General features: G+C 41.1%; 4 protein-coding genes across 6 annotated transcripts in view; 1 reads left to right on the top strand and 3 right to left on the bottom strand.

The window, feature by feature from the left end:
• Nucleotides 1-27,064: 27,064 nt before the first annotated feature.
• LOC146618235 (PHD finger protein 12-like) lies at nt 27,065-32,423 on the bottom strand. Its single transcript, XM_085370570.1, has 5 exons — nt 32,291-32,423; nt 32,081-32,176; nt 30,280-30,362; nt 30,048-30,186; nt 27,065-27,620 (listed from the first exon to the last, which is right to left on the bottom strand). Exons 1-5 carry the CDS (start codon nt 32,406-32,408, stop codon nt 27,148-27,150), a joined length of 909 nt encoding a protein of 302 aa, XP_085226696.1. The 5' UTR covers nt 32,409-32,423; the 3' UTR covers nt 27,065-27,147.
• A 103-nt stretch (nt 32,424-32,526) lies between these two features.
• Nucleotides 32,527-48,608, bottom strand: LOC146618234 (PHD finger protein 12-like). The gene is made up of 11 exons (XM_085371468.1): nt 48,593-48,608; nt 47,586-47,693; nt 47,398-47,543; nt 44,029-44,176; nt 43,787-43,907; nt 43,576-43,708; nt 43,352-43,481; nt 35,989-36,010; nt 35,354-35,510; nt 33,821-34,517; nt 32,527-32,669 (listed from the first exon to the last, which is right to left on the bottom strand). The coding sequence occupies exons 1-11, from the start codon at nt 48,606-48,608 to the stop codon at nt 32,527-32,529; spliced, it is 1,821 nt and encodes a 606-aa protein (XP_085227594.1).
• A 402-nt stretch (nt 48,609-49,010) lies between these two features.
• On the bottom strand, nt 49,011-50,882 carry LOC146618233 (uncharacterized). The gene is made up of 2 exons (XM_085371637.1): nt 50,807-50,882; nt 49,011-49,621 (listed from the first exon to the last, which is right to left on the bottom strand). The coding sequence occupies exons 1-2, from the start codon at nt 50,880-50,882 to the stop codon at nt 49,011-49,013; spliced, it is 687 nt and encodes a 228-aa protein (XP_085227763.1).
• Nucleotides 50,883-61,036: 10,154 nt separating this feature from the next.
• Nucleotides 61,037-72,089, top strand: part of bcas3 (BCAS3 microtubule associated cell migration factor) — a 319,817-nt gene continuing 308,764 nt past the window's right edge. For all 3 annotated transcript variants that reach the window (XM_085371717.1, XM_085371719.1, XM_085371718.1), the window contains exons 1-5: nt 61,037-61,119; nt 64,705-64,797; nt 65,715-65,769; nt 66,091-66,166; nt 66,354-66,460. In XM_085371717.1, coding sequence (XP_085227843.1) covers nt 64,727-64,797; nt 65,715-65,769; nt 66,091-66,166; nt 66,354-66,460 — 309 coding nt within the window. In that variant the 5' untranslated portion in view covers nt 61,037-61,119; nt 64,705-64,726. The remainder of the gene's footprint in view (nt 61,120-64,704; nt 64,798-65,714; nt 65,770-66,090; nt 66,167-66,353; nt 66,461-72,089) is intronic.

Here is a 72,089-nt window from a genome sequence, read left to right as displayed (position 1 = left end):
AATAACAATGATAATACAATAATTTAAAGTAGTTTGCTTGAGTAATGATGTGCATTGTTGTTATTGATGCATACATAAATGCAAAGTGTAATCACACAGTCTTATCACAGTTTTATTTGACCCACATATTCAACAAAACACAAGTATTTAGCTACATTTTAGTTCTAAATAGTTGTATGTAGGATATAACCCACAGTCGGGATTTTCAGTAATGAAAATTACAGTGTAGCTGTCTGTATTGATGCCTCTAACAAATCACCCAGCTCTGGCTGTTGGACCAAACACATCTGGACAGCCTGTTGAATGTGAGACTCCTCAATCTCTAAACCTATAATTGTCACCATGATACCAGCTATGTTTGCTATCAGTATTGATCCCACACATGTGCTCGTGAGAGGAGGTTCAGCCAATAGGAACAGATGCAGGCCCGTGACCTTTAACATTAGATCGTGACCGCTCATCACTCATTTCTTGGTAGAATAGAGTCCATGTTTTATTCATAGACATTTTGAGAGAGTGATTGAGATGGACAGATGAATGCTATGATTTAGTACTATTAACTCTTAAACACAGACAATCTTGTATGAGTTGGGGTTTTTGAAGTGCAGTGTTTACAGCTGAGCAGACGGATTGATTGCAGATAAATTCTCAGTGAAAATCAGGCGGCGGTGTCTCGTGCAAAGAGCACGAGGTGCATCAAGGTTTTTATGAAAAAATGACAGAAGAGTGCCACCATCTGTCCTGCAGATGAACATATTTAGACGAACACAATGAATATTTTATGAAAGCCACAAATCAAACTGAGGATAAAAAAAATCAGCTTTCTGTAACGTATTCCATATATATTTAAATATCTGTGGTTTGTTTGATTAAAAGTGTCATATTTAAATGATGTTTTGGAATAAACAAAGTATACAAAATCATAAAATATTAGCTTAGAAAAAATGTTAAACGCACAAGAAGTGGTAATGATGTGTTAGGCAGTCTGCTCAACAGGTGATACGAAAGCAAAGACCAAAGTGCACGAATGTTTGCTGGATTACTGTCGTTAGTTTGTTGTGTCTGAACCACTGTAAGTCAGGTATTTAATTGTTTACGCGTTAATTTTGAAGCACTGATATGATGAAACACGTTTTTATTGTAATTGCAAAAGGATAGCTACCGTACTGTTACATACTCTTCAGTTTGTAATGGAGAAACTTCTTAAATTCAGCTCTAACACCATTCAGTGAATGTTCCCAATGTGTTTATTTTTAGAATCTATTAAATGAAATCATTCTACGAACATCTCTGGTGTGCAGCACATAATGGAGACTTAGAGTCTGTATCCATCCTATCAAACAAACTTATGGTCCTGCAAAGCGACTGCGCTGTACAATGCATAGTATTTTACCGCAGCTAATTAGTTCACAATGCATTCAATATTAAGGGCCCCCTTAAGTACTATTCAAGCCCATTTTCTCAGTCAATCTAAGTAGAAACCGAGTCATTAGCCCAGGCCGGTAAGCCATTGGTTTCAAATGTAACAGTCCACAGGGGGTCTCATCGGTTTAATTCTGCAGCATTATCAGAATTGTTTTCACAACATTGATCAGATTATAGCCCAGTGGGAGCCTCTTACAGCGTGGTACACACAACTTAGTCCACTGGGTGGTTTTCATATTTACTTGCTGAGGAGAAAATGGTGGAAGTCTGCAGTGTACATCTGTACATTAGTATTAGCGAGTTATCTTTAAAGGAGACATTTTTACAAATCAATTTATGAAGTGTTTTATGTCTCCGGTTTGTCCTAAAGGAACAAGCATCGTCCCAGGCTGGCAAATACATCCTCTATTTTATATTTCAAACAGTCTGTTTTTGGGGGCAGGAGGGGGTCCCTGGCTATAGCCACTGTTAACAGAAGTGATATTTGCTTCAGTTGCATGTGTTTCATCCGCAGTGTGCCAACAGCAAGCTGTTGAACTAATGCTTATTGTATGTTTTGCAGGAAAAGTCCACGCATGTTGCATATTAACAGTTATGTTTTAACTTTTAAGATTTAACCTCTGATTGGAGCTAAAGCTTAAATGGCTCTGATCTTGACATGAGATCAGCGATAGATTCAGTTAAAGAACGCTTACAGTAAAAAGGTATTTCATGTATTTTATGAAACAAAGAGTGCAGCATGAGTTCAGTGCTGCATGTTTTGCATGATAAGTCTCCAGAATGTAATCACGCTGTGATTTACATGTGATTACACATTTTCAAAAGATACATTCTTAAAATAATTTAGCTTCAGCATGGCTTTAAAAACACAAATATGAAACAAGATTATGTGGAAATACTTTAAAAGTCCTCCTGGTTTACATGTACCCCAGGGGCAGATTAATGGTGACCTGCTTAAATACGGGGTATTGGATAATCAATGATCACAGCTACAGAAAATTATTTGCATCAGAACTGATTTTTGTAAATGGTCCGATACTGTTTACAAAAACCAACCACAGAAGTGGGGGAATAGCATGGGTCCAAGGATTTCTTTATTTGTGACCAGCTTCAGGAGACTCTTGCTTTATTTAAGTGTAATCATTGTCAAAATAGTCTATGATTTTGTATGTTAACATTTTTTATTTTCTTACGTGTTTCCTGTTCTGATGGGAAGTACCTCGTTCACTTTCACATTTTGCCTCAAAATATATTAATCAAAATATTTTTACATGGATTTACACAATAATGTCAAATCCCATGACTGGGCAACATTCATAATATTACGAGCAATTCCCTGCATTAGAGGATTTGTGACAGCCTGATGGCTCACCATCAAACATTAAGGAAGGAAGCAGATGGAATTGTCTTTGGAAGCGATATCTCGGACCAAGACAGGCAAAAATGTATCCTCTCTTTAGAGACCATTACCACAACGTCCCTTATCTGGCCACCTTGAAAGTCATAAAACATAAATGGTTGCATGCACTTGTGTGCCTAAGATGAGGTTGGACGTCAGGAATTATTTGCAATGCTGCAGAGTGTGTCAGCTGTACAAACCTGGAAAACTCCAACTAACTCTGGTCATCAGCCCACATACTTGTTATTCATGCAAACTTTTTTATACAAGGGGATTTAAAAATTAAAATAACAACAATGTAATAGTAAATATTTAAATAAATATTAAAGGTGAAACATACCACTGGCCACTGTTCATTCCTTCCTCTTTTTTGGTTGAGTTGCAGGTAAATTATGAGCAACAAGCTCTGGAAATGAAAAAAGAAACTATTCATATATTTCAGTTTGATTTGACCATAAAGAAAAATCCAATGAGTAGCAGAAGTTATAGCAGTGTTGGTAATAGTCTGGAATAAACAGTTCACGCTATCAATTTGATTCGGCCCTCGGTGTCTACTGTGTTCACTTCAACTTTTTTCCAGTGTTTATAATTACATGGTTCTGATTGGCATAAACGCAGCCTGATCCTGCACATTTGTGTATTTTATTGGTTGTCAGTATGATGGGACAAGGTGTGAAATACAGTCCCAGCCGGTTTCTTGCTGTAATTTAACACCTTCACAGTGTTTACACTGCAGCAATGAATTTGAGCCTGGTTCTACAGGATGTGAGGATGTGGGTCAGAAGAGTAAATTAGACAACAGCTATGCAGGGCCAGTCTTGCCAGTTTATTGAAATGCTTGATTATACTTATTATACAGATTATACAGCATATCTTAATTCAGGGATCTGTGCAATTTGCCAGTTTCACTTGTAGAAGGCATAAAACTCTAGGAGAAAATACAATAATTAATAATTAGTTAAAAGACAAACTATCAAAATTATTGTCTATTCTATTATTCATCTTATGACTTAGATGTGTAGAAAGCCTTGCATCAATATACAAGGAGCCGTATAGTAAACATACAAAATATACACTGCTTTGAAAAGAAGCTGAAACCCTATTCATTGATGATAGGAGCTTTTCTGAATGATACAGAACAACGCATTATTTTATCATCATTTATTTTTCCATTTGATGTTTTGCAATCTTTTGTTTCCATCTTTGAAATACGTTTTTTAATTCAAGCGTATTTTCATCCCTTCTGGAAGCAGCTAATATTACAGCCTCTGTATAATTATTGCAGATGATGGTTTATAACTAGGGTTGCCAACTCCCTGAAAAATAAATAAGGGACACCTCGTGGCCAGGGCCGGGCGACCCAGTTGTCTTCACCCTTCCCAGTGTGGTGAATTTTCTAGCTCTTTTTTTGTGTGTGAAATTATTTTTTTAACCATTTGACTTGAAGTTGATTTAAGTAGATGCATATTCTATTCTTTGTGATATGAACACATGTGAAACAAATGATCATTTAGCCATTTATTTTTAGCTCAAAATGACAACATTAACACAGTAAAACAGGTCTCCTTCTTAAACAGAAGCCTGTCATGCTTAACTTTTGAGAATATAAGTAAATCTTTCTTTAAAAGAACTCTGTCCTGCTTAACTTAAAATAATGGAAAACAATAGAAAGAAAAATATTCTTGTAACAGTGCACATTTAGTGCATTTAGTACAATTGGCTTCAGTTGAGGTATTATTTCAGCTTTTCTAATGCTAATCAGCTGCGCCTGTTTGTAAACCCGCTTGTTCCCATGATTACGCATCATAACTCATCATCATTATTCATCTATGTATTACTTTTATGTATTAGTCATCAATTTGTTGTAATCATCTATCCTTGCAGTTGTTTATTACACAAAATAAATTATATTATCACACTTCTGGCCACATAGCGCTGATATTCATTGCACATGCCCATATTAACGTTTTCCAGCCAGGTGTTTTCCTTTTCCCATTCTTCCCTTTCTCTGAGGGGAACAAACATTGCTGCTCTAATGCTGGGCTCACACTGTGCGATTTTTGGCCCATTTTGAGCCGATTTTTGAGTGATCGGACCGATTTTGGCCTTCATCGTGCGTCGTGTAGTATACGTGGGGTAACGAGAAGTGATTAACACCTCACGACCAGCTCCCGATCATCAATCGCTCGTGAGGGTGTCACCACAGGCGCTCACACTGCTCACGCGCAAACACGTAAACGTTGGTGAAAAAGACGGAGCAGCACGGCTGTGCAGCGTGTGATCTGGACACAAGCGATGGAGGCACAACTTGTAGAACTTTGGAAAGCTCATCCGAGCCTTTTCGATGTGGCATCACACAATTATCACGACCACAACAACCGTGAAAATAGTTGGATTTACATTGCTGCTCAATCACAGCTGCCTGATCAATGTTTTTCATTAGCAATTTAGCAAAGTTGATGGTGGTGTGTCTGTGTGAGTGAAAGACAGAGAGAGAGCGACAGATTATCTGTTATAACCTTCATTTTATGGAGGCACAGTGTGAGCACTCAGGTCGCATCAGAGCATCGGGCGGTATAGTGTGAGACCTGCATCGTGACCTATGAACTTCTAACCCCTGCAAGTCAATCGTGCAGTTTGAGCAGGAGCTGAATAACGTGACTGAAAAAATCGCACAGTGTCTGCCCAGCTTTAGGTGTACTGTCGTCCGAGACTTGCACCGCAGAGTCGGCGTTTGTTCCCCTGTTGGCCATGCTTCTTGTTGTGGTCATCTGTTGTCTTCCGGTATTTTCTCCGACCTTTCCTCGACCAATGAGATGAGCGGTAATCTGAATTGTCATACTCGAATTGTCATAAGTGTGCTGTCAGCTCATTGGTCACAAAGCAGGAGAGGGGCTGGGAATTATGTTTTCAAACAAAGCGTTAATTCCATTAACATTTATAGACTACTTTTGATTCTCACTGTATTACGGGACAAAGTGCGTCCCTTATTAGCTCAATACGGGACGTGTACTTTTGTTTCGAAATACGGGACGATTCCGTATTTTAAGGGACGGTTGGCAACCCTATTTATAACCTCGGTGCAAAATAAAAGATTAAAAGACAAGTTTCGATTAATATTAATATTTATATATTCTAAGAAGCTTTTTGAACTTTTGCTGTCTTCGTTTTCCTCGATGGTCAGCTAAGGACCAGGTTTTACATCTAACGTGGTAAAACCAACTACCCACTAAATTATTGTAAAAGCATGACTTCACATCCAACTGTCATTGATTTGTTTAATGTGTAGGAATGTGGTGCACCATCAGTATAAGCAAACATGTCAAATATTTGTTTTTCAGTAATTTCACATATTGATGTTGTATTTCTGTATTTGACAGCAGGTGTTTGTGTGGTTTCATTGGTGGCTTTTTGGACCAAGTCTGCTGAGAACTGAACTAGATTTCCTAAAAACCAATATTACAGTTATTTGTAATATTAACCTGTGATTTCTGATATATTAACCTGTGTTAATTAATTTTCAAAAGGAAGACATAAATGCTCTAACTCTCAAAGTTATAGAGTTACCAATGCTTAGGAGGTAGAGCAAGTTGTTTACAATCGTTGGTTCAATCCCAGCATCTATAAGAAGTGGCCTGTGATAAAGTGCTGCTGTATAAAATAGAAAACACTCTGTGAGTTTGTATGCAAATACATGAAGTCTAGAGAAATCATTTCTAACTATTTACTGTGTGACTGACTGATAAATGTTTTCTCCTTGGAGGATGAGAGCCATGAAGTAGCTGTTTGGGACACTGCTGATTTTTCACTGCTACAAAGTAATATCCACTCAACAAAACTCAACTTACTGCTGCTGACATCTGTTCCTGTTGATACTTCCTATACTCCCTGAATTGTAGCTGGTCTATATGCCAAATAGCTGAAGCTCTTGCATAATGATGTAGGCGTTGGCCTAAGAGGTACACAACTGACATTATGCAAAAACTAAAATGACTTTAGAGGACCAGACCTTGTATATAGCTCAGCTTGCTCCATTTCCATCATTTCAGTCCATCCATTTAATTTTTGATGCAGTATGAAGGATGTCTTTCTTTATTACAGCTACCAAAGGAATTTGTTTTTCAGGTTGACTAAGATGACAAAAAACGAGTCCGTTAGAGGCTCTAAAGGTAACGTTGGTAACCTTTTGAATGATTGCTCAGATCAATCGATATTGCGTAATTGTGCTGCAAATGTATTACACCACAGAGAGAGGACGATGGACGATTACAGCAAACAAAAAACAGCAGACGTTCAGCCACAAAGGACTAACTCAACAGCATTTGTATGTGCAAACCTTGCTCAGCACAGCCTGAACTCTATCTTTTACAAGTCAGTATTCTCCACCACACTCTCAAGCTTCTCCACCTCTCTTGCTCTTGTTTTATATGAGCTGCTCTTGCCTCTCCACACTGCCTGCGCTGTCTTTCTAGTGTCTCCTTCAGATTGCTGCTTTGCATGCCCAGCGACAGCCGATCAATATCCCGCCCTCTGTGTCTGGCGAGCCAGGCGTCACCGCTGAAATAACAACAGATTGGCCTGTTTGTATAGAACAGTCTCTCAACTCGTCCCGGAGACTCAGGAAACTCAATGCAAAACAATCATTTACAACAACACGGCCAGCAGACAGGCACTGAGGTGGTGGAGCTCATTCATGTAAAAGAATAGATGCTTCACTGATGCTTAGTTGGCCTTTAAATGACAAGGGCGGTACATCCAGTGATTAGGATTGGAAAGTCCACCTTGGCATTCTTTACGGTACCAAAGAAAAAGGCTGCACGTTGTAGCTGAGAAAAACATGGAGGCCCTCGAGGGATAGACAAGAGCCCAGTGGAATGGCTTCAGTGTTCCAGCATTTATTCTTAAAATTCAACAACATACTTCTGATAATGCAACCCAGATGCCAGAGCTCCAAACGCAGGTGCTCAGTGGTCTAGTGTTAATTGCTGCTAATTGGTGTTGCAACACATTGAGGCATATCCGGTCTGCGTGCATTTCAGTGAGAACAGAGGGGATTGTCAAGGGCTTCAGTGGAAGCCTATAAGATTATCCAGAAGCTCTGTGCTTACCGTTTCTCTACGTTGCATATACAGACAATTTGACATTTATCAGAACAAAGATCATATTAGTTACCATCGTCTTTGTCTTTTTTGGAAAAATTAGCTGAGTGTTGTTCTTTTTCTCTCACACTCAGCTTTCCTAGCTGAGTGTAAACACATGTTATACTCCAGGTGAAACATTAAGCCTGTAAGTGATTTTAATCAGAGTCAAAGCAGTGGTCAGTAGTTACTGGTGAGCAGTATATTCGCATTTGAACATGCATTAGAATCTTTTTTAAGGCAGGTGCATCATCATCATTATTATTATTAGCAATAGCAGCTGTAATAGTATCACATTTTATATGTAATATGGAGGGGGTAAATAAATGTCATTAATACATAAAAAATGAATATAGTGAAAATTTAACATATATATCTTTTATAATTAAATGAAGCTAAACACCAAATTTACATTTGATTTTATTGTTTTAATTCAATAAAACATTTTTTCTTTGCAATTTATTTTTGGTAAATCTATTCAGTAAACATTTAACGTACTGATGGGATGTGTAACAACATCACTGTTTTATTATGGAAAATGTCATTATTTTTGCCATTGCTTGCAAATGCTTAATGAGATATACAGGAAAAAGCTTTTAATGTTCCCCAGGTTAACCATTTGTAATTTGTCAGTTTCAACAGACGATGGCTGTCTGAAAACCACAGCAGAGATGTTTTACTGCTCGAATGTAAATAGTGAAGGTTAAGCTATAGTTTAACTCAGAGAACACATGGGTGGATCCAGTAAACCCACCATGACTAAGTTAGTGGTAATGCTGAATTTAAGACATTGTACCATTAAAATGTTGTCTGATCCTGCACTACAATAGTTTAATGGCTGAATCTCAATCTGTGAACAGATTTCCTTTGTTAAGTGTTTAAAACACACTTTAAAATACATTTAGTTCCGTTTTAGAGTCTCTGTGATATTCACATCGTCTCCAAGATCCCTAATGTTACCGAATACTTGAGTATTTCCAATGTGGGGAAACTTGCTGAAAGCCTGAGAGCTTTATTATTGTTCATAATCAGAAATATGGTGACTGATTTTTTTTCCAGAGCTGATAAAATATTTGCAATGTAATGCTGTCTCTGTCATATTGTATTATTGTAGGGTCTACCTCACAATATAAAAAGCACCTTAAGGCGACTGGTTGTGATTGGGCTCTGTTTAAATAAAACTGAATTGAATTTAATCCGTCCTTATATTGAAAACTGAATGATTGTAAAAGCACCCACAGTGAACTAATGTCTTACTTACTCATTACACTTGAGTACCACCTAATGTGTGTGGGGTTGTTACAGCAACCCGACTGAAAGTCCCATGACGTCATTTTGTATGTGACACAAACTACACATCAACGGAGGATGTCAAGGCGATGGTATACCTGCTTCTTGGTGTATTACTTTTTGGCCATGCCATGCCATAGGGCAGGAGGCAGGGTACACCCTGATAGATTGGTAACCATCCAGTGTGTCCCCAATTTCTCGTCATATAACAGACTCCAGACCAACCAAAATCCTGAAATGGATAACTGCAAGATTTTGAATGGAAGGATGGAAGTTATATATGACATTATATTCAAAATTATACAATGTAATTATGTAACAATCTAAGAATGTATTGAATTCCCAACTTATAAAAGAAAGAACTGAACTACTAAGAGAACTGATTAACCAGCGGTTTAATATTACCAGAATGGAACAGAGGTGTGTAGATGGAAAAAAATAAATAAATAATGACCTACACACACGGTTTTATTTCATCACAGTGTTTTGGTCCAACTGACTTTTGTCACAGCGTAGTATACTAAGTATTGTTAATATTCTCCAATTGGTTGATAGAATTCCACTTGGTGTCCGAGTGTGAACGTATATGTAAATGATTGTGTGAGTAATTATATGAACTGACTATCCACAAAAATGAAAAGTGCATCACACCACACAAATGTACAGCATTTCATTGCTACGCATTGCTGGTAAATATATCCACATTATTAAGACAATAATTGTCACATGGTTTACTGACCATACTAGAGTGAGACTCCAGCAGCAGAACAGATGCAACAAATCTTTCTGTTTGCTGCTATGAATCGACAATAAGAAGCAGAAGATATTCACAGTGTGATACAGAGAAAATCAGAATGAGCTAGCCAGCGCTCAAGAAATAGATCCAACTTTATACCAACTCTTTCATTTGATCTTAATGATAGCCATTGTATTGATGCCTTTCGCGATTATTTCCGCTTCTTGCAACCTCCTTCGGCTCGCCTGGCTGCCGGCCTGTGTGCCCAGCTCCAACACATGACTCCTTTAAAGAGCTTGAAGGGGTCTTAGAAATGGAGCAAAGCAACAGCAACAGAGGAATACAAGAGGATAGAGTAGAGGAAGAGACAGACGAGCAGGGGGAGGAGGAGGGGAGCTGGACAAGATGAAAGAAACAGCTGTATACAAATGACAGGCTTCCATACCTCCCCACCACCAACAACAACACCAACAGATCCCCCCACCCCACCACCACCTGTGGTGATGTTGCCCTGTGCGGTCATCGAACAGCTTCAAAGAGCCAGGCAGGCGAGACGAGGCGAAGCGAGCGGGCCGAATCCTCAAAGAGACAGCCTCCCTCTCCTCCTCCGCTAACACCACGGCCTCTGACACACAAACACAATCTGCCTCGTCCACACTGCACACCCTCTTTACTCCCCACTCAGTACCCCCCACCCCCCATCACATGTAAATAGCCAGCAGAAGGAATACAGAAGGAGGAGGAGGAAGGCAATGAAGTGACTTTATCACAGCCATGTACTCAGTAGAAGTGACAGGCTCTGTTGTGGGGCGAGACCAGCAAACATGCAGCATACGTAGTTTCTGCATAAGGTATATTTTTATATACCTTATGCTTGTACACTATATCATTAAATCTAACCACAGGCTTATTTTCTATGTGAGACAATAAAAAATTGTTTAGAGAACACTTTTTTTCAGATTTTTCAGCTACATTTTACATCCATTGGTGTAAATTATTGACAGATTACATTTTACTTCAACACACTTAAACCTTGCATAAAGGAGGCTTTGATAAACAGTGGTATGTTATAGACCTTATGGATAATGTGTAAAGAAAGAGTTCTTTACACATCCAGCAGACACAGAGGACACTTAACATTAATCTGAATTTGTATATACAACTTAAATATATTGCTCTTTAATGGCTAACTGCATCAATGTCTTCACAGGCTATTTCTTAGCTGCTAGCATACAGCATGCGTATGTAGGCAGAAGGGTAAAAGAATGATGGTAGCAATGATGGCTTTGTTTGTGTCCTATGTGGCAGGAGTGTAGTTTTTGGGTCCGGTGCAGGGGAAAGCACTGTATGCACTACAATAAATGAGAAAAAACACAGTCTGAATCCGGTGTGGGTCCTCGTCTCTTTGCATTGGTGCCAAAACCCTAAGTGGTCATGTCCGGACTGTAGCCCACGCAGCTCGCGCCGCATGCGCAGCCGTTGTGCCTGCTGACGCAAATGCTGGCGGAGATTTGCTGCAATGCATCAGAAGCAGCTAGCGGCACACAAAGCTCAGCTGGACTGGCTCCAGGCCTTCAAGGGAGGACTTGCTGCCTCCGGTGATTTGCGCCATGGAAGATTTTCCACTGAAGCAGTCTTGTATGACACCTTACGCCCATCCTTTGACCAAGTGATAGAGAATGGTGGTCACTTGTGGCGCCCTGAAGCCACGCGGACCTTCATATTGTTAAATGATAGACTTTATCAAGTGAGTCATGACACTTGCACAGAGGAGAAACACACCTAGTTAAGTGAGCCACCGGGAATCGGTATCAGGGCACATTGTTCATGTCTCGCACACTAAAGGAAACGTATGAAGTATTGGGTGTTAAATCTGTTCGGACTAGTGTGTACCACCTTAGACTATCAGGTTGGTGGAGCAGCTGAATCAGAAGTCAATGATTTGTAAGTTCATTCACAAGGATGAAGACAACTGGGATTGCTGGTAAGACCCTCTGTTGTTTGAGGTGGAGGTGCCCCAGGCCTCTACAGTCTGCTGTTCAGCAGGAAGCCACGGGGGGTGCTGGACCTTATTAAAGAAAACTGGGCGGAAGGTCCAAGCCCAGCCAAAAAATGAGATTCAGTATGTTCCGGACCTGCGAGCAAGCTGCACAGTTAGGGGAGGCTGTCAAGGGAAAATCAGCAGCGGCAAGTGGCAAGGACCCTTTGTGGGCACACAGCGGGTAGGTGATGTTGATCATGTAGTGGTACGGTTGGACAGGGTAGGAGCTATACAGATATATCACCTCAATCTCCTTAAAGCATGGAGAGAGGCTGAAACCGCTTCTCTGGTGAGCCTGGTTAAGGAAAGAGAGGAGCTGGGGCCAGAGGTGCCAAATTCCACCATTCCCACCTCCCTCCATTGTGAAAGCCATCTGCATTGCAAAGCATTTTGCAGATGTGTTCCCTCCCTTGCCCAGCCGCACGGCTTGTTTGGAGCCCCTGCCACTTTCCAGTGCCTCGTGATCTGGGTGCTGCGTGCACACGCTGCTGCCTACCTGGATGATGTTATCATCTACAGGGACACCAGGGCAGAGCATGTGCAGTGGATGGCTGCGGTTCTGAAGTCTCTGAGGCAGGCGGGGCTCACGGTCAACCTGAAGAAGTGTGCAGTTGGATAGAGGAAGGTACAGTATTTGGGGTACCACCTGGGAGGCAGGCAGGTGCGTCCACAGGTGGAGAAAATGGGCACCATTGCATCCTGCCCGTGTCCTAAGTCCAAAAAGGAGGTGAGGTGGTTCCTGTGGCTGGCCGTTTATTTTCGTGATTGGGTTCGTGGACCTGACCCGCCACTTAACCCACCTCACCCACAAGGGTGCCCCAGATCTGGTCCAGTGGATGGAGCTGTGCCATTTGTGCAGGTGAAAAAAAAACCTCTTTTCAATATTACCTCCTGGGACGCTCATTCACCCTCTGCTTAGACCACGCCCCGCTGTACTGGCTCCACCGCATGAAAGATGCCAACGCACCCAGTGGTATCTGGCTTTGCAGCCCTTTAAGTTTAACGTGGTCCATAGGCCGGGGACGCACATGGTTGTGGCTGATTTCGGCCAGATGGGGCCCCTCAGGCGTGCATTGGGGGTGTGGTCTTTGGCTGGAGGTGCAACGGGTTCAAGGGGCAGTGTCGAGAAGACTGATGGGGCACTGTAAGCCCTACAACCAACAAGGAAAAAACAAAATGCATCCGGTGTGGATCCTCGTGTGTTCACATCCTATCATTACATTGTTTATATACATTTTTACTAATCAATACTTGACTGCTTTTATTGATGTAATTTATTGATGAACACAGGAATGCAACAGACTACCAAGCTAAAATCTAACAACAGACGGGAAATCTTGTCAAGAACCCAGATGTTACGCAGGAGGGGGTAACACAACAACTCCAGAAACTCGGTACAAGTGTAATAACAAAAACAAGTTTAATGGCAGCTTTCTCACAAAAACAGTAACCCAAATTCATACATGCGGGGGAGAAAGGGACAGTTAGGTTGTGCCAAAAAAAAAAAAAAAAAAAAAACCACCAAAAAGACAAAACCAAAACTTAGCTGAGCTCTTATCCTAGAAAATCAAGAAAAGGAAAAGACCCTAACCCTCAACTCAAAACAAGCTCAAAATTACATGGGTGGCACCAACCTACTTACCCTAGTGTTTCTAACAGAAAGGACTCTACGTGAGGAAGTGTATGGGGTCCCCAGACTTACCTAGTCCTCTTTACTCCCACCACAACCTTCAAACAAAAGAAAGACACCAGAGGCGTATTACATATGTGCCAAACAATTCTAAGGGAAGAGAGCCACACCCAGCCACAGGTGAGTCTCCTTATCAAGGTGTGCACTCCTGGTTTGTCCAATCAAAGCCTCCTTCCTCTGATTAGCTGGAGATCCCCAAATTGACACCAGCCTGCAGTATGTGTACCTGAGGAAATGGCAAACAAAAGAAGAGGGAAAGAAAGCATTCAGCCTGCAGACACGTAACACAAGAAATGTCTTTCACTTGTGTGAAGATGAGCAGCTTCAAAACTGACATTGTGACATAACATTTATATATTTAGTGCAACTTAAAAAGATGCAACAATGTCTCACTGTTTGGGATCTGCAGTAGAGTAGCTGGGCTCGACATGAAAGTGAAATAGTCAGATGATTTTAAACAGAGGCACAGCTATTGATATTAGAAATCTTCTCTATAAATCACCATTTAACCAAAAACGAAACCCTTCTTGGAAAGCTGGACGCATCATATATAGTCATCACCCTGACTGACAAACTATCAGACTTTCTTATCCCTAAGTAGCTTAATACAACTTACACATCCAAACACGTTTACATTGTTCTTTTATGAACTTTGTCTTTCTGTTCCTCACATTCAAATTAAGAAGTCCACATATGCAATGCTGTATAATCAGTTCAATCAAGCCAACACAATTATTTACTGTACAGATCAATTAAATTAATGTTGTTGCACTCACAACATAATGTTTTTTTTTGTATGTAATTTGTATAGTATTTTTTTCTCTCTTATTTTCTTTTCTAAATGTACTTGTATATTGTTCACATGTTGAAATAAATTACCAATCAATCAATCAATCTTACTTCATCTTATTCTTTTTTTTCCATTGGTTAGTTTCTAATTGTTCTGTTTGGGGCTAGCTAAGAAAAGCTATCTGGAGCATGTACAAAGTGATATTTTAGTAGGGCTGTCAAAACTGATCTTAGTTATCTATCTTAGTTTGAGTGGTCACATGACTGCATCATGTGATTAAAATCCGTCATCATTTTCGAAAGGCTCCGGGTTCGCTGTCCACACTGCAACGTGAAAACGGCGTTTTCAAACGTATCCGCTTTGGAGAGCGTTTTTAAAACGCCAAAAACGGCGTCTCAGTGTGGACAGAAGGCCAAAACGGAAAGAAACAGATGCGTTTTCAAACCAAAGTTTAGTGTGGACATGGCCTGGATGAACCAGCCAGTCATCGGCATCACACCCATTTGCATGTATTTAATTCCATCCAGGTGCATTACAGAGCAAAATTGAAAAAGGTGATGACATTTTGAGATGGCATTCACGAATACAGTGTAAAAGTATAATGACCATGTTTAGTCAAAATAAATATGAAAAAGACATTTAATTATAAAACAAATAATCTGACACAAACATAAAAACATTACCAGAAATGTATAAAAAGTAACTGATTTGAGATTGTAGTGGAGAAAGCTGGCACAAGAGTAGGTGTGACAGACAAAGATAGAGATGGATGGGTTACAAATGCCAATTTGGCTGTGAAACAAACAACCTGAATTCACCTCAACCCTTCCCCTCCGCCATACCTAACTACCTTGATCAGGAATGACAGAGCTTGGGTGCAGGCCAGAGCCTTTTAACTGACACATGATGGATATGGACACATCTCTCCAAAGAAAAACATAGTAGGGTAATTCCAGAAAGCCATGTTGCTGTTCTTTTTCTCTTCTTCTCTTTAAAAATGTATTTCAGAAAATCATGTCCCATCCTCTTTTTTTTAAACCACACCACCTGAACCTCCTCAGTCTGGATGATGGAAGAGAAGGAACATTTTTGAATCTGAGAATGTCATCATCAAGAAAACGAGCTGCTGGATGAGCTCACACTACAACCTTCAATCACACACACTGTGCGCCTGCATGCACACACATGAAAACCAACCCCTCACTCACTCAGTCCCACCCTTTACTGGCCTGGGCTGGTAAATAGGGCCGGGTGTGTGAGAATCTCATTACCGCAACACAAAGCCGAGTTTCCTCTGAGGATTGGTGAAAGAGAGAGTGAGACAGTGTTTGTGTATGCAAAAGTGAAATAGAGCACAAGTGTGCATGTGCAGGCATGGCTGTTTCCAAAGTGTGTGTGCGTGTGCATGTGTACATTTGTGAGTGTGTGTGTGTGTGTTAGGCAAGCTCAATCAGCAGCAGGCTGATGGTGAGGGAGAGTGAGGCAGCTGGGGCCTCCTGCCCAGGCCTTCAATTTCCCTCCCAGTCCAGCCACTGGAGTGTGTAATTACTATGGGGCCGGCCTGGGGGCTGGCATGGAAGTGCAAACACACACACACACACACACACCATCTCTCAGTATCCACCCTACCGCAACCGCTACCACCCCCCAAGTCACACACCTCCCACTAATAGCCTCCACATACACAGACACACATACATATATAGATATATACACACACAGTTAAGAAACACATCAGCCTCCCTCCCTTGGCCTGTAGTTCATCCTGATGCCCCATGTTGCCCTGGGGTGGCTGAGCATCTATGATCCGCAACTGAGAGCACAATATGAAATCCCTCGCAGCTCCCACTTCACAGACACGCTGGAAAGTATCCACTCCTCCACCATGACACAAAGTATGGATTTCATATTAATCTATACTATATTTCTCCTTGTGATTTGCTGTGGCATTTAAAGCTATTTTTATTAGTTTTTTTGAATAAAAGTATAACAGTTTGTTCAGAAGATTTGTCTCTTGTCCAACCAAAAGAGTAAAAAACTTTCTCCTTGATTTAGTGGAATTAACATGTTACTGCAAGTATAACTGCAGAAGGACACCGTGGGATGGGAATGACCATATCGGACTACATCTGGATATCGTCACTTCTATATGTGATCACATCTCAGCCATGAGTAAATTCAGTATGTACAGCAGATCCACAATCTTCCTGCTTCTCTTGACAAAAGATGGCTGACCAGTGAATACTGAGGTACTGTTAATATCATAGACTGTAAATAAAAAACAGTCATCTTTGGGTTCTGTACTCTGCCGCCATGTTTATTTTTTGATTTTTGGTTAGCAAGACGCAAGGATAAACTGTACAGGTGAAATACGCAGACACAGATATGTGGTGATTAGTGGTAAGTAGCATACTAACAAAAATACATTTTCACTCACCAAGAAGTGGGCAAAAATTTGCTGTTGTGCAATTATTCAATTAAAAATACTCCAAAAGGAAGAAGCAGTACAAACACCGTCAGGAGATCCACTTCAGAGACTGCAATTAGCAAAGGTTATTCCTAACAGAGAGCAGTCAGCTACAGATTCCCATCAATGCAGCCACATCCCTTATTTTAGGCTTTAACACTATTCAAATGCATGAACTGCAAATCTGGCATAAAAATGAGAATTTTGACTCCAACTATAAAAAGAAGAAATGTCACACAGAGTCTTGATCTTAACAACTTAGAGGAAATATTTAAGGTGCAGAGGTTCCATCAAGCTCCTCATTTTCCTGAGACAAACTGCAGGAATCTCCGAGGCGATGGTGGCACTCGGCTGGTAGGTTGGAGGTTATAAATCCAGACTGTCCTTTGTCAGAGCATTGCTCTCTTCTCTTCTATGTTCATGTTTTTTGGACGACAGGACGACGAAGATTCTTGTTACTTTCTGTTAGATTTCTGATCCCATGCATTTTGGATTCAAACTCAAATAAAGGTCCATTTTTACATTCACCTGTTTATCCCAAGAGTCTGGTCCTTAGTGGCAGGTACCTAATAGGTTGTTGATTTCTTCTGCGTTGTCTTTTATAATCCAAGACTTACTCAATGGTATTAAGATCAGAGCTCTGTGAGAACCAAACCTTCTGTCACAGGATGGTTAGTGTTGTAATTTTTGTCTGCAAGTTGTTGCTATATTCTACTTAACCAAAATAATAAAGTCGTAATGCAAAAAAAAAAGAAAACCGTTTTAACTTTAAAGTATGAACACAGCCTTTGTAATGTCACACGTCAGTTTTTGACGTTTAATATTTGAAACCATGAGCAAAGTGTTTTTCTGGGGGATATTTAACAAGCTGCGCTTCATGCTCACATGGTAGATAACCTTTCAGTCATAAGGTAGGCCCACCCACAACCATAGTTTTTATTGTCTTTTCAGACAGTAATGACAAACAAACGTCACAAAATAAGCATCGTGTCGTATTAAATAAGATTAGAATTGTATGAACTCACCAGAAAAACATTCAAAGACGGCATGGAGCTCAGGGATCTCAGTCTGGTAACATTTGCGATCAATCCAACCAGGCAAGATGATCTCAAGATCATTTCAGGGATTTCTTTTGTACAACCAGTTCTTGTTAATATGTAAAGGGATTTTATGGCATGTGCATTGAAATGATGTTGGCACAATGTTGCACTGGTCATCTTCTAAACATGCAGATAAATACCTTAGGATCTGTACATTTATTCTATTCCAATTTTTTGGATTAAGAAATTCGATACCATGTGCATGATTAAAGATAGAAACTAATTTGTATGTAGTGGCAAATCAAGATGCAGCATGTCTATTACTAAAAAAAGATTTAGAAGAAGCAAGTGCAGACTTAACACTCTGTGTGATGGTTGATTCTCTAGTTGCTGGTGTGAAGCTGCAGTTTGTAAATCTGCGGGTGGGATGTGTGCACTTGTTTCAGCAGCCTTAAAACAATAGGCAGACTTGAGAGAGGCTCTTTGATATAACCACATTTTAATGGGACACACACTTATAGCGTGCTTGACAGTATCTGATTGAGACACTGTGGTTTTCTCCATATCGTGATGCACTCACTTCTTGTGTCTAGCTTGTCAGTGTGCATATGTGCACGTGTCCTCCTCGACGCAGTGGGAACACGCACATTCGCTCACTGGTGGGCCCTGGGACAGGCAGACAATTAAACAGGTCAGCGTGGGGTAACCGTGGCCAGCCTGCGGGGGGCGGTAGACGCGCAGCTGGAGGTAGCAGGACAGGCGAGAACAGCAACACCTCCAACGGACATGCTCTCTGTTTTACAGGCAGACACTGAGGGACACACACACATACAAACACACACACCCAGCCGGTAGGAGAGAAAGATGATTAAGAAGTTAGAGTGGAGGAGATGGAGCACTTCTGGACAGTGACATGAACTCTGAACCTCTAAAATTACACAAAGAGGTGATTTCACAATTTTGCCCAAAAATGCAACAAAACATAAAATTTAACAGACAATCATTTCTTCTCCTTTAACCATTTCCCCCTGAGGTTTTACAGTATTAATTCATAGTTATGGAAACAGAAGAGCACTAGATGAGGGAGCTGAAGCTTTCTTGACCTGTACATGCAAACTGAGTTTTTATTGTCCTTTTGGCCTTTACCCTGCGTTGTTCTCTAACTCCTGAATGCTATTTTACATGTTTTTCTTTAACCTTTACTCCACTGAGAGTGTGGGGGGGGTTTTTTTGCTGCAGAGATGTTACAACAATTAAGAAAACAGGTGCCTCACAGTGTCTAACAAACTTCAGCCGTGGCTCCTCTGTGATAAAAGCAGATTAAAGCTTTTCTCTATGTTTGCGTGGTAACTGATTGCCAAGGCAGTGCTATTCTTGTTTGCTATTGCAGCCGAGGCGGAATTACCTCGATTTTGTACAAAATAGTCAATTAAATTAACTGTGAAAGGCTATTTATTTTGACCTGGGGATACATTTTTTTTCTCTCTTTTTCTTTCCTCTCATACGCGTTGTAAATGGGGTGGGGGAGTGAGGGGTGGTGGGGACAACAGAAGATGAGAAATTGGGAGCAGAACAAAGACAGAGGATTCGGCTGAAGTCCCAGAGTTGGAGTCACACTGCCATCAGGTGGACATCAGCTAACACTGCAGATCTGACAGGAAATGTGTAAGAAAGTATTTCTGTGAAGGAGAGTGCAGCCACAGTGCTGTTTTCATTTATGCATCGTCTCCACATTCAACAATCTTGTTCTCATGATAACCATAATTAGATATTTGTGTGCTGTGCTTCAGCAGTGTCACGTGGGCCTACAAGTTTTCTGCATCACACTGCACCTGGTTATATCGATAGTGTGCAAATGTTTTAATGATGAAAGATGTAACTAGTACTTTAATTTGACAGGGAAAAATTCAAATAGAAAAATACTCAAAACAGACTAGATTTGCCATTAGTTAGGAGTTACTGCGGCACGGTGGTGCAATGATTAGCAGCTCGCGGCAAATGAGATTTAGTTGAAATATTCTAGCTGACTGGAACTTTAATGTTTGTGGCATGTTCTCCCTGTACATGTGTGGGTTTCCACTGGGTACTGCAGCTATGCCACACAGTCCAGAGATATACACGTTAGGTTAACGATGGTTTCAAATCGTCGTAGGTGTCAGTAAAGGTAAAATAAACAGCTTGTTGTATAAAAGCACTCTGATGGCCTACTAGTGCCATTCCATTCCTTATACAGTAGAAGTCAAAGTGCCACTTCAATTCACTTTAACGAATAGAAACATATATTTATTACATCTAGCTTCGGTGCATGCAACCAGAGCAAAGCATTCTGCTTTCGTAATTGTCTCTTTTCCTTTGCAAAGGACATTAGAGTTAAGATGGGTTGGGTTATCTTTACTTAACCTTTCATTTACACTTGGCTAATATCTGGACGTGGACTATTCAGTTCATTTCAGTATTATTTATACAGTGCCAAATCACAACAGCAGTCACCTCAAGGCGCTTTGTACTGTAAGGGTAGACCCTAGAATAAAATAATTCTTCAACAAGCAAAAATCTAAAAGGCGTTTTGTGTGATGGTTTTTTGCTATTGTTGTTGTTTTCTCCTTGTTTAACATTACAGTTTCACACTATACATGAGAACCTTTAAACTTGATCAATTTAAAATAAAGAGGAAATCTGTAATAATGCAATCAAAATGAATATCCAGTCATTTTACTGAAATTACCCAAAAAATATATCTGTGTACAATTAATACCAGCAGTGCAAATGCAGACTAGTCAGCCATATATGGTTTTGCATCACCAACTGAATGCATGTAAACTCCCTGTGGTAATACAATTCTGACAGTGTGAGCTATGGCAAGGCTTTGTTTTTTGCCTATATGAGACGCCTTCCCTCACCTGAGAATCTGCAGTGCTCTTACAGCATATTGTCAGAAAAAAGGTGAATTTATTCTGAAACTCTGACCATAACCTCCACTGGAGGGTGTTAGATGTGGAAATTAAAGTTAACACGAATTATTCTTTTTTGTACTTTCACAACAAGAAAAAGTCCAGTACTGAAAAATATGGTAATGAAACACAAACTAACAATTCTACAAACGTCAGATTGTAAATTAAAATGCTATTAAATTCTGGTTATTAGACATATGTCACATGTGTCCGGACTGCACCGAGTTAGTTAATTATTCTAAAAAAAACTGTTTGACTTTGTCAAATTTAACATGAATGTTAAGAAATGGGTTTTCAGGGCCTTCACTTGTCCCTCACTACACCCAGCCAAACAACCAAACTTTACCCATGATGTAGTGTGGAGGCATGTCACAAAACAGGAAGGATGTGGTCACAGCTTTTATCCAAACCAGCCTATCGATGATTTGAAATTAAAGGACACAATGCTGCGTTTACAGTAAAATGTATTTTCATACAGTTGTCTTGATCCAAATAAGATGTCCACACACACACAAACACATATCAAAACCTCATTCCAGGTTTAAATAGGATTTAAAAGAATGTACAATACAATGATGTTTGTTAGTACAGCTCAGCATGAGGGAGATTTATCTTCTAACAGATGCATCCCAACACCAAGTGACATCCCAATGAAAACAAATAGACAAAAAACACAATACAGCAGCAGAAACATAAGGGTTTGCACACATGCATGCGCACATGGTGTCTAGTTAAATGAGGCATGTGATACACTGTAGTGGAATGTGTGTGACAGTAAGACAGAGAGAATAATTGTGACTGCGAGATAGAGCAAATGATGAGCTGGAGGGGAAGTAAACAATGCCAGTTCCTGTGATAGACTGCAGAACACTTTCCATCTCATTGACTTTGAATAATTTTTCACATCAAATGAAAAGTAATTACATCACAACAACTCATGCTGAATGGTTTCCTCTCACTCTATCTTTGTGTATCTGTGTGTGTAAACCAAGATGAGTATTTATGTTGGTCAGTGATTCAATTGACTCATTCATTATGTCGAATAAAAGGTGATGGTAGACTTTGCTGTTTGTAGTGTACCTCGTGTTTTGAGAACGAAACCCTTTTAAGATGCTACATTGTATCTAGGACGAGAGTCACAAGAGTGAATGCACAATGAGCAACATATGCTAAACTGTGGCATGTAAAAATGCAGCAAGTACAACATTGGGATTCTTTCTGTGTTTATGTATATTTTACCCTAAAATTTGCTCAGCATTTTGAATAAACTCTGTTTTAACTAATGACACACGAGCCATGTTACTGTTTCTACCTCCATACTGAAAACATCATCCACGCATTTGGTGTTGATGTCTCATTTGGAAAACAAACTTGCACGTATGAATATGGTTTTAGCAGAAAATCATCCAATAATTAGCTTATGCTGGTTATAAAGAAATATTACACCCAAGTTTAGTCTAATGCCAGACCTGAAAGGCTCCCTCTCTTTGCCCTCAGTTTTGCAGTTATGTACAGTATGCCTATCATTTCCACCCTTGTAATATAAGGTAACACCTTTCTCACTGAGGTCAGCCAGTTCTGTCTTTCAGTTTAATCTCACTTACTTTGTTAGCTCAACATTAGCTAATCCCGATTACACCTTCCATAGTGCATGGATAATATTGGATAGGAACTACAGTATATAAGGCAAAAACAGAGTTTGCACCATTTTAACAAGCTTGAAAGTTGACATTTGGCATTTTCTTTATTCTTCAAACCCGCCCAAACTCTCTTAAGCACACCTGTTTTGGAATTCCTGCTTCCTTCTAGTGGAACCAGGTCACTAGTGTTTAATGATGTTAATAAATATAACAGGGTATTCTGGATCTCTAGTCTTCTTGAAGAACATTCAAAGATGCTCTTTTTTATGTTGGCTGCCTTTTATTCTATTCTCTGTTAAGATGATCCCACACGGCTTCAATAATGTCGACATCTAGGTTGGGGAGGCCAGTCCATCACTCATAGGCTCCTAGTGTGTATTTTTCTATCCAGGTGGGTTTTTACTTCATTGGCAGTGTGTTTGGGATCACTGCTATACAGAAAAATGAAGCTGTTGCCAATCAGATGCTTCCCTGATGGGACTGCATGGTGGATCAAAATTTGACAGTATTTTTGTGTTTAAAATGTCATCAGTGTTGACAAGATTCCCAAGAGCACTGGCTAAAATCCAGCTCCCATCTGTGAAACAGCATCCCCTGTGTTTTAGAGATAATCATAAACACTCACTGTTGCCTCTGTCCTGATCTCATTTGCACATACTGATGGCAGTCTGGACCAATTCTAAGTCCGATTCATCCCTCTATATGCCACTGATTTTCAGTCCACTTCTTGTGTAACTTGGCTCCTCAGGCTTTTCGTCCCGCCTGCCTTCCTTAAGAAGAGCTTCTTGACAGGTAACCTCAAACAGAGGTTTTCAGCAGTTGATCAAACCAACATTTGAAAATGAGTGAAAATGCAGCTAATGTCCAAAGAAAAACTATGAAAGAACTTTGGAAGCTTTGGAGAACTGCTGCTCAAGATCATGTTTAAAAACTACATGAAGGTCTGGCTCCCTGCAAGCAAAATATAATTAAATGACCAATGGTTCAAGACTTGCACAGCATTGCATATAACAAGCTAAATGTTTCAAAATCAGCAAAGCAAATCAGAATTTTAAATGTCTAATTGTTAACATAAGACATGTGTATAGCATGAAGTATACATAAGTCTATAATTTGTTGGACAAGACACTTTTCAAAAACTTTTTCTCTTTACACCACCACAATATATTTCAAATAAAACAATCAACATGTGATTCAAGGCAGACTTTCAGCTTTAATTTAATTTAATGGTTAGGAAGTACAGCACTTTTTATACAAAGATGCTGGTTTTCTAATATTTTCTAATACTTGGATGAAAATCCTTAATATCAATGACTGTCTGAAGAAGCCATGGACATCACCAAATGCTGGACTCCCTCCCTTGCTCTGCTAGGCATTTGCTGCAGCCACCTTCAGTTGTTCATCGTGCTTATTTGTGGGTCCTGCTGACTTCAGAAACTGAAAAGCACACTCTGAGATTAGGTGACTGACTTAACCATTACAATTATCCCAGATATGACAGAACTTGTAAAAACAGTCTTGACCTGGGGAAACGGGAAGGTTTGGCAGCAGTTCCTGTCAAAGGCAAACAAGGAACACGAAAAGTGTCAGGAGAGAGGCAACATCATTGGGAAGGTTACTTTTCAAATGTATTCCACTACAGATTGCAGAATACATGCCCTAAAATGTATTTTGTAACGTATTCCGTTACGTTACTCAGTGAGAGTAACCTATTCTGAATACTTTGGATTACTTGAGATATTATCATGCTTTTTACAACTACATGAATGTACTATTGCTGTGTGATTTATTACTATTACTGAAGGTACTCACCATTTTTGCAGCGATCTCATATAGAAAATTATTCCGTGCTTATATAAAACAGGTCAGCGGCCGTAGTAAAGGGACCTCTGGCTAATACGTCGGGTTCGTGTCGGGCTCGTAGCCGAAAACTAGCTTTACTGTGTTGTCTGGGTCGACTTTGCTAGCGAGAGACAGAGAGAGGCGTTGAAAGACTGCTCCAACAAAACTTATTGTTTCAGAGGAAAACACGAACACAGCGTACAGTCGAGTCTTAATAGCTTACTTACAACTGGGCTCGTCAGGCACTCTTTTCGGCTGCAGTGGTTATTATTATATTTACATGCTTCCAGCTCCCGTTTCTGCTCAGTGACAGCTCGTACTTTTCCACTCTCCTTTTTCTCCCTCCCTCGCTCACAGACACATAACGGGTATGGCAGTCCATTCTCCCTGCAGCACGGACTACACTGCCCACGAGGCTACATTCTTTAGGGCGATGCCTGTAACACTCTGCCTATTGCCTTCATATTAAATAATTTTTTGCATAATAATTTTTAAAAATATTTCTTCATGTCATTAGAGGTGACATGGGCCACGAGATTGAGACACAGGCATTAGAGCCTCTTAATGCGTGTTTTGTTTGGGTTTCCACCAGCGTGGAATTACCAAAAATAGAGAGGGCAAAAGGAAAAGGCCGCCGTGTAATCCCTTTATTTCAACAAAGTAACTGTATTCTGAATACCACCTTTTTAAACGGTAACTGTAACGGAATACAGTTACTCATATTTTGTATTTTAAATACGTAGCATTGGTACATGTATTCCGTTACTCCCCAACACTGAGTGTAACACCATGCAGCTTGCTGCTTTCCACGTCGCTCCACTCAAGCCCTCTCTCCACAGCTCTTCAGCTCTGCAGCAGCAGCTTTGGCAAAAGGACACCAAGGTGAATTTAAGCAAAGTGAGTATGCAAGCGAGGGAGCCAAGGTTGAGTAATGAGTCCAGTGCAACGATTTGGCGACAACTGAGGAAACAGGATAGGAAACAGGAATGTAGCCAGAATGAAATCAGCCTGGCTGCATTCAGGTGTGTAGTTCGGTAGCCGGTGTATAATTAACAATGGGCTAGACTAAACTGGTGTAAGTTGTCAGGTGGACTAATAAAGCAATGTAGCTGATAGTGTGAAGCACCCAGATACTCCAGATTACATAAATAGTAAAATGTTGTGTCAAGTGGTGTAACTAAAGCGTAGTTGTTTGTGAAGAACGTGCAACATTTGAGTTTAAAAGTAAATCATATCAAAGATATAATCATGCTAGAGACAACAATGTTTTTTAAAGCTGTCATTTCTAAACAGTTAATGCACCAACTTTGTGAAAGCCCTAATGTGTGACACCTTAATAACTGTATTTGCATCTGTTGCTGCTTCCTGTATTTTTGAATTAAACAACCATGAAGTACAGAAATTAAAACAAAACACATCTCTGTTTATTTCTGTTCCAACCCACGGTCTGCTTTTCACGGAGCACGTCATCACTTTGTCCATTTTTACTTTTTTTTTTTTTGTCCTAAAACAAGCCGAGCCCACCAGCATTCTGAATGAACAGTATGATGACCAGGTCCGCGTCGACCTCATTGATAAACTCTTGATTCCAAATGTGCTCTGCCCAATCATAGGCATTGGTTGCTACCGACAACAAGAAATAAAGCAGGGCTGAACCATTTTCTAATAGGGGAGGGAGGATAACGCTATGCAATATATTCATTTTTTAGAATTTATATTCAACGTTAATTGCAGCTAGGCTCAAAGTGTTAATGCTAACTTATTTTAATAAACAACATGTCATATGCAAACAACTAGGGTGTGGCAAAGATTATTTTAGGGTGGCACATGCCCACCCAATGCCACCCCTGTAGATCCACCCCTGTCAGTACTGAACTTGCTGTCTCAGAAAGTGAAAACCAAACTAGAGCTCAAAGTGGACCTAGAACAAGGCTGAAAATAACAGGCATAAACACTGAGTTTGTTCTTAGAAAATCTTTCTGTATTTACAGGTTTGAACAGACAAGCAGGTACAGACAGAGTGCTTATATACACAGCAGCACAAGATGTTAAAATGAGTGCTAAAACTATACGGTATTTACAGATGGACTACAGCGGAAAGTACAGACTAAGAACAAGTTTTATCACAAAACGTCTGGTACTCTACACAGTATCACAAATTCAATGAGCTGTACAGTTAAAAACCAAAAAATGGCAAATCTACATGAAATCCAATGTTTCTCCAATCGAGAGGCACTGAATTAAAATGTATTTACATTATATATACATGTTATAGTGTATAAGCATGTATGTTTTCATACATATATAGCTACCTGTGGTGCAAAAGCAGCAAAAGAAATTAGAATGTATGGAATTGAATACTACAAAGAAAAAAAAATGTTTGTGCTAAATGGGCTGACTGACAAAAAGGTTACACCATACATAACTAATATACTGGCAAAAACAAAGATTGAGCCCAAGGAAGTAATGTTTGCTCAAAGTCCTAACGGTCCTAACGGTTACGTCAGTCATTTAAAAGAAAAAAGAAAAAAAGAGATTGTCAATAATACTTCAAGTTCATGCAAAGATATAAACCATTTAAAAAAAAAAAAAAAAAAAAGAAGAACTTTTCCCTGTTGACCAACCAGCTGTGCAGCTTTCCCTTCATCGTGACACAGAAGGTGCAAAATAAGAGGGAGGGCGGGGCTTCCTGTGCGGATTATGGAACAGAGTTAGAACGCAGTACGGGCACTTGGTGGGGAGGTACAGTCTCAGAGTCAGCCTCATCCTGGTTGGAAAAGCCGCTTGTTGTGGCAGTGCTGGGTGGTGGTGGTGTGGAGGTGTTAGCGGTGGTGCTGAGGGTGGTGCTGATGACACTGCTGCTGCTGGTGGTGGTGCTTGTGCAACTGGCAGCAGGTGTAGTGGCCTGCTCCTCTTTGGGCTGCTTACTGGCAAACTCAGTGATGCTAAAGACAAATTGGAGGCAGCCCAGTTTGATGTAGCTGCCATGGTGGAGCAGGGCCGTGCCCTCCCAGCCCGCCCCACTGCCTCCAATTAGGCTGGAGCTACTCGCTTTGCAGCTACAAGACGGCTCAGCACCACCCTGACGTTGGCTACTCATCACTCCTCCTACTGGCAACAACCCCACCATGGAGTTGGCTCCCTCGTCCTCTTCCCGTTTCTTACTGCGACCTACGCAAAGAAGAAATGCAGCAGGTCTGAGAAAGACGTCTGTACAGACTAGTGTCACAGTAAACTCCATTAATGTGGAGACAATGCAACCATGAAAAGATTTCACTGATTACATTTTATCCACAAAATAAAAATGAACACTTTGTCTTGAAAATGAGACTAAAATCATGTGGAAAGCTGAACTCTGGCAAACATGTTTTACACTCATCATCTATAAACAGTTACAGAGAAATCTGATTTAATGCTGTTTCACACTGCAGCTCTTTACTAATCAAACATCTGTCCAAATGATCTTTAATAACAGATTAAGACTGGAAGCTTTATGTGATACAGCAACATTCAGACTTTACATAACGTGGTCTGCCACAGAACAAGTATATCTGACTGTAGGGCTGCTCAATTAATCGAATTTTAATCACGATTACGATCTGGGCTTTCAACGATCATTAAAAATGACTGAGCCGATTATTAGCCCCTCCCTCATTTATCCGCGACACCTTAAAGGCCGGTCCGTGAAAATATTGTCGGGCATAAACCGGTCCGTGGCGCAAAAAAGGTTGGAGACCGCTGATTAAGAGGACCCGAGGGAAGCCCGGAAAGCTAAGCAGAAGTTATTTGGAGAGGAGAGTGACTGCTGTTGGTTGAAAAGAGAGGTAAAAAAACTTCAGTGGTGTTGCACACCATTTTATATTATTTTTTTAAAGTCATTGTTAACCCTTTAAAGCCGGTCAGAGCAGCACGCTCCGTGTTGTGTAACTATTTTTAAATCCCTGTAGAACCGGAACCGTGTAAGCTAGCGCAATAATTTGTTTTGCATATGAAACCGGAGGAGTTGTACTTACATCTGATGCCATCAGCTTGTCCTCGGTCACGGTTTCCTTCCACATAAAGCTTTGCAAAAATTGCATAAAAAGCTCTTGCAGGAACAAAAACATAATATTCCAGAAACACGCTTTGCCGATCCGATCAGCTGTTCGTAACACTTCCCACAGTGAAACAGACGTCAGCGCGAACTGTCGCATGTCCGCCATTTCCTGGCCGAAACCGGAAGTGACGTCATTTTCGCGGAAATTGTAGTTTTTTACTTGTAGGCCTTAAAAGCCTATACTGGTCATGTTTGACCTTTCTGAATAGTTGCTGGGATGCTTAGAACTCGAATTGCACTGCTGGAAATAGTTTATTTTGATGCACATGCTGTTTTCTTTGCAAATTTGCATCATAGGATTGTTTTTTCGTTTTTCCTGCAGTATATAAAAATTGGTGTATCTCCAAAATAAAACTATGAAGACACTCAAAATAAATTTCCTGTTGTTGTAAACTATTTTTTGCAACTTTTTTGTATTTAAAGTTTTGAGGGATAAACCTCTTAAATTTCTCCAAGTAGAAATACATGTAAAAAACAAAAAAACAAAAACGATTTTCAATTTTTTTGTAGTTTATTGCACTTTTTTGCAATTTATGTAGTTACTATGGACTTAATGCATACATATTATTAAAATATGGGCTATAACAGTTGCATAGCAAATTGAAATGCTCCCACAAACGGCACTACAACATGTAAAAAAAATAATATAAGCTCTGGCGGACTTGGTTCTATAGTAGGTCTTAAAGGGTTAAATAAATATCGTCAAATAATCGCGATCTCAATTTCAGTGAAAATAATCGTGATCGTGAGCCCTATCTGACTGCTCATTTTACACTTTATTTATTTACCTTTCTCATTGCTACAATGCCACATGCACCAAGTTTACCACTGTACTGTACGTTTACTGCATCCTTACTTTTACTTTGAAATTGCAATAGCTAATAATAAGCCAGCCCGTTCTTTCCCATTTGGTGTTTTCTCTACCAGCAGGCTCGCTGGCTAGATCGCCATTATGGATGGAGATGAACTCCAACACCAAACTCATGGTTTGTTTTTTTCCTGCACTTCAAGCTGGCACTCTAACCAGAACCTACAACAGACGGAGAACTGGTTCTCTACTCAAACTAATTACATGTACCCATTAAGAATGACAAATGTGACCTTGACCACAATTTGGATGAAGAACACTAAAAGCTGACCAATACTGCAGGAGCAGTGTCAGCGTAACAAACAGCACACTGACATTAAGCACATGGGGGGGCTACACTTCCTGAAATTCTAGCCAAACTAAAACTGATTCTTTTCAGTATTAGAGTATAAATTAAAGTATTCCTTTAATTTACAGACGCAATGATGTTATGATTTCTTCACAATTAAAATTTTAACCATTTTAACCAGAACACATACAGATGAGTGGCTAAGTGGAAGAAGATGGATGGATATTCATAAAAGGTTCATACAAAATCTATGAGTGACGACCTCATCAGCAGTCCAAGTCAAACTGGGCACACAGACCTGGGTTCCTTCAAGCCAATCCAAACAGATGACGGAGATGTACTTACGAATGATTCCTTGGACTTTGGCTACCAGGCCACCGGGTGGACATGGTGAGGTCTTCTCAGAGAAATCGCACGAGTACAGGACATTATCCACTGTGGTGCCATGCTCGCTATAGTTCAGAAGCTCATAATGCTTGGTATTCTGAAGGACGACAAACACACACACACAATTTACATCTTGGTCACTAACAACCACAGGAGTGCTCTGCAGAGTGATGTAGTTTAATAGCCTCACCTCGTCATAGAAAATACAGGCATGTTTCCCCGATACGTAGTTGCAGTGACCGTAGTTTGTAAGGCACACATCCATGTCAGCACCTTAGAGAAACAGTTAAAGACTTAAACACCCTTTCCCACAACACAAAGAATACAGATTTGCAACATGGATTTTTTTTCTGCAATATTGACGTGTCAAAATGTATTTTAATGACCTGCACTCCAATGTGACATATTGTGTTTTTGTTCAGTAGTTTTTATTCCACATGGTCCTGTTGTGACCCTCACAGGTCTAAGAACTTACTTTCACAGACAACTTGCTTAAAATACTCCGATTTAAAGATGACGGTACCAACTATCACTCAACCTGACTAATGATGCAGAGATTGGGAGCTAGTACAGGCTCAGTACATTATTATATTATACTCTGTCGTGTACTGCTGCCTGTCGTGCAGAAGTACAGTCATGGTTAAAAGGATACCTTCTGTCAAGGTTTACATATTGGGACAAAATAAAAATCATCTTGTTTTTAGCAGGTCTTGAAATTAAATCTTGATATATAACCTCAGATGAACTATAAAATATGACATTACACTGTCATGTATTTGACAAAACTAAGCCAAAATGCAGAATTAGTGTATGAAGCACTAAGCAAACCCTTGTTGCTTCCATAGAAATAAAGATGACAAGTAGCAGGTACATACTGCTAATCAAACACAACTGATTAACTGATTATCAGCACGAGTGACCACCTCTATAAACTCAGAAGCATTCTGGTGTGTGTCGACATAATGCCAAAGAGGAAAGATGTCTTAAAGAATAAATGAGTGCTGCATGTCAGTATCTGAAGTTGCATGAAGCCAGTCCCAAACACGCTCATAATTCTACCATGAGAAAGATTATTCACTATTCAAGTGGAAAACATGCAAGACAACTGCAAAACATTCCCAGGAGTTAAAGTCCAAAAACAGTCACCAAGGATCAGGCAGTGCAATGACTCCAAGCACGTCAGCAAATCTGTCTGGTGGTTCTGCAAGCTGATGAATGATGGGGTGACCATCACACTGCTTCTGCATCACTTCCCAGTTTTATATCTGTAAGAGTGATTAGCTCAGAGCCAAGACACCAAACCAGGGGCCGTGGTACACCTGCTGTGTTGGCAGCTTTGTGTGTCACCAGTAAGACCATCACACAGCTATATCCATTCATGCTAGCTGTTACGGTGCATGTACGTGCTGCAGTATTCTTCTGAACAATAGGTGTTGCCCGTCCTCCAAATCAGCGCTGGTAGAGAAGGAGAAGAAGTCAAAGTTGGAAGCCAAGGAATTTTAAAGTTTTTGCCAAGTTTCAAAGTTTCAACATCTCCCTCTGTGAAACCTGTGAACCTCTAAACTTCTGTACTGATATGATGTTAGGATGCCATTAAAAACAGACTTTAACCCAGCTGCAGCAGCAATGCAACAACACACCAGATTATAAAAATGCAGAAGTGCATGACCAGCAGAGATGACAGCTTACAACATGTAACATCAACTTTGCTGTACGGTGACATTTGCCAGGCACCACACAGCAGGTATGATGGGGCCCTACCTATGTTCTACTTCGGTCTTATTAAACTTTAGTCACGAGGCAAGAATATAACCTAAATCAAACATGATTAACTAGAGTTTGGTGAACTGGTAAAAAAAAACTACGTGAGAGCAGCTTTAATGCTGTTCTCCTACGTGAACCTTTCCCCATCACAGGTGAAACCTAAGAGTGGCTCAGAGCCAGGGCACAGAATGCAGCAGGGTCAAAGTCACAGCGACTGAATGTCCTACCTGATCCTACGTGTAACGTCCTATAGCACATGCTGACAGCTGCTCCTCTTCCTGTCAGAGGGTAAAAGACCGCTCTGGCTTGCACCTTTTTCTGACCTGGGAGGAGGAGAGTGTAGGTTTTAATAATTAGAACAAAACAGCAATCAAACAGCAGAAAAACTGACTTCTTGACAAGTAAACAGACTAAACTGTAGTGCAAAGGTATCTTACTGTTTGGGTGGGGTGCTGAGGTTTTTGGGGTAGTGCTGGTGGTGGGGGGAGGTTGAGTGCTGGGCACTTTGGGAGCAAAGAGCTGCTGGATCCTCTGATAGGCCAAGAGCTTGATCATCTCTGCATCCAGTTTGTCCAGCTCGATCGATGTGCACAAAAACACAAACGCACACAACCGCTAGAAGCTAATTACATCTTCGTGAGTTTCATAGCAGAACACAGCAATACGAAGGCTCTTAAACTGTCACATGTGGCCGCAGAGTGACAAACTCACCCCCATCCTCCTCTTTTCCATCCTTCATGCAGCTGGACAGGTTGGTGATGGAGGGCAGTGTGTTGGGCAGCAGTGAGTCCGTCAGTGCAGGAGCAGCCTTTATGTCTGAGGGACAGGAGAGGAAAAAAGAGACAAACTGATGAGATGAGATAAAAGAAGGACCAGAAAAAAGACAGTTTTTGATAGTTCACTATAAAGGAAAAAAGTGCACAGGAACTATTACTGAGATAGAAGGCAAAGCAAGTTGTATCTGAATAACTTTTTTTTCTTCATAACTCAGTAACTGAAAATAAAATGTGCTCTTAAATGGCCATGTATCCTTTTGGTAAATGGGGCTGCACGACACAAAATATGTAAGAAAACTGTTAGCACCATCGATTATGTCAGCAGTGAGTATTCAATTAATAGCAACAGTAAACATTCAAAAGAGAGAAAACTCAGGTCTTTTAAAATGAACGTTTCATTTGTTTCCACTTTAGAAAATGCTTGTTTTGATAGTTTAACAATACACAGTATCTGCCAAAAGAGCTCAACTCTTTCACTGTATTTACATCCCATATCACAATCACATTTCCACTTTCTTGAAGAAACATTTTCCTAAAGACAAAAAACTGATAAATTATTAGAAGTAGAAATAACAGAATCACAATTTTAAGTGATCTGCCAAATAAAATAAGCTATGCATCCTAGACTGAGGCATGAAATAAAAAGGCCTTCTTCCCATCTGCTTGGAGCTCTTTCTTACATTATAAGGGGAAAAAAAAGAGTTCTGACAGTATTGCATCTCCTGGATGAAGCAGAGTTGGTCAGTGTGCACGCGTATGAATGCATGTGTGTTAAAGTGTGCGAGTGAATGTGTGTAAGCCTTCAAACAAGCATGTAGTGCCTGCAGTGAAGAAAGGTGAGCATATAACCATTCTCAGTTCTGAGGCCTTCTCTGTGCTTTAATGCAAAACAGACGTTATGAAAGTGGAGATGTTAATACTAATAATAATTCAGCCTAACAGCATGACTATTAACACAATTTCTTAAAGTTAAAAATGTATTTATATTAATTTAAATATGCAAAATAATGTTGCTATAGCCTCAAATTAAATGTTCTCTCATGCACACCATGGCCACCGTTACATGTATAATGAGGAGAGAGTAACATAATGATTACTTGAGTATATTATTACTATTATTATCATCATTATTATTATTAGCTGTATAAAGTGATACATTTAGACTGCAGCTTTGACATTTCTGATGTGTACCTGGAGTAGGTGCTGATCCAAACTTTACTGTGTCGTGCTCCTGGCTGCCTCTAGATGGTGCATCTGTGAAGGAACTGCTGGTGATTGAGGAGGGCTTTTCATCGGTGCTCACACACTCCTCCTGGGGCTCTGTCTGGCTCCTGTGGTTCTGTTGGCCACTGTGGGGCCATATCGTGGGGGCAGTGGGGCAGTTCTGTTGGGCACATGCATTTACAGTGCTCTCAGGTTCCTTCTTAACCATTTCTGTTCCTATGTGGTTCACCAGTCCAGAGGCAGAAGCTGATGCCGTTCTCCCAGCCTTCAGTCTGTTCTGTAGCTCAGCCTGCCTGCAGGAATCTGAGGCACTGTTACAGTCTACAGGTCCATTGGCTCTGGGAGGCTGAACCAATTCCAGAGGCCCATTAGGTTTCCTACAGTTCTGACATGGTGTCACGGTGCATTTGCAAAGAACTAGCCCTGATGGGCTGTCCTTGGAAAGAGAGGCCCCCTGGGAGTCACTGGGTGTACTGCAAGCTTTAGAGCAGGGGTCAGGGGAAGAAGTCCTTTCTAATGAGGCCTGAGTTTTCATGTCTTCTGATGCTCCACTTGATTGTGTATTTGCTTTCTGCTCAAAGTGCCACTCTGTTGATGAGGCCTTCTGTTTGATGGATAGGTGTCGCATGATACTGCACTGGAGAGCGATGACATCCTGAAGCCACTGTTCAACACAACACATGTATGTTTTTATAAAGAAGCAACCAGCAGTTCTGTTGAGAGGCCCTCCCCTTCATCAAGGATTCATTTATATCACACAAACAAACAGATACCAGAATTTATCTTTTGCTGCAATTTTCAATTAATTACTCAAAGCTCTACAGTCTGTGAAAAAAACAGACTTTCTAATGCAACTGTTGCAAAGTGCCGTGAAGCAGTTGGTTCAGCTTTCAGAACTTCTGAAACTGAATTTTCTGTTACTTTCTGATAAACACAGTACACAGGATGTGTCAGTGTTTCACTCATCTACACCAAAAATCTAACTCTCTAAAAACTTCTTGTCCAAACTCTCATCCAATCATCCAAAATGAAAAGGAAAGCGATCAATCATCCTTAACCTCCTAGGACCTGGTGTCCACATATGTGAACATCACATTTTGGGTTGGCTAGACCAAAATACTAAATGTTGCTCTACAAAGGCCTGATTTCCACATGCGAGGACGTTATACTGCCACTGTTCTATTGAAATTTAAATCGAATGTCCTCATATGTGGATCTCATTTTTCTCAGAAACAAACATCAGGTAAAAAATAAAATCTGATAATTCTTTGGTTTTACATTCATCAGGTCCCAATCAGCCCAAATAGCAAAGAGAAATTAAAAATGCATGCCATGAAAGAGTTTGGGTCTTAGGAGGTTACGCTGCTCTCCTATTAATCTCACATCCTATTACATCAGATGACACAGATTGTAGCACACAAAAGCCTGTTTTGAGGGAACTATCATTACAATCTGACTTAAAGAACATGTTAGGCAGCTGCTGGTTTCTCTTGTGCCTACCTCCTGCTGCTCAGCCTCTGTGGTGAAATGCTTTGTGGGCTGATGGTCAGGAATGCCACTACAAACCAGCTCCAGCTGGCGCACCCCTGCAGGAAGCAGCATGGGCGGAGGATTCTGGTACTGGGACTTGATGGCATCTGGCACCTGAATAAAAACACTGACTGTTAGAGACAATTTTTTTTTTTTTTTTTGCCTGTCCCGTTTGGCTCTTTTGCCATCAGAATTGTTGTCTAAAGGCAAAGAAAGATGCCCAACGGATTTACTTTACCAAACTGACCATCCCAGCCTTGCCGTAATGGTCCATTTGATTCACCTTTTATTGTTTATTTTATTTTCACTTACTGAATACGGGACAGACTTGACTGGGGGAAAGAAGGGGAGAAAGAAAGAGGGAAAGAGAAACAGCTGAGAAGAGGGACGGGGGAGAAGGGCAAAAGACAAAAACCAACAGAACGGGCAGAGAAAAAAAAATGCATATATCAATCACCTGGATCACCTGCTGAGAAAGAAAAAAGAAAGCAAGCAGAAGAGAACAAGAGTAATAGAATAAACAACATCACAATGATATATGGGAATATGACAGTAAATACTAAATGTTAAACATTATTGTGCAGCACATAAGATCAACAGAACACAGTGTGCTTTGAGGTAGGAGCCAAAAAGGGTGTAGTTTGTGGGTGTGATCACCCGTGTGTACACCTGTGAGCATGGACGCGCTTGTTTTTTGTTTTTTAAAAGGTTCCTTCATGTAATAATCTGCTAGAGGGTGTGGGGGGGCCACAGCCCCGTCCTCCAGGGCGTGAAGCAGGTGTGGAGGAGATCAAAACTCCAGACATCCAGAGGCCCCCAGAACACAAGAGACCAAGGAAGACCAACAGAGGGGCAGCTGCGCCACTGTCCCGGAAAGAGCTGAGGAGAGTCCCAGATGAGGGCTCACTCAGCAGCCGCGGAGCAGAAGCCAGGGGGAGTTGCAGTGACGCGCCCGTGAGCTCCGCCGGCAGCCAGCTGCGCCTGAGTGACCGAGCCCCAGGCCGAGAGGCCGGGGGCACCCCACCTCCGAAGTGGCCCGAGCGAGCCCCAGGCTCCAGGCCCCGATAAGCGGCCGCCAAGGAGTGAGCCGGTGTGTACCTGAACGCCCATCCCCGGACACAAAGAACCACCAACGCACCGATGTCTGAGGGGGTCCGCCACTGGCAGGGGAAGTGGTGGTAGGGGGAGATAGGCCTCCAAACCTTGGAGGGCCTGAGATGTCCCCAGAGAGGTGGCGCCTGACACCCAACCTGACATATAGACACAGACATACAGGCACACACAGATACAAACATCCATTCCCACCCTCATGCTCTCATATGCACTTACTCCACACTCAACCAACGTGGAGACAGACATAAAGAGACGTTGTACACACGATCACACTCCCCAAGCGTACTCTACAAACCGGGTCTAGGTACCCTTGCCCCTGGAGGGGGGAACTGCACCCAGACCCAGGTGGTGTTTCCCTTTTCCCTGCGGTGGGGGGAGGCAGACCGCCCCGACTCCGCAGCAGCAGGAAGGCTCCACACTCCAGACCGCAGTCGGACGGCCAACTCCTCCTCCTAGTCCTAGCCCCCCTGCTCCAGCAGGTCGCAGAGAATGGGGGTGAGAGAAGACTCCAAACCTCCCTCCACCCGCTCATTGTAGTGTTGATGCATGTGTGTTCTAAGGTGCATTTAAAACCCAGGAGGGCTTGGAGCTACCTGCCAGAGAGCAGCAGGTAAGCGCATGGTCCCTCCTGCTAGCCCTCAATGTCTACGTGTATTTAAAATTGAGAGGTGGGCAACGATGCCAGGGGTGAGGTGTACACCCTGATGGTACTTTGGACTCCGTGTATCGTGCCCACCCCCAAGATCCTATATGTATGTGTAATGAGAGTGTGAGTAATGTGAATGTCTAAGTTGTGGGATAAAATTGAGGCAGAGGCAGCCAGAAGGGGACAGAGGGGGGGGGTAGCCTCCTCTGCACCCTGGTGACATACCCCTACTCCAAGGCCCTGCATGTGTGGGTGGTTGTGGTGGAGCGGGAAGAGGGAGGCAGCTGGAGATGGGGAGGGAAGGAAGGGAGGGGCAAGTGACCCCTCCCTGGGGCGAGCTCCCCCGCTGACCCCAGTAGGCACCCCCATACTCCGCGACCCGCCAGGGAAAGGGGGCCCAGGCCCATCCAGACTGGGCCCAGTGCAGCAGCGCCGCCCGGCCCCACAGAGCCCGGGACAGTCCACCCAACCCCACCACAGAGAAAACTGCACCCACCCCACCATCCACTCATCTTCCAGACTACATAAGACAATAAACACCCAGGCTGAGATCTTCCTCCACCTCTCCTGTATCTCCCCCTCCTGCAGAGGGAGCTCCTGAGGAGAGGAAAGCTCCTGCAAGATGTGACAATCTCCCCCACCAGTTGAAGAGCCCCCCAGGTGGCTCGACGCACCGGCGGCACCCTGCTCCAGGGCTGGGCCCCCATGCACCCACCCGCCCACAACCCCGGCAACACACCAACCAGGACCCAAGCCCCCGAGGCCCGGTCCGGGTCCCAGCCCAGAGACGGAGCGCCCCCAGAACCTCACGCCCATCCCGGACCCACCCAGGGGCAGCCAGGCTACCAGGTCAGTAACCCACGTCCGTCAGCACAGACCCTCCCCTAGCCCCGCTGCACGCAGCCGCGAGGAAACAGTCACCTGAGAGCCAACAGAGCCCCTAACCGGACATGACCGCTACCCCGGGTTGAGCCCCCCAAGTAAGATGCCTATGGGGAACCCCCCGACGCCCTAAGCCTGTCCCTACCCCCACACCAATCACAACAGTGAAGGCGGGACCAAACTATGACCCCCCACCCCCACTAGGTGATGGAGCTGATCAAAGGAGCCCAGAGCAATTGATCTGATGTGGTGGCAGAGGCTGTATCAAGACTAATGTAATCTAATAGATAATTTCTATATTGGTTAGAATTAAGATTATTTTTATTTTTCCAGTTCATGAGGACTGTTTTCTTGGCTATGCATAGGGCAGTGAAAACCATATGGGCGATATTCTTTTCTGAAGTGACATTATCTAAGCTGCCCAACAAACACACTAAGGGGGAAGTTGGAATGTTACATTTCAGACACTTCGATAAGTCTTCACATATCTCGCGCCAAAACTTCTGAACTGGTGGACAGAACCAAAGAGCGTGGATATAATTGTCCGGTGAATTGGTTTGGCAGTGTGAGCAGTTGTTGGTAGACGTAAAGCCCATCTTGAACATCCGATGACCTGTATAGTGCACTCTATGTAATATTTTGTATTGAATTAATTGAAGACTGGGATTTCTAATTAGATGAAAGGTTTTTAAGCAAATCTGAGACCAGAAGTTTAGGTCTAAGTTAACTGATAAATCCGCTTCCCATTTTGCAATAGGAAGTGATATTGATTCATCTGTTTTAGAAAGCATTCTGTATATTTTGGATAGTAATTTGGGGGGTTTAAGAGTAAGAAATTGAACCACACTTGGTGTTAGAGACAATTTAACACTTTCTAGCAAATTAACCAGTACGTTCAGATGTGTCTAAACATAGCATCACTTCATATACAAGTGCACAACTGCTTAAATTTCAGAAGCTGAAAAAAAGACAGTATGTCAGTATCTAGGTAGAGCAGGGCGATATGACCAAAAATATTTCAATCAATCAATCAATCAATCAATCAATCTTTATTTATAAAGCACTTTTCATACAGAAAAAATGTAGCACAAAGTGCTTTACATAGTTAAAAGCAGCCCACCCCACCCTCCAACTCACTCCCCACACTCTCAATACACATATATCCCCCCACCCCCACCCACACACACATACACACACGCGCACACTTAAAGAGTAAAAATTGGGCTGGGCTCGCATGAGCCAAGTGAGGAAACATTATAACAGAGAGCCGTCTGCACCGGGAGCCGGTCACAGACCGCAGCCTCCGGGCTGGGCACACAGCAGGAGGGAGGCCAAGGAGCCCCCCAACCAGGCTGAGAGGACCCCAGAGACCCAGCAGCCATGGTCAATAACAGCCCCGGTGCAGAGAGCGCCCTCCGAGGAAACACTGGAGATATGACGCAATACGATATATACAGGGTAAAATGATAAAATAAATAACAACAGGATACAATATAAATATAAATATAAATAGAGTAAGAAGATTAAAAAATGAATAAGAATAAAATCAAAAAATATTAGGTAAATCCTAAATTAATAATAGAATAACAGGATAGAATAAATAAGCATAAAAAATAAATAAACGCTAAGTAAAAGCTAAATTAAAAAGGTGGGTCTTGAGCCTGTTCTTAAAACTTATCACAATATACATTTGAAAATTTGCGATAACTATATAATTGACACTAGACAAAACACTTTACAACTCCTCAACTTTATTAGTGCAAAGAAAACCCCATCAATGTATTTTCACTTAATCAAGCAGCTGTTTTTTATGTGCATTAAAGTTATATAAAAATGTAACAGTGCAAATGCAAATTCCTTGCTGACAGTTTAACCAAAAAGACATTTCCAGTGGAAATTGGCCGACATATCCTCAGCATAACCATGTATAATATCCACAAAACTTAAGAGGTTATACACACAGTGTACGGTAATATTATGTTGAAGCACAGTACATATCACTCTGCGAGGCTCCTGCCTACGACAGCCGTAACGCTCCGACAATCCATCAAGCAGTGCAGCTTCGTAGCTTAGCAAAGTTGTACTGAAACATTTGACAGATTTTCGAGCGCCGTGTACATAAAATCGTTTCGAGGTCAGTAAACACAACCAGAATTCATACATAAGGCGCACGGGATTATAAGGGGCACTGTCTATTTTGAGAAAAATCAAAGGATTGATTTTAAGTGTGCCGTATTTTCCAAACAACACGGTAATAACGTCGGCCCGCTAGCATGCGCTACCAAAAATAGTGCTTTGTTGTGTATCTGAGGGACGAAAGCTAAACCAGTTCCACCACTGAAGTTGCAGCATTTTTACAAACCAGTTCTGGTTCATCCGTTTCATTTAACAATCCGTTTTCGCCCTTCTCATTCTGCGTCGCCGCCATGTGCGCATGTATCAGAATCAGAATCAGAATCAGAATACTTTATTGATCCCTGGGGGAAATTATTTTTTGTTACAGTGCTCCATTTTAAACCAACATTAAGACAAGACAGACAATACGCTAACTAAGAATAGTACAATATATACATATATATACATACATACATACATAAGTCACTTATAAATAAATAGTTGGAAAAGAAACATGTGTAGTTGTAGCAGCAAACAGTGTGTTAAGTGGATGCGTTGTACAGGGAGATGGCCACAGGCAGGAATGATTTCCTGTGTCGTTCAGTGGTGCTTTTCGGTAATCTCAGTCTCTCACTGAACGAGCTCCTGTGACTGACCAACATGTCATGGAGTGGGTGGGAGGTGTTATCCAACATTGTCTTTATCTTGGACAGCATCCGCCTCTCCGACACCACCTTGAGGGAGTCCAGCTCCATCCCCACAACATTGCTGGCCTTACGGATTAGTTTATTAAGTCTGTTGGCATCTGCGACCCTCAGCCTGCTCCCCCAGCATGCAACAGCATAGAGGATCGCACTGGCCACAACAGACTCATAGAAAATCCTCAGCATTTTCTGGCAGATGCTGAAGGACCTCAGTCGCCTCAAAAAATAGAGACGACTCTGGCCCTTCCTGTAAAGTGCTGTGGTGTTTTTAGCCCAGTCCAGTTTATTGTCAATGTGTACTCCAAGGTATTTATAGTCCTCCACAATGTCAACACTGAGCCCCTGGATTGAAACAGGGGTCAAGTGTTTCCTGGTCTTCCTGAAGTCCACGATCAGTTCCTTGGTCTTTGCCACGTTGAGCTGCAGATGATTCTGCTCACACCACGTGACAAAGGAGTCGACCACAGCCCGGTACTCTGTCTCATCATCCCTGCTGATGCATCCAACCACCGCAGAGTCATCAGAAAACTTCTGAAGATGGCAGGTCTCTGTGCAGTGGCTGAAGTCTGTGGTGTAGAGGGTGAAGAGGAAGGGGGAGAGTACAGGGGCACCCTGTGGTGCCCCTGTGTTGCTAATCACCTTGTCAGACACACACTGTGGGAGACGTACATATTGTGGTCTTCCTGTCAGGTAATCAACAATCCAGGACACCAGAGAAGCATCCACCTGCATCGCTGCTAACTTATCACCCAGGATGGTCGGCCTGATGGTGTTGAAAGCACTGGAAAAGTAAAAAAACATGACCCTCACAGTGCTCGCCGGCTGGTCCAGATGGGTGTAGACACGATTGAGCAGGTAGATGATGGTGTCCTCTGTTCCGAGACGAGGCTGATAAGCGAACTGAAGGGGATCCAGATGTGGTCTTACTATGGGTCGCAGCTGGTCCAGGATGAGCCTTTCCAGGGTCTTCATGATGTGGGAGGTCAATGCCACGGGCCTGTAATCCTGGGGGCCACTGGGACGAGGCGTCTTTGGTACAGGGACGAGGCATGATGTCTTCCACATCACCGGGACCCTCTGCAGACTCAGACTCAGCATAAACAGTTTATGAAAGACTCCACACAGCTGGGGGGCACAGGTCTTGAGGACAAGGGGACTCACTCCGTCTGGTCCAGCAGACTTGCCTGAGTGAAGTCTCCTCATTTGCATCTCAACCTGGTATTGAGTGAAGGTGATGGGTGGGGGAGGGGTGTCAGGAATCTCACAGGAGGCAACATGTGAGGAGAGAGGCTGGCACAGTGGTGTGGCTCTGGATTCCAGGCTGACTGCAGGTGAGGTTGTGGGGGTGGGAGCAGACACTGTGGTGTCGAATCTATTGAAAAACAGATTCAACTCGTCGGCTCTATTCTCACCTCCCTCAGCTCCCCTGCTGTTGGTTGGCCTGAATCCAGTGATGGTCTTCATGCCCCTCCACACCTCTCTCATGCTGTTCTGCTGGAGTTTCCACTCCAGTTTCCTCCTGTAATTGTCCTTAGCCTCTCTGATCTTGTCCTTTAGTAACACCTTGCACGTTGCCTGGCGGAAGGATCGGGGTTCAAGAGTGGTATGTTGGTCACATGTCCGTCCGCCAGGCAACGTAGTCCCGTACGAAGTAGCGCGAAAAACAAACTTCAAAGTAGCACTACGCATTCAGCGGGAGGCGTGGATGACGAGCGGCGATAAACTTGCGAAAAGCAAGTTATGCTCAACTCCACCGGTGGATTCTGACAGCGTGGAAAAGTGTGAAAACATCCACGATCACCAACGGATTTTGAAGGGCTGGACTACTGCATGATGGAGAGGACACTGCCACGGCCCTTCTGAGGGTGTTCGACTCTGACACTGACAACGAGGATTTCTTTGGTTTTGAAAGTGACAACGAAGGAGAGAAGCGGAGAGTGGATGACGAAGCCATCCTGAGCCTGTTCGTTTCCGACATTGGAGAAGAGGACTTTGGTGGTTTTAGAGCGCAGGAAGAAGAGAAAGATGGTGAATGACTGACTTTTCTTCTTGTTAAAGCCGTGTCGCTGCACCTGAGCCTAAAAGGTAGTCTGAATCTATTTTTCTGGTGTGCTGTAGGTTACTGTTATGTACTACATGTGCAAATATGTACCCATAACTTGTTTTTCAAAATATTAATAAAAGGGGTGTGTCTTCAAACAGCCATCTCTTTCCTGACAATTCCCTTTGTGCATATTCTCTTACATATGATAAGTCAACATTGAAACACCTGCGGCTTTTAGTCAGGTGCGGCTAATGTATGTACAAAACAGGATTTTCCCCTGATTTTAGCTTGTGCGGCTAATATTCAGGTGCGCTTTGTAGTCCGGGAAATACGGTATATTATTAAAGCCATTCATTTCCTAGATCTCCACCTGTGTCCCAGTGGCCAAGAAAAAACGATTATATGAAATCCAACACACTGCACCGTACGTCTACCTTGATGGTTTTCTTGTTGCGCTGGTGAGTGGTGGTTGGGAGCATTTTGTCGATGTACTCTACGCAGGAAGTCCAACTTAACTGCGTGCTGGGACATCCTGTCCTGGAACTGATCGAAGAGCTGACAGCGGCTGGACAGGCTGAGGCTCCTCTGATTCAGCTGCATAGCAAACAAAAATATATCAATAAAAATTTACATCAATAAAAGGAAAGGGAAAGCAGCTTTAGCTTAGAATCAGCACAGTGCATCTTACTACTAAGTGCTCCACATGGTTTGGACACATCCATTTGCCGGCAGGTAAAGCTGTGAGTGGAGGGTCCAGACAGTCCATGTGGAACAGGAGGGGACAGTAATCGCACTGGATCAATGGAGCCAACCTGCAACTCCTGAGAGACCAAATAAATAGAATTAGTACCTGCTGTCATTGCTTCTACTTCTTTGCACTGTGCTCCAGAACTCCTGACCTGTTGCATGAAAAGCAGATTTTGACTGGCAAAGGGACTAGACCATTGGGATCCAGTTCATGCTGAGGCCGCCTGAAGGGCTTTCCAAGCAGCTCTTCTTTTTTCCTCCGTTTACTGCTGCCTAGAAATCCAAACAAAAGAGCAACATTGAAGAAACAGTCTAAATTGCATATATAAAGAGGTATTTTAAACTTAGGGTGCTGAAAGAAATCATATTTTGGTAGTCATTATGACTGACTGACCTGGTAGTGCAGTGGTGCACGTGAGCTCACTCGGCAGCTGAAACTGAGTGGGGTTTCTCTCCATAGCAGCCGCTATTAGGAGCTGAAAGGGCCTCTTGAGGAGTCGCGGGGTCGGAGCAGAAACTGTAGAACTCTCGAGCTCTGCACCCTGAACTTCATCCTCAGGCTCTGCTGCCTCCTCTCCATCGTTCTGCTCCTCTGAGGGGGTTGGGGTGGATGAAGTGTTGGAATTTGTCCAGGTTAGCTGCTTAGCCTGCTGCTGGTTCTGCGGTCCAACAGTTGTACCTGGGCCACTCGTAGACAAGGGCCTGCAGCTCCGGCCCCCGGAGGAAGACCCTCAAGCCGCAGTGGGCCAGCGTTGAGCTCCAGTTTCATGGCTGGAGAAGCAGAGCGCTTGGAGGAGGATTTCTCTGGCAGGCCGCTGGTCTGTTCAGACTTCTGTTCTCTTTTCTGTACATATTCGCAAACAAAACCCAAACACGGATTTAAAAAGCCATCTCTTGACCCTGCTGTCTTAGCAAATCATAGATGAATCTCTAATCTTCCTTTCATCTCAAAAATTCTTAAAAAAAATAATTTTTAAAAAGCTAACAGATCAAACTAAGGGCCCTGGTACACCTGCTGTGTTGGCAGCTTTGTGTGTCACCAGTAAGACCATCACACAGCTATATCCATTCATGCTAGCTGCTACGGTGCATGTACGTGCTGCAGTATTCTTCTGAACAATAGGTGTTGCCCGTCCTCCAAATCAGCGCTGGTATAGAAGGAGAAGAAGTCAAAGTTGGAAGCCGAGGAATTTTAAAGTTTTTGCCAAGTTTCAAAGTTTCAACATCTCCCTCTGTGAAACCTGTGAACCTCTAAACTTCTGTACTGATATGATGTTAGGATGCCATTAAAAACAGACTTTAACCCAGCTGCAGCAGCAATGCAACAACACACCAGATTATAAAAATGGAGAAGTGCCTGACCAGCAGAGATGACAGCTTACAACATGTAACATCATCTCTGCATCCAGTTTGTCCAGCTCGATCCCTGCACACACACACACACACACACACACACACACACACACACACACACACACCCACACAACCGCTAGAAGCTAATTACATCTTCGTGTGCTTCATAGCAGAACACAGCAATACGAAGGCTCTTAAACTGTCACATGTGGCCGCAGAGTGACAAACTCACCCCCATCCTCCTCTTTTCCATCCTTCATGCAGCTGGACAGGTTGGTGATGGAGGGCAGTGTGTTGGGCAGCAGTGAGTCCGTCAGTGCAGGAGCAGCCTTTATGTCTGAGGGACAGGAGAGGAAAAAAGAGACAAACTGACATTGAATATGACGGCCCAGCTGTGTAAGTGTTTCAGTGTCTAAAAAGTCACTCCAACTGGTTGATACACTTGCAAAATTTCTACAAAAAGACTTCATTTAACACACTTCAAAGAGTCACGAGAACTTGTTGCAACATTATTTCACCTCCTTTAACTATCATGAGTGTGTTTGGGGTTTTGGGAGTCAAGGATCCCAATAAAAATCAACAGCACATCTTACTGCTGTGTCTACTGCATGAAGAGTTACAGCAAACTGACAGAAGCACTGTTATCAGAAGTAATTTCTGACCACACCAATGTCCACTTTTTTCCCAGTTAATGCCAGTCGTTTATCTGGACCTCTCTCCTATCACATCGAAAATGAATCAAAACTCAGAACCTCCGATCGATACGGTCTTGCCCATGTCAGTTATTTTGGTTTGTAAAATCTGTCAATAGTCCACCCATGATTTACTGTCCCCTTTGAGACAGACATGTATGTTGTCACCTGACACTGCTCTGTCCAGTCTGTGGCAAGTAAACGTAAAGAGATGTCAGATACCAAGTCAGCTTCCCACCTGAGCAGTCTGTACCAAATAAAAATGCTGTTTTTTGTCTTACTCTTAGTAAACTAAATAAATAATTCACTGACCAAACACCATCCACTCTGATAATTTTGCATCTGCTGGTGAAAGAAACTGATCTGACATCAGTGTTAAGTTAACAAGCTCTATGTGACAAGCTCTAAAGAGTCATGCATTAAATGAAACAGCAGGAGTATTTCTTGTAATCAAATTACTCGATGAATAGTTGCAGCCCTGGCTAGTACTACAGGCAGAAACAACAAGCCTGTATGATGACTTTAGAATTACAAGTTTAGTTTACTTTAATTACTGTTAAACTACAGTGTTATGTTTTTACTTGTACTTACAATTTCCAGAGAAAACACTAAAGGCTGTTTTTGTGCTTAGATTTAACTCGTGCTGTGTCACTAATATTGCACTGTAATACTATTGGTACCATAGCAGTGACAATGGATTCACACTTCGGTCATCTGTCACCATCCCAGAAATGTACTAGTCAGTACTAATACAATAGAATTATGCAATTCTCAATACCAAAAAAAAATGATCATCCCATGTACATAAAGGCTGCCAACCGACACACTGCTCAAAACCCCCACAACACCTCCTCCAAGTGGTGAGCACATGGGGGGTGGGCCTATGTCATCTCTTTAGCCTGTACACAGCCAGACTGCATGGGCTAAAACACAGTCTCTGGTTAGACTCCCTTGAGCTCTTCCCCAGGCCTGGCTCCAGGGTGGGGCCCTCGTAATCACTATGGTTACTGTACATTATCTCTTACACTTTAAAGTATTATTAGAATAAATTATTATTATTATCATTATTACTATTATTATCATTATTATTATTATTAGCTGTATAAAGTGATACATTTAGACTGCAGCTTTGACATTTCTGATGTGTACCTGGAGTAGGTGCTGATCCAAACTTTACTGTGTCGTGCTCCTGGCTGCCTCTAGATGGTGCATCTGTGAAGGAACTGCTGGTGATTGAGGAGGGCTTTTCATCGGTGCTCACACACTCCTCCTGGGGCTCTGTCTGGCTCCTGTGGTTCTGTTGGCCACTGTGGGGCCATATCGTGGGGGCAGTGGGGCAGTTCTGTTGGGCACATGCATTTACAGTGCTCTCAGGTTCCTTCTTAACCGTTTCTGTTCCTATGTGGTTCACCAGTCCAGAGGCAGAAGCTGATGCCGTTCTCCCAGCCTTCAGTCTGTTCTGTAGCTCAGCCTTTTTCATGTCCCCTGATGTTCCACTTGATTGTGTATTTGCTTCTCAAAGTGCCACTCTGTTGATGAGGCCTTCTGTTTGATGGGGTCGCATGATACTGCACTGGAGAGCGATGACGTCCTGAATCCAGCTGAAACTGAGTGGGGTTTCTCTCCATAGCAGCCGCTATTAGGAGCTGAAAGAGTCTCTTGAGGAGTCGCAGGGTCGGAGCAGAAACTGTAGAACTCTCGAGCTCTGCACCCTGAACTTCATCCTCAGGCTCTGCTGCCTCCTCCTCTCCATCGTTCTGCTCCTCTGAGGGGGTTGGGGTGGATGAAGTGTTGGAATTTGGAGTCCCAGGTCGGCTGATTGGCCTGCTGCTGGTTCTGCGGTCCAATAGTCGTACCTGGGCCACTCATAGACCAGGGCCTGCAGCTCCGGCCCCTGGAGGAAGACCGTCAAGCTGCAGCCGGCCAGCGTTGAGCTGCAGCTCCACAGATGGAGAAGCAGAGCGCTTGGAGGAGGATTTCTCTGGCAGGTCGTTGGTCTGTTCAGACTTCTGTTCTGTACATAGACACATAAAAAAACCAAACACTGATTTAAAAAGCCACCTCTTGACCCTGCTGTCCTACCTAGTTAGAGGCGAATCGCCAAACTTCCTTTTATCTCAAAGATTCTTGAAAAAATAATTTTTAAAAAGCTAACAGATAATTTTCAGAGGAATGGCTTATTTGAACAGTTTCAGTCAGATTTCAGAGCTCATCACAGCACAGAAACAGCTTTAGTGAAGGTTACACATCATCTTCTCATGGCCTCAGTGCAACGTTCAAAACTTTTGACCGTAATATTTTATTAAAGCAATTAGAGCATCCTGTAGGTATTGATTTCTGCAGTGGTTTGTATCATATTTATCTAAGGTTAATTATGGATGTGCTAGGACCAATTCTGTTTACAATTTAAATGCAGTATCATCAGAAGGCATAGCATACATTTTCACTGCTATGCAGAGGACACCCAACTTTATTTATCTATGAAGCCAGGTAACACACACCAATTAGTTAAACTGCAGGAATGTCTTAAAGACATAAAGACCTGGATGGCCTCTAATTTTCTGCTTCTAAATTCAGATCAAACTGAGGTTATTGTACTCGCCCTGAAAATCTTAGAAATATGGTATCTAACCAGACTCTTACTCTGGATGGCATTACCTTGGCCTCCAGTAACACTGTGAGGAACCTTGGAGTCATTTTTGACCAGGACATGTCCTTCAATGCACATATTAAACAAATATCTAGAACTGATTTCTTCCAATTCCAATCTTTGTGTAATATCTCTGAAATAAGAAATATCCTGTCTCAGAGTGACGCTGAAAAACTACTTCATGCATTTATTACTTCTAGGCTGGACTAGATGTTTTCTAATATTTTGGGACATCATTTTAGAGACAGAACATTACTTTTTACTTACCACATTGTTCATTCTCGCCAATGTCTGAGATGCAGAAGATGATAATTTACACTTTGCACTGTCTTCATGGATTATTGGTTCATTTTACGCAGATTACATAATAAAGTCAGTCTTGTAGTCCTTGCAGTCATATCAAACACACAGGCCAGCACCAAGAAATAAAGAAAAGTGCAAGACGCACTGAAAACGCTGACCTGTGTATCTCAATAAAAAAAAAAACCTATATACATATGTACAGAAATAACTCCTCAGACTAGCCGCATCATGATGGTCTCTGTGTAAGATGGAGAGATGTTTCCAGCCTTTCCAGACACATCGCAGACATGAGGAGTTAGAAAGTTTGCTCCAAAGCACGAGGAAACATCCATATGTAACATCCATGTTCCATATGTCCAGGAAAGGCTTCATTGCTGATCACAGCCGGAGACGTTTCCTTGGTGGAGTGGGGCTCCTGCTGCTGCTCTCCTCCTCTGCAGGCTTCCTCTTTGCACCCTGTGTAAACCTCTTCAGAAACTGGCAGAGCACCGACATGATTACTCTGCCGTCAGAGGTGTAGTCTGTAACTCTCCATCGATTTGTCATTTCCCTTTCCTCTGTGCAATACACAGTGGAAATGACTCTGGTGATGGTGTCGCCATCGACATCCAGGGTGCAGACGCAGTTCCTCTGATCTGCCTTGAGGACAGAAAGATCTGCTTTCTCTGGAAGCAGAGGTGTGAGGAACCATGAATGGAGGTGGGACCCTGCAGGCAGAACCATTAAACCAGCTGGTGAGTTGGTAGGAGGAGATGGAGTGGTGTTCTCCAACTGGCTCTCTGGCACATGGGTGAAAGGTGTCGTCAGCAGCAGTTTGTTAAAGAATCCCCTGAAGGCAATATAAGGAAACGCCTTCGTCCCCATAACCAGGTTGTGGTTTAATGAGAGGACCAGATTTTTCATAGAGTCCACATGGCTGGGGCTCAAAGGACGGTTCCTCAGGTTGGAGATTAACATCTGGCGTACGCAGACAGGACTCACCAGCTCAGCTACGAGAAAACAAAAAGATCATCTGTGTTAATCGTGACATAATCAGACAAATTACGGATTTAAATGTCAAAACATGGCTTTATATCATCATATGCTATTTCTACACACAGACAATGAGAGGCCCGCAGCAGCACTCTTTATGAAAGCCTTAAGATTGGTAGAAGGTGAGAAAAATGGTTTTGCACTGTAAATGACTAAATTTCATGTTTTAAACCAAAGATCACAGCACCAAACTCTGCTTGTTAGCATGTTTAAACAGTAAAAATGTCCTGCTGATAGAATTCATTTGCAAATTCACATTTTAGCTGCATGTAAATTAAAAATGTACAGCTCATAGTAAAGAATAACTTTGTGTGTTCTTGGTGACTGTGAACAACATTTCATGATAAATGAATGTCATCCATAATATTTGTGAATTATGGACACATTGTCAGTAAGGCTGCATAGAGTTTCAGTGATGTTTAATAATGAATTCATGTTCAGCACTTATTCTTATTTTATTTAAGCATCAGTCTGTTGAAAATAAAACAGCTAAAGTCAGGTGAGAAACCTCCAACCTGCTTATTGCATGCACACAGTTTCAATTTCTCACCGAGCACATAACATACATCTGGACACCTGTACAGACACGGCAATACACAATGCACTCACATAAATATGATATACTTAATTCAGCATCAGTAGCTATAACTGATTTTGCACATAATGCGTGCAAGATCAAATTTTGGCCACATCTCCGAGGACTCCCTAACCTCCCTCAAAATTTCCCAGCTTTATAAACGCAACGAGTGCCTCTGTGAACTCTCACAGCTCCATCATGCTTCTATACAGATTCGTAATTTATTAACTTAATCGTCAAATTCAGGGCCAGTTGCTAAAACATGTAAACTCAAACCCTCCACATACAAAAACAGGACTCCAGGATGACCGCACTGACGTCAGACGTCAGCCTCCCGCAGGTTCTAATGACTGACGTCGTTTCCATGGCGCGTGCATTAAATTGAGTGTTTTTTTGTTTTTTAGCATTTTTCAAACCAAAATTGAAGTTTCTAAAGTTTGACATATTTCACCTGAAATGTTCACACTCATGAAATCTTCCTCACTTTAAAGTAATAAAAGGCCAGTCTAAGGTGTATTTGTTTGCTTAAATATTCTATTATACTTATTAGCTCACTAAGCTTTACCATAGCGCTCATCCAGAATACGGGTGACACCAATGGAGAGCAGGTACTGCTCACGCCGTACTCCGCCGGAGCTCATTTTTGGGGTGTTTGAATCCTCGTTTCAAGCACTAGTTTTAAAACTTTGGAAACAAACAGATTTTCACAGCGCTATTAAACAAACCTCCTGCTCGCACTCTCATGTGAAAACCAAATTCGAACGTTGGCTTCTGCTTTTATACCTGCCGCGCTACACGTCATCCTCATCACCTTGACTCCCAGGGTCACGCAGGCGACGCGGAGTGATTCAGAATAAGTTTCCTATAATTATCAGATTTTTAAAAATAATAATTCTCATTTAGTTTCGCAGTTTCTAATCATAAGTATTTTAATTATTGAATATGTAATATGTAATGTTTTTTTGATCATGAATTCGTCTCTTTATAAACAACAAGTAACTGAAAGCCATAAAGAAAATTCATCACGTTAATTAAGTCTGCTTATTTCCTTTGTTAAAATGAACCGAGTTAGTCCCTCCGTTTAAAAAAAAATCTTTAAAGAAAATAAATCACATTTATTCGGGAAAAATAAATAAAAATATTCAAATGAATGAATAAAAAATTAATATATAAACAAACGAAACGTGTATAATAAAGTCGTTGTACTGTGAAATATGTCACTTTATTTAACTGTGCCTTTGATAAAAAGGTTTCCCCTTTTCCCCGTTGTAGTTGTACAGAGTGAAATTCACCTGAAATTTGTTTCAAACTCTTGTGTACAGTGATTTATGCGCAATTTTTGAGGACTCTGACTTTAAACTATTTTACAAACGCGAATTTGAAACTTGAATAAATAGCGATCCCTTGAGCTTTTACAATAGCCTATGAAGCAGAGGTGGGACCAAGTCATTGTTTTGCAAGTCTCAAGTAAGTCTCAAGTCTTTATCCTCAAGTCTCAAGTCAAGTCTCAAGTAATGTCAGGCAAGTCAGAGTCGAGTCTCAAGTCACTGGTGTAAAAGTCCGAGTCAAGTCACAAGTCTGAAATTTTGAATTTCAAGTCCTTTCGAGTCTTTAAAAAAAAAACGAAAAAATAATGTTGCAGTTATGCTAAATGTAAATATTAGACCATGTAATTTTAAAAGCTGTGTTTTTCTCAACACATGACAAAATAGTGAACTTAGAAAATATACACAAATTGTGAAATTGCACCTCTTTAAAATGCAGCTCAATTAAACCTAGCTCCAAGAATAATTTTCACCGACAGTTCTGAGATAAGCTGCATGTTATTCTTGGATGCGGTTGTAGGACCGGCTTTAAAATCGCATGACAAAAATATCATACATATTAAAAAAAACTGCATCACCAACGTAGCCTGGACAACATTTGCTAGTTAGATGAAGTCAGCTATCTCATTGTAGCACATTTATATGCATATTTATAATTATATGGTTCTTGGAGTGAGTGCATACACTCATGAAGTTTAGTAACTTCAGGTCACTGCAACAAGCCCAGGTACAGTTTACCGACGGATGGGTGCAGGACCTTGAAACGCACCGTGTAGAACGAAAGACCATCGTACGTATCATAAGTTTACCAGTCTCACAAATTCTCTTCATAAATACACATTCATTAACCGTTTATTAATAGGACCTTTGAGCTCAATGGTAATTAATTAGTAGGGGAAATAATTTCTGGTAGCATTACAGAAATGTAGCAGTGACAATAATATTGTATGTTGTAATCGCACTGGGCAATTAGTGATACAAAAAACTGTTTTATCCTGTGAATAAAAGTATATGTTTTTGTCAATGTACCATAATAACAGAAGCGAAACGCAATATTGTGTCAGGACAATTCACTATTTATGCACAATAAATAAAGGAGCATAGTGCGACAATTTCTGTTCAGCGCCAGACTTGCTTGTAACCTATATCACCAGTTATGTTGTGAAAATGACGCATTAACTACAACAGCAGACTGACCTTCGTGTAAATGCTTGGAGCAGACTAACCTGTGAGCTGGAGTGTTCTGGGACGTTATATTTGGTCTTTGAATGGCTGCAATCCAGGCCATCCGTCGCCTCTTTGTTACTTCGGAAACATGGCTCGAACAATTTCTCTTCAACGACGTAATCCGATAACAACCGATCTCTTTACCCCTCGGCTTCCCGTGGCTGTCATGCGACCGGCTATTGCAGTTAATAATACAACAGCTTCTTGACATTTTTGTGTTTCTTTTTATCGCTGTGTAACAGATTTCAATTGAAAGCCTGCGTGCGCTAGTACCTCTTGCCACGAGTTCCCAGAATCCTTTGCGGTTTACCCCTGAATGACGTCACATTTTCAATCTCTATATAATATGCATGTTAAATTTTATATTTGGGGTGAAATATCAAGTCTTTTCAAGTAAACCGGTTCAAGTCCAATTCAAGTCCCAGGTCATTGGTGTAAAAGTCCAAGTCAAGTCACAAGTCTTAGAACATTTTTTCAAGTCAAGTCTAAAGTCATAAAATTAATGACTCGAGTCTGACTCGAGTCCAAGTCATGTGACTCGAGTCCACACCTCTGCTATGAAGGTTAGTATTTAAGCTCAATAAGCTGCTGCATTTATAACATTTTTATTGGAAATTTATCTCCGTAAGCACAAAAATAAATCCATAATAAAAGAAATTTTACCGTTGAAGGAACTTCAGTGTTGATCGTAGGTCCACATGGTAATGCATGTAAAAGTAGTAGTAACTGTTGTGTGCCCACCTTATTACTGAATTAGGCAGAGCACGCTGAATTAAATCAGGACATAAAGCACGGTCTTTCTCTTGCTTTATTGAATGCTGTCGATCTGACAACTAGCCATGTAACGGGGCCTCCTTCGGACTACCACATCCAGTTTAAAAGTCATCACATTAAGACAGCCATATTTCAGTACATGACATCCCCCTTTTCCTTAGATTAAAATTTTTAAGACTAAAGTTTGAATGTCAGTTTTTTTTTTAACATTGAACATTCTTTCTTGTCTTACTTTGGAACAATCATATTATCTAACTGCCTCACCACACACACTGTAAAAAAAATTCAGTAAAGATACAGTACAATCTACTGTATAAACGTGAAGGAATTTTCCGTATTAGTCATTTACAGGTATTTTTCTGTATTTCTCAACTACTGCAATGCATTGTGGGAAAAAGAACCTGAAAAGGAGGGAAAAGTAAGCGCAAGAGCAGCCATTAGGCTTCTTTCAGGCTTCATCTGGATTTTGGACTCTGAAGTTGGAGAAACTGCCTTCACATTTCTGTGGTAAGTATTAAAACTCATGTTTCCTTTTATTAAAATAATGTTTTTCAAAAGACTCCGCATTTTTATTTAGAAAGAATTGTTAATTCTTTCTAAATTGTTAATTAATGCCACTATCGTGGCTCAAGAGTTGGGTGTTCCTCTTGTAATCGGAAGGTTGCCGGTTCGAGCCCTGGCTCGGACAGTCTCGGTCGTTGTGTCCTTGGGCAAGACACTTCACCTACCGCCTACTGGTGATGGCCAGGGGGGCCGATGGCGCAATATGGCAGCCTCGCTTCTGTCAGTCTGCCCCAGGGCAGCTGTGGCTACAACTGTAGCTTGCCTTCACCAGTGTATGAATGTGAGAGTGAATGAATAGTGGCTTTGTAAAGCGCTTTGAGGGGTCCCGAAAAGCGCTATATAAATGCAATCCATTATTATTATTATTAATTTATTTGTTAACTGGTTTCAGCTGTCTCCAGACAAGTCAGGAATATTTTGCTGACTCATTTTTTAAAATAATTGTTATTTAGGTTTAACATGACTTAAGCTTTCCATTTTAGTTAATGTTAAAATAATCTTTACTGTGATACCACCAGTTTTGCCCTTCAGTGGCTGAACCAGTTTTCATAAATATTATAGTTAGCTGTCTGTGTCTCTCTGGGTATTACACAGCTGTGACTGCTAACTAGCTGATTAGCGAAAGTCAGCGATGTGGATAACTGGGAAAAGTGAGAACTTCATGGTCCTAGAAATTATTCTAGGACTCTAATAAGTACTGTATCAATACCTGTGTTTTACAGTTGGCTCTACTGTATACTTTAAAGGGTTTCAGGGAAAGTTACACTAACCCTAGTTTAAGCCTCAGACCTTCCTGGCTGACGCTAGCAAATGCTAATGTTAGCCTCTGATTTGGGCTGCTAAAGTAAATACTTTTAGCTAGCTGACCAGCATAGATTATTTCGGTGGTTAACAGATTGTAGTGGTAAAATTATTGAAAGTATAGTTTCACCTCAGCACATTTACAATTATGTCTATTTTGTAGCACATAGAAATGTTTAGTTAATATTTACAGACAGACACATTTTCCCTGTAACTGTGTTGTTACTCCAACATTTGTTGAAAATGTATTTTATGAAATGCTGAGCAGCATTTCTAGTATGTGGAATATTTTTGTCACTCCACTGTGCTAATGTGATTAAATACTAATAATGATTACTAAAAAAATTCAATAATAAATCAATAATAACTATTTCTTGATTGAACTATAATGTAAGCGCAGTGCTGGTGTGCAGGGGCTTTATATGCCTTATCTATATCAAGCTTTTAGCCAAATATAAGCAGAGATATTTGTATCTTTCTTTTTTCTTTTTTCTTTTTTTTTTTCTTTTTTTTTGCCTGTCCCGTTTGGCTCTTTTGCCATCAGAATTGTTGTCTAAAGGCAAAGAAAGATGCCCAACGGATTTACTTTACCAAACTGACCATCCCAGCCTTGCCATAATGGTCCATTTGATTCACCTTTTATTGTTTATTTTATTTTCACTTACTGAATACGGGACAGACTTGACTGGGGGAAAGAAGGGGAGAAAGAAAGAGGGAAAGAGAAACAGCTGAGAAGAGGGACGGGGGAGAAGGGCAAAAAACAAAAACCAACAGAATGAGCAGAAAAAAAAAAGAAAAAAATGCATATATCGATCACCTGGATCACCTGTTGAGAAAGAAAGAAGAAAACAAGCAGAAGAGAACAAGAGTAATAGAATAAACAACATCACAATGATATATGGGAATATGACAGTAAATACTAAATATTAAACATTATTGTGCAGCACATAAGATCAACAGAACACAGTGTGCTTTGAGGTAGGAGCCAAAAAGGGTGTAGTTTGTGGGTGTGATCACCCGTGTGTACACCTGTGAGCATGGACGCGCTTGTTTTTTTTAAAAGGTTCCTTCATGTAATGATCTGCTAGAGGGTGTGGGGGGGCCACAGCCCCGTCCTCCAGGGCATGAAGCAGGTATGGAGGAGATCAAAACTCCAGACATCCAGAGGCCCCCAGAACACAAGAGACCAAGGAAGACCAACAGAGGGGCAGCCGCGCCACTGTCCCAGAAAGAGCTGAGGAGAGTCCCAGATGAGGGCTCACTCAGCAGCCGCGGAGCAGAAGCCAGGGGGAGTTGCAGTGACGCGCCCGTGAGCTCCGCCGGCAGCCAGCCGTGCCTGAGTGACCGAGCCCCAGGCCGAGAGGCCGGGGGCACCCCACCTCCGAAGGGGCCCGAGCGAGCCCCAGGCTCCAGGCCCCGATAAGCGGCCGCCAAGGAGTGAGCCGGTGTGTACCTGGACGCCCACCCCCGGACACAAAGAACCACCAACGCACCGATGTCTGAGGGAGTCCGCCACTGGAAGGGGAAGTGGTGGTGGGGGGAGATAGGCCTCCAAACCTTGGAGGGCCTAAGATGTCCCCAGAGAGGTGGCGTCTGACACCCAACCTGACATATAGACACAGACATACAGGCACACACAGACACAAACATCCATTCCCACCCTCATGCTCTCAATATGATATACTTGATTCAGCATCAGTAGCTATAACTGATTTTGCACATAATGCGTGCAAGATCAAATTTTGGCCACATGTCAGAAGACATCCTCGTCACCTTGACTCCCAGGGTCACGCAGGCGACGCGGAGTGATTCAGAATAAGTTTCCTATAATTATCAGATTTTTAAAAATAATAATTCTCCTTTAGTTTCGCAGTTTCTAATCATAAGTATTTTAATTATTGAATTATTGTAATATGCAAATATTACAAATATTTTGAAAATATCCACCCTGGCAGGAGTTTTTAAAAATCTCCGTTTTCAGTTACCGAAAACGCCGTTTACATGTGGACGAAAGGCGCAAACGCATAGAAAAATCTGCGTTTTCAAAAATACCCGGGTACGTGTGGACGTAGCCTAAGTGCCAAACATTAGGCAGATGGCAGAGGTTGTGATACGGTTGTTGACAATCTTCTTGTCAATGCTCAACATGAATGTCTCAGCAGCAAAGCAGAAGGAACCTGAGAATTTAAAAAAATCAACAACAAAAACTAATGAAGACCTTTAATGACAAGGGTTTGAATGTCTTACTGGCTCAACCTATATGGTTGTGTTAGTCAGTGTATTAGTGTGGAAGCAACAGCACATGAAACTAAACAAGCCAAGAGTATCACCTTGATGCATGCTCAATGATCCAGGTAAGTAAATCCCAAAAAGTTGATTCTGTTCATCAGCTTAGTCTATTCAATGTATACATCTGTCCCAAGTCTTCGTATTTCTTCAACAACGGTTTGAATGGTAGATGTTGGCAGAAGATGCTGTCCCTGTGCTTTAATGTAAAACATACTGAAATTAGACCCATCCATACCAGGGTCTTCTGTAAATGATACACTGGCACCTTACTGTATGGTGGCACTTGTGGTTGGACTCTTTGTTTGAACCACAAATCACGTTTTCTAAACGTTTGTGTTTTCTACACATATGAGAGGCAAATGTAGATTTTACAGAGAACACACTTTGGCATCCTCTCACTGGGCAACTCACATGCTGTTCACAACTAAAGCGTGAAGTTTTCTTTGTGTGCACTCAAATGGAGTCATGTCAACTAGCGCCACCTGTGGCCAAGTGCCATAGTCTACAGCCAGGTTAACTTGTGACACAGATCTGCACCACGTTTGAATTCCTGTTTCATGCTCAGTGTATTTGTAACTTTCAATGTTGTCTGTTTGTGCATCTTGCAAATAAACCTTTGAACCTAATGAAATGATAGTATGTGTTTAATTTTGGCCTGCATCAGTGGGAAATGCCAAGTTATATACGTAAAGTTATAGAAATCAGCACTCCCGTTGTTCATCATGATCTTAGTAACTTTTTTCCATAACAAAGAAATAGGTCTTGAACAAATATATGACACATGAATATTTCACTAGTGTTGTAACGTCACATCCTGTTAGCTTTTCTCTGGAAATTATCATTTTATAATTCATAATGCCTCATAATGGTAATTCATCAACATGGCTGGAGAGAGTTGATTCAGTTAAAGGACTAGATGTTACAGTCCCTGATAATGCATTGCTTTAGATGGAGAGACTCTTGAGTGATGGCTGTTATGAGGAAAGGCAGCCCAGAAACTTTGTCAGCAGCACGCACCATTGTGTGCCTCAACTTTCGGTCTTTTACCCAGGCTAATCTGCCATTTTCCTTCCTTGGTTAGGTTTAGGAATTAGAGATCGATCTAGATTACCATTTTAAATTTGTGACACATCATTAGTTGTGGACCTTGGGTTCATCAGGTGTTTCGGCCGTTATCACCAGACACCCTCATCCAAGGAGGCCCTGCCAGGGTTGATCAGGCCCTGGAGTGTGTCGCCGGTTTATGTTAAAATTTTTCTCTTCTTCTTTCTTCTGTTTAGTTTCCTACATTTTCTTTCTATATGTTCACTGCAACTGAGAAAAAATAATAATTACCTCTTTAGCATTTACAGAGCCTAACTTCTTCAAAGGGATAGAAAAGGTGATAGAGAGAAGTAAGACAAAAGGGGACAAGATAGGAGAGAGAAGAGCCGGAAGGGGGGCACCCGGTCTGGCTTCCCACACCACCTTATATACAGTCTGTTTAAGTGTGATTAATTTAACAAACACTTGCAGCAGCATCTGCAGCAGTTACACAGTGATTAGTAATAAACAGAGCCAGTGTGATTGAGTCGAGAGAGTGAGTGGATTTAAGAAAGTGGGTGACTCAAGTGTGTCAGTTGGTTTGTTTTTGTTTTTTTATTGTTGAGATGAGTTAGAATTTTGTTTGTTTGTTTGTTTTAAAGTTAATTTAATTTTCAAAACTTGCACATGATCTTCAATTTGTAGCAGATCTACTGACTATCACATAGCAGCTGGAGCAGTCTCAAATGGAGTTCAGTCCACTACTGCCACCTGTGGCCAAGTGCTATAACCCACTACTAGATTGACTTGTGACACATCTGCAGTAGAGGCTGAGGGGCTCCACTTACACCTGGAGCATTCAAACCTACCCACAAACATGTTGAAAGGCGCAATGTGGATTGTCAAGACTGAAACCAGTCATTAAGCAAAGACAACAGGGATCTTTTTTCTGCTTATTTAGTATGCACAACATTTGTAGTCGCCTTCTGCACAGGGGAAGTCCACGCACACTGTGTACAGCCCTGTGTACAGTCCCAGCAACACTCCAGCACATCTTGGTTGGTTGTAGGACTAGCCTTACTCAGGGCAGATACACATAGAGACACAATCAGGTCCTCAGGTGTCTAGCCGAGAAAGCTGAGTGCAAGAGAAAATCCATTGACGCTCAACCTTTTGCGAACCAAGAGAAGTGTCAGTTTTCATCAGCATTTGTCCTGGAGGGGGACAAGCCGAGGACTAGCCCTTCCGCCCTGGACCTGGGCCCGCTGAAGGTCGCCAGGGATTGGCAGATGCGAGTGGACTTGGATCAGACGCTAATCTTTTCCACAGAGATCGTAACAACTACTCTGCCACCAGACCTCGTCCTTTGGGCTTACTAAAAACTTGCCACTGAGCTGAAATCTTTGGGAAATCTTTTTGTAGCCTAAGCCTGCTTTAAATTTCTCAATAACTTTATCCCTGACCTGTCAGGTGTCTAAATCCAATCGAGAATCTGTGGCAAGATCTGAAAACTGCTGTTCACAAACGCTGTCCATCTAATCTGACTGAGCTGGAGCTGTTTTACAAAGAAGAATGGGCAAGGATTTCAGTCTGTAGATGTGCAAAGCTGGTAGAGACAGACCCTAAAAGACTGGCAGCTGGAACTGCAGCAAAAGGTGGTTCTACAAAGTATTGACTCAGGGGGCTGAATAATTACGCACACCCCACTTTGCAGTTATTTATTTGTAAAAAATGTTTGGAATCATGTCTGATTGTCGTTCCACTTCTCACGTGTGCACCACTTTGTGTTGGTCTTTCACGTGGAATTCCAATGAAACTGATTCATGTTTGTGGCTGTAATGTGACAAAATGTGGAAAAGTTCAAGGGGGCCGAATACTTTTGCAAGCCACTGTATATAACAGTGATGTACTGTTAGTTGCTAATTGTGAGAGGGAAGGATTCTTTAAAAAATATAATAAATGTTCTTCCTAATATTATTATTCTTCCTGTTAATAATAATAATAATAATAATAATAATAATAATAATAATAATAATAGATTAATATTAACAAAATAAAACACAATGAAATTATTGACAAGTTGTACATAAATGATCAAACTCAATAATAAATATTTGGCTGAAAATGTTTCCCATCAGTGTTGTATGGATCAATATTGTTTAAGGCAGAGGGCATTTTAAATACTTTAGATTCAGTTAGCTGTCCACCATCAGATTTCTACAAAATGATACATATGTATCATTTGTGCATGTCAGGACCACATACCTTTGGGAAAAAAAAGATTATTTTAAATATAACAATAATAAATAAAATCACATCTCCATATTGACATGATATATACAAAGTAAGTAACAATTAAAGCCACAAAACCTATGTTGTTATCACAATAAACAAACGGGGATTTCTCTAAGCGTGTGGATCATAATCACCGATAGTCTGGTCTAATGTGCAGCTTTGTTTAGAATTGTGCAAAGCTTGTTTCTGAAACCTCAATACAATTCGTGCACAGCTGCTTCAAATTATTTAGTGTTTCACGAAGCATTACTTTCACTAGACTATCACTAGTCCTAAGTATTTTGATTGCTTAACTACAGACACTTCAAGTCTCTTATTATGATGTAAATTAAAGACACTTGGAGGTTAACAATGACTATTAAGTTGTAAAAGCTTTATTTGTAATGCGACGTAATCGTTGTGTCCGCCTTTGCTGTTGTTTGGTTGGTTTGACGAGAACGTATCCGTGATCTGATTGGCTTTCAATGACACAACACAGTTCCGCAAATCTAGTCTGTTTGTGTTTTGACTGTTTTTTGCAGAGAGCTTCAGAGCACCACGAAGTGTATACACAAGGAGACTGTCAGCGTTCAGCTCCTCGGTTCGTAACTATAGCTGCTAGCTATAAAACATAATGCTTTATTGAAACATGACAAATGTATCTCCAGCTGTTGGGTTTTAACTCTATTCTTCTAACACTATGAGGGACTTTTATCAGCTAATGCTAGCTAGCTATGTTAGCCGTATGTTATCTAGTGAGATAACTTTCGCGTTAGCCAATGGCTGTGTTGTGTTCCCTTGACAGCTGTTACAATTGTCACCCGAATGGGTCCGCTAGCTGCTAGTGGTACTAGCTCGCAGAATAAGAGTTTCGTGTATGTAACGGAGGCTAGGAATGTCAAGCTTCTCAGGCATGTTGTTTACTGTATGTAGCTTTGTCTCTACCGCCACACAAGCTTTTGCCCTGTGTGATTATAACGGTTTTCGACTGGTCTTATTAGCCCCGGTAGTTGCTTGGGAATGCTTCCAAAGACAAAAGAAGGATAACTGAATGTGGTTTACTAAGTGGCTAAATGCATAAAGACCCTGTGTCATTAGTTTATAGGGATGCTTCATTTCGCCAAGCCAGTTTTTGTTAGTGTCGAGGCACTGGTATTAGCATGTGTAGTATACATAGTTTGCAGTCTAAATAAATTGTCAGACCTAGAATGTATTTGTCTTACTAGGGGCATAGCAAACAGCTGCTTCAGTATTATCGTGGCATATAGCTGCCCCGGCTCTCTGGTTCAAATTCATGGTGGCAGCTGTATCCATTGGCCCCATGTCCAGCTCCTCAGATCCTGTTGGTGCTCAGAGGTTAGCTTTGAAATATAAATCCACAGCTGGAATTATATAATCACAGAATATAATTCTGTGGAATAATTCCACAGCTTGCTTAGGCTGTGTGGAAGAGTGTGTGTCCTATTTTTTTACCAGCTGATTTGGACTATCCACGGGAATTCATGGTCGGATCTATAAATGTTAGCTGTCTTATAAAGACCATGTTATACCTTTTGCCGAAGTGTACTAGGTATAAGACAACACCTTAAAATCCTCATACTTCTGTTCTGTAAGTTTACTGTCAGAACACTGTCAGATCTTACTGTCTGTGCTCTCCCAGAAGCTCAGATTTTGCAACAACCCCATTTATACTCTGGGTTTTATTGGTGTTTTTATCTTAGATTCACTGATTACAGGTTTTTTAACTAATACGTCTGTGATGCTTGGTGTATTTACTTTAGTCGCACTGAATTTCTGCTTTCAGTGCTGGATTTTCCAACTACCCTTCTGAAAGAATTTGTTTTTTTATTGTTATAAGCTGAAGCCTGTTTTAGTTTTCTGTGTGAACAAAATGCGGTAATTTTGCAAAACATGCCATAAAACTAAGGCCACTAAAGGTAGCAGTACCAGGAATTTATTCCACTGCAAAATTAAGACTGTTTTAAACTCCACATGTCAGCGTCTCTCCACACACCAAAAAAAAAAAAAGGTTTGAGGTCATCAATTTTTTTTATATGTTGGAAGCACAAAAGAGCACCCTTTTAATTTCTAGTCTTGACCACAGAGAGAGACATACTGTGACAGTATTGTTGTTTGTGAGAAACCTCTTTGTGCAACTGATGGTTAAAAAAAATGGCTAAAATAAAACATTTCTATTCATTCTGATTTTTTTGTAATATACATGGAACGGTCGATTTGAGTAGTAAACCAGTGCGATTTTAGGCACTATATGCTCACAAATAACATTTGTTTTCTGAGGTTTTTTAAACATATTGCGATATGTAGTGTATGGTGATGTAGCCAAAAAATATTGCGATATTAGATTCTCCTCATATCGCACAGCCCTACCTCCTGGTAGGACATGTGGAACACCTTACCTAGAAGGTGACAGCCTTAGCCTTTGTTGGTGATGACAGTTTCAAGACACCTCCTGTCTGGAGAAACTTGCATTGCTCAAGTGTGATTTTGGCATTTAGACAGTCTTCAAATTCCAAAGGTTCCTTGGGCCCCGTCTATGATCTCTCAGCTTCTTTCCATAGATTTGGATTCAGATTCAGGTCTGGGCATTCTAGCAGCTTTATTTCTTTCTCTGAAACCAATTGAGAGTTTCCTTGACTGTGTGTTTGGGATCATTGTCTTTCTTAAACTTTCACCCTTATTTTATCTTTATCATCCTGGTAAATGGCTGCAGAATTTTATCAAGAATGTCTTGGCACATTTTTCCATTCATCCTTACTTCAGTTGTATGAATCGTGCCAGTGATGTATGCTTAAAAACAGCTGCACCTCCCTTTTTTCATGTGTTCAAAACTTGAAAAACGATGTGTTTTCACATTATCACACTAATTTATGAACAACTATAGTTTGATTTCTTTGCATGTATGGATTTGATGGGTTGTTAACAACATCTTGTAAGAATTTCATGTCAATAGCACCTTTGAAATTGGTGACGGGTTCAATACTTATTTTACCCGCTGTATGTCCAGGTACTAGTTTACCATTAACTTGTTGTAGTATATGAGCTGGTATACTTACTATATCAATTCATATACTACTTCCTCTCTGTGTTAAGTCCCAGGGATGCATGTCTACATTAGCCCGGGTGGTCTTAGAAACTCTTGCAGTGTCATTTGTTCATCAATAGGGGTTCTCTGCAGTCAATACTGCTTTGAAAAGATCTTGGAGGGTGTGGTATGCCTTTATCTCCTTGAATCATAAGCTGACAGTAAAAAGTGGTTCTTGTCTATATGACAATTCAAGTTTGAATTTAGCAGAAAAATAGCTTGGTTGGTGTTGTTGCCTAACAACAAGAATGTTTATAGTTTAAGCCATGTAATTTCCCTCCACCATAATGTGTCGCATGTATAAAAATAATGATCATAATTAAAAAGCTTTAATCTTGAAAATAAAATGGTTTGGTACTGAATGAGTGGCGCAATGATCATCAACTTTTAAACTATTTATAACACCTGCATGAAATGTAATGCATAAATAATACAACAAAATGCTGTGCTCAGTTCCAAACCAAATGTAACAGGAAACAGGAAAACATTTGCACATGTCGAGGAGCGTGTCAGGTTACATTTCACTGTGTGTTATACTTGTATAACTATGCATGTGACAAATAAAGAACCTTGAACCTTGAAAAACACTGATGTTGTTGTTTTTTTGTTTTTGATCCTAATAAAGTGTAGTTTTAGAAAACACTCATTTCTGGTTGGGGAAATTTCAATTGGCTGTCGCAGCCATCAGTCTACTGTTCACCCAAACATTGTAGACATTTAAAAGTACATTTGCATGATTCACTGTCTTTTTATTGTTTTGGTAGGATAAATAAGCCCAGTGCCTTTTGGCTATGGTTTCATTGTTGTTGTTACTAGACTTTGTTGTTCTGATCTTTGTAATTTGAAAATGCTTTTTGAACTAAGCAAAGAAGCAAAAAACTAACCTTGGATATTTATTTAGGAATCAATATTCTACAATCAACATTCTGCTGGATTTTACCATCTAGATTAAAAACCTAAATCTACTTCCTTTTTTCGGACATTGTAACTGCTTATTTCATGTCAGTGTATACATTCAACATTCGGTTTGTTTGTCAGGTCAAGTTAGTCCAGCTTGCTAAATGTCTCTTTTTATCTTTTCAGAATATCAAACCAAAAGGACAAAATGGCCTCGGACTCTCCGCGCAGACCGAGTCGTTGTGCTGGGGGGGTTTTGGTGCGAGCACAAGCTGCTACGTAAGGACACATCTTTGTCATCTATGAGTAAACACATGCACTGTATTTCTAAATACCAAGGATAAGAAATAGTGTACTTGATGAAATTGGATGTTCGATGATTCATGTGATCTCATGAATTGAGCCTCCTTTAAGTGTTTTTACACAGTAGTGTACAAAATCTTAAGCCACCCCTCATTACTTGATATTTTGCTATTAAAATGGATGCAGCGATTTATTGAAACATGTGCAAACATATATGGCACAAACAAACTTTGTACAATTCTCACAAGCTTGATAGTCAATATTTGGTATGAGCACTTTTATTTAAGGATATTCCAAAGCACTTCTTTGTTCACTCACTCCTTTTGTTTCTTTTTCTGACAAGATGATCCAACATTACTTCAATTATTTGGAGGTCCAGCCAAGATTTGCTACACCACTGGTCAAATGCAGTTCCAAACTATGGAAGAGCCTCCATTGTGTTTTACAGATGACTGTGATACACTGTTCTTTGCCTTTAACGTATCAAGAATTTTAAATTTGGATTATTCACTCAGTAGTTGATTTAACTAACACATCTGTGTTGCTGTTGATTTTTGGTCCAGTTTTTGTGTAGTCTGGCATACTCCAGCCTTTTCCATTTTTTCAAGTACACACTCCGCATCATGCCGAGATCATGTTTTCAGCTCAAAGCTCTTTGGAAAAACACTGAAAGACCCCTAGAAAGACGGGCGAACTACTGCTCAAGAACACTTCAAAAATTACAAAAAGTCCAGCTCTTTGAAAGCAAAATGTAAAGAAATGAGGGGCTATTCTTGACTCTACATCCATTTGATACTTACTTTTGCTTTGCTCATGTAAAACCCTATGCATTAATGTTAGGGTGTAATTCCAATGCATTCTGCACATTTGTTATGAGCTTTTTGTTTTTACAGGGAGCAGTCTTACATGGAGAGTGTTGTGACCTTTCTGCAGGATGTAGTACCTCAGGTAACTTTCCTCTTTTTTTTTTTTTAATTCAGTTTTTTTACTGAATAGACAACAACATTATTAGCAATTAGCATACAACATTGAAAAACCACACTGAAAACAAATTCTAAATATTTTCACAGCCTGTCCCTAATTTTATCAGTTTTATTGATACTCGATGTACATTGGTTAGAAACCAGAAAGGCAACAGGGAGGGCCTGGTTGAAAATGCAAATGCAAATGCAAATACAGTGTTGCAGATAGGTCTTGCATCCTTTAGTATTATTCCTCAGTGTTGTTCATGTTTTTGCTGCGTCTGTTTTGCCTTCTTTCTTTCTACAGGCATATACTGGGGCTCCACCCACTGATGAGAAAGAGAAAATCATTTGGGTTCGATTTGAGAAAGCTGACATTAATGGTATGAAGTCATGACTCAAATATTGAAAAGCCGTAGTCATCCTCTGTGTATACACTGATCTACTAATTTAAAACTTTAAAAAGTCTATAATACGTTATGCCTTTCCAACAATGTATTGTAACAGTGTTACAAGTTTTAACTTTACTGTTATTTACTATTGCTCATTACACATTTTCTGTTTGCAAAGACACTGCACGCAACCCAGAGTTTATGGAGATGCACAGTGGCACTACTGACCCTCCACTCTGCCTCATGATTGGCTATACTGATGGAATGCAGATCTGGAGCGTATCTGTAAGTTGCATCTAATTGGTCCTTTTTTTTGCTTGATCCTTTTCTGCCTTAACTTTTCAGAGCTGTGATCACTTCAGTTTGTTTTCAGTGTAAGCAGTTAGTTCACTGCTGAGCAAGTTTTTTAAACCTTTCTAAAGAAAGTGAAGCTTTTCAAATTACAAAGTGTAGATAACTCATCTATAAATATGTCTGTGTGATTTTCTGTGACTCATTAGTGATACTCCTTTTTTGAGAGTGTCATCAACCAATATTGCCAATCTGAAAGATTAAAATAAACACAGCTTTTACTATGTCAGCAGTCAGCATTTGTTAAGCTTGTGCAGTTGGAGGAAATAAACTGTGCACTTACTGGGCTCAGAACTCAAATGTTGGCTACGAACATTTGCTACTCTTGGACCTGACAGGATCTGACTAAAAAATGCATATTAATTTGTAACTTGCTATAGCCAAAATACTTGCTGGCAGTTCATTGAATGAAATGCTGGCTTGTTAAAATTTAAGTACCAATGGTGTCCATTTATTCTACTGTAATGTGCTGTCATGATAGCTGTGTTGGAAAACGTTTCTTTTTTTTCCAGAGTGTTTGCTAGTGGTTATCTAGTAATTAGTTATTAGTTATCTTGCTAATTGAATTAATTGAAATTCTCAAGAAAATGTTTTGAATATTTTATATCTTTATGGTTGAAAAAATAATGAAACTGTACACAACTATAGTCACATACTTTGAAATGCACACAAGAAGCAAGAATGAAATAAAATCACTGAAGTAGGTTCGAAGATATTAAGAAGTAATATTGCAAATGAAGCTTACTAAAATAAACTTAAACAACTCAATATGTTCTTATGAACCCCTGTGGCTAACCTGGATCTAACCTAATCATCACTTCATGCTTTAAAGTCAAGAATGTGTTGCAGTGTAGGTCCGTGTCCACTAGCCGGCGATGTTGACCATGTTATGGGTTCTTTGATACAGATAGCAGCACTTCTTACAGCTCGTATCATGTCTGAGTACTATGTTAGGCATGTCCACCTTTTTGTGAGTAAAGGCTACGGAGAAAATGGAAAAAAAGAGTAGAAACTCACACAGCAGTGGCAGTGATTGTCCCACATCTTCACGGGCAAGTGTGGCCACTTCAAGAATTCTCTTTGCAGTACAGAATAGATTGCAAAAGAGATTCAACACCTAATGCTCCTTTTAATGTTGTTCTTTCAGTGCCTGTGTTTATCACAGGTTTAAAAAGTCTGGCACTGACCCGTGCCTTCCTTCAGGGTCGAGTCTTTTTAACGGTGTGGGAATCAGTCCATTACAGCTGTTAGCTACTGCTGAAACTCTCCTACATGTCCATCAAAATTCATGTAATCACATTATCACGATATGTATCAAGACTGTACAAACCTATGATTTATTTTTAAAGCAACAAAATTTACTTTCATAGCTGGATGATATAAAAATACACATGGTACTGACACATAAGACTAGTGAGGAAATTGTGATTGTGCAGTTCAGTTAATGAAGGATACATAATTGCAATATTAAGCAAGTACTAATAATAATAATATGACTTTAACCATCTTAACAATTATCAAATAATATTATTAATATTATGATAAAAAAAAATTAATGAGTATATTAATTAATGATGTTTTAAGAAAAATGTAGTTGGTTCTATTGTGTGTCCAGGATAATTTATAAATGTATTGTGAGTGATACCTGCAGTTCTGCCACACTGCAATGTCATGTTGAATGTAGCCACAAGGTGGAGACCTATTGATAGGCTGCCATGTTATGACATGCTACTGATTGACAAGATATGGATTAATGTGACCTCTGTTATCTGTAGCACGGCTCTGTGCCACAGATAATAATTATCTGTGGCAAAACGAGTCAAAGTAAAATGTTGTTTAGGGCAAAAGTGTTCTGTTTGGCTCGTATTTCTTTTTACATAATGTTGGTGAAAAAGTAGTTCCTGTCTTCAAATATGTTTTTGTAACTTGGACAGTGTTAAACCTCGTAGAGCCCTCACCCAGAGTGGGCAAGTTATTTAGTCTTTATAAAAAACGACTTCTTCAAAGTCAGACTTGGAAAATCATTAGAAGATTTTGTCAGCTTTGTAACTTAACAAATTATCCACAACACTGCGAAGGCTTCGCTCACCAAGTATCGCCTTTCATGTGGAGGCTGTCACAGAAATATGCAAACTTCACATACATCCTGTGAGATCTAAACACACCGAAGTCCTTAATCAGTCTCTTTATAAACATCCACAGGCCACGGCTAAAAAGACACACTCTTACTTTATTCATGATCACACACGTTGACCAGAATGATGTGGCAAATCTCGTGTTGTGAGCAGACTTTCTGTTGCATTGTGGAGGAAAGGATTACAGCTGTTTTAGCAATGCTACACACACCCGGTAAAATAGCCTTTTCTGCCTTTCTGTTGCAACTGACACCAATTCTGCAGCAAAGGCTGGCCTGTTATTGCACACTTTCCTTTTCTATTGTTTTCCTTTTAAGTTTTCAGAGTTTCCAGGATGTTTATGGGTTATGTTTTTTTCACAGGCTTTTTAAGTAAGCACCTAAGGTGCCTTGCTCTCTGGCTTTTGAGTGGCCGTGAAGTGTTTGTGACAGTTGCTAAGCCAACACCCTCTGTAATGGCTCACCAGAGTACGAACACACATTTACACACATGCTTTCACAGACTCATGAGGCGGGGACTCTGACTGGTTGTATGGATACTGACAGAGGTGTTCAGGTGATGTAGATTACAGTCACCTCTCACTGGAGAGGTGTCACCGAGCACTGCGTGATAAGAGGCAGACTGTCATAGACTAATTGTCTGTGATTGTGTTGATGAAATGCTAAAGTAAAATGCCTGTTCGGAGTGTGAGTCGATGTGTCGAGGAGTTGGAGCCATCTTACAAAAAGGGTCAAAAACCCTCTCCTTTATAATTCAGAAATATTAATACATGGATGGGCATGGGGAGTTTTTGTAATCCAGACACTGATATGCAAGTTACACAGAAGGAGAGAGCTAATACAATCTGTTTAATCTGCCATAGCTGTGCAGGGTTATTTATGTTTAATCAGTTTGAATTTATGTGCCTTCCCAAGGCTAATCATTGTCCGCTAATCCTGTTTATTAGAGCCTACTAAAATAGCATTTATTAGACTAACACTAAAATTCAAGTGTTAATCTTCATTTGAGAACTCTGATGTAGGTGTGCTTATTTTTTTTTCCCTCCACAAACTCAAACCATGAACCAATTTCATAAATAACTAAACATTTGTTATGTGTAGTTATTTATTTGTTCAACTACTCTCTGCTTTGATGATTGTGTTTGTGGTGTTCCACACACAAGGGAAGTCGCAGAGTGGACAAACTATGCAACATCAGCACTCATCTCTCCCATTACTTTTTAATTTTCATTTGTCGGGCATTGTAAATGCTGACACTGATAGATAAGCAACCGATAATATTGGCCTGTTTTAAACTGTCTCCCCCCCCAGTGACTATATAATATGTAAATCTACAGTAAAAAAAACCCCCAACAACTTTATTTTAAAATACATAGCACATAGTGGTGGGACTCTCAGATTGTTGCACATGAGCACTGAAGCAAAGTGCTTTCCTCCACAAGTCTCATTCACCCAATCACACAAACGTTCATGCAGTGCTTTTAACTATACTTAAGCGCATTTAAACATACACCCTCACACCCCTATGAATGCATCAAATGCAACTTAAAGTTCAGTTGCAATCCACTGACCTTCCGACTAGAGATCACCCACTCACCATCTGGAGCACAGCCACCCCAATTTTAAATCAGTTTTGACAGTTGAAAATTTTAAAAGCATACCGAGCATACATACAGAAATATTCATCAGGACTTCCGAATGGAAAAGTGGTGTGTAATAGAGACCAAGGGTTCCATTACCCTTACCTGTATTTTTATTCGCTTGAGGATTTGTATTTTAAAACCAACATAAAAAAGAAATATATGTATAGTTTGGTGATTCTTTATCAGGTTTGACGTTTCAGTTAGTATTTAAGTGACTGTTTGTGGACAGTGAAGGGACAGAGGGGGACTGGCCATCCTACCTGTGTCACGAAAAAGGACCTGAGTAAACCTAAATTCCTTGCACATGTATTTGTGTGTTAGTAAGTGTCTTAGCAGTGGGCACCTTTTCCTGGTTGCTTCCTTTGCAAGATGTGGAGTGAAAGAGTAAAAGCAGCTCAGTGACCTGCTTATGAGCTCCTGGAGTAAACCAATGGGCCAGGTGGGGGGTGTTTTGGTTAAGGTGTTTCTAATTTATATATAATTGATTGACGTGTATATGTTATTGAATTATTTATAGGACTTTGTATGAATAGAAATATGTCTTCCGTGTGTTGTATTGTGGTTTGATATTTGCTTATGTGGACGTTTGTTTTCTCGTTTGGTTTGCTAACCCCAGACTTGGGTAATTCCCGATGCTCACCTGAATGGGTAGAGTATAAAAGGAAGCCAGTTTAGAGTGGTTGGTTTTTGGTTTGTGTTGGTGTGTAACCAATAATAAAGCCCACCAGTTGATGGATAGATTTTATTCCAGCCTCGTGTCATCTTGTTTGAACCTACACATGACCGTCAGCCGAGCTGACACGGTGTGAAGTTATGAACCTGCATTCAATCCATCTACCTTTCTTCTGTGAGCTCTCTTTCAGTCCTGGTTATATGTAGTTCTCTTCTATTATTATGGTATTGTGCTACAAATTGCAGCAATATGGTGCTAAATCAGTGAAGAGGAAGACTATTGCTTATAATAAATTTGAATAATGCTATATTTCAAATGCTTAAATATGGTTTTGCTGGATTTTCCTGAGAAGGAAAGACACTCAGCATATTTATTAGGGTTTAAGGATGCACACATTTTGATGAGCAGCACTTAATGTTAACTTTTACATTTTCAACAGCATTCCTAAAGGTGCTTTATATTCTGCTATGTTGGAAAGTATTATTGGAGTTGCACAGATGTGCTCTCCAAACTGGTGGTCCTTACTCAGCATCGTTGGTGTCGATAGACAGATGACTGAGGGTTCAGATCTGGTCCGTACATTATGAAGAGAAAACAGAGTGGCACATTTCAATTTGCGTTGCAGATCTGCATCATAAGCAGTTCACCAATCTGTGCGTTTATCACCTCAGTGGTGTGTGTTATGGGAGAGCAAGCACCTGCTACTGTCAGGCACCTCCTCGCTCCAAACCCCCAATATGTCCAGCGCTGTATTCGTGCGAGTATCCACTTGTGAATATGGCCCAGATATCTGTTCACAGCTTAAGGCATTACATTTGAGAGATTAAAACAGAAGAGCAGACACTGTGATTTCACAAAAACATTATGTGCCACAAATGAAATGAATATAATGAATAACTATATGCAGGAAAAACAAGTTTGAAAAAGCAATTTGGCATATTGCATACGCTGGCCGCTAATGTAATATTGGGTATGTTGTTGAAGGCAGTGGATGTCATATAGAGCCATGTAAGGCGAGGATGAGCAGTGGGGTAATGCACAATAACCTGCCGCATTAACCTCCAGCATCCCCTCTTCTCATTTTAATCCAGCAAATTCCATTATTCCCCCTTG

The sequence above is a fragment of the Diplotaxodon limnothrissa genome, linkage group LG14, assembly GCF_057381915.1.
Source record: "Diplotaxodon limnothrissa isolate DT_005_m linkage group LG14, D_limnothrissa_male_GT1.1, whole genome shotgun sequence".
NCBI classification, from domain to species: Eukaryota; Metazoa; Chordata; class Actinopteri; order Cichliformes; family Cichlidae; genus Diplotaxodon; species Diplotaxodon limnothrissa.
Note: the sequence above shows the minus strand (reverse complement) of the source record. Positions and strands in the feature narration are given on the sequence as shown.

What these genes read in the sequence shown, in the direction of transcription:
- LOC146618235 (XM_085370570.1), bottom strand. Translation starts at nt 32,408, where the DNA reads ATGATCAAGCTCTTGGCCTATCAGAGGATCCAGCAGCTCTTTGCTCCC. An exon ending in GACGTTACACGTAGGATCAG is followed by an intron (nt 30,363 to 32,080) that starts GTAGGACATTCA and finishes TGTTTCTCTAAG; the next exon opens with GTGCTGACATGGATGTGTGC. An exon ending in CCTGTATTTTCTATGACGAG is followed by an intron (nt 30,187 to 30,279) that starts GTGAGGCTATTA and finishes GTCGTCCTTCAG; the next exon opens with AATACCAAGCATTATGAGCT.
- LOC146618234 (XM_085371468.1), bottom strand. An exon ending in TGGCCGGCTGCAGCTTGACG is followed by an intron (nt 47,544 to 47,585) that starts GTCTTCCTCCAG and finishes CTGGTCTATGAG; the next exon opens with TGGCCCAGGTACGACTATTG. An exon ending in TGGATCAGCACCTACTCCAG is followed by an intron (nt 32,670 to 33,820) that starts GTACACATCAGA and finishes CCTGTCCCTCAG; the next exon opens with ACATAAAGGCTGCTCCTGCA.
- LOC146618233 (XM_085371637.1), bottom strand. Translation starts at nt 50,882, where the DNA reads ATGAGCTCCGGCGGAGTACGGCGTGAGCAGTACCTGCTCTCCATTGGT. An exon ending in TATTCTGGATGAGCGCTATG is followed by an intron (nt 49,622 to 50,806) that starts GTAAAGCTTAGT and finishes GTTTTCTCGTAG; the next exon opens with CTGAGCTGGTGAGTCCTGTC.